Source organism: Panicum hallii, chromosome 3 (genome assembly GCF_002211085.1).
Source record: "Panicum hallii strain FIL2 chromosome 3, PHallii_v3.1, whole genome shotgun sequence".
Lineage (NCBI taxonomy): Eukaryota > Viridiplantae > Streptophyta > Magnoliopsida > Poales > Poaceae > Panicum > Panicum hallii.
The window spans coordinates 58,072,872-58,140,712 of NC_038044.1; the positions used below are offsets into that span (position 1 = coordinate 58,072,872).

The 67,841-nt window shown below is 42.3% G+C and overlaps 11 protein-coding genes and 1 long non-coding RNA gene across 16 annotated transcripts; 7 read left to right on the plus strand and 5 right to left on the minus strand.

Annotated features, from left to right (window-relative positions):
* Nucleotides 1-688: 688 nt before the first annotated feature.
* Nucleotides 689-4,766, plus strand: LOC112886031 (eukaryotic translation initiation factor 5A-2). Its single transcript, XM_025951780.1, has 6 exons — nt 689-776; nt 910-1,077; nt 3,328-3,450; nt 3,538-3,594; nt 3,675-3,749; nt 4,284-4,766. The coding sequence occupies exons 2-6, from the start codon at nt 952-954 to the stop codon at nt 4,386-4,388; spliced, it is 486 nt and encodes a 161-aa protein (XP_025807565.1). The 5' UTR covers nt 689-776; nt 910-951; the 3' UTR covers nt 4,389-4,766.
* A 3,049-nt stretch (nt 4,767-7,815) lies between these two features.
* LOC112886091 (probable WRKY transcription factor 3) lies at nt 7,816-13,395 on the plus strand. Its single transcript, XM_025951872.1, has 4 exons — nt 7,816-8,499; nt 9,608-10,269; nt 10,347-10,487; nt 12,685-13,395. The coding sequence occupies exons 1-4, from the start codon at nt 8,086-8,088 to the stop codon at nt 12,932-12,934; spliced, it is 1,467 nt and encodes a 488-aa protein (XP_025807657.1). The 5' UTR covers nt 7,816-8,085; the 3' UTR covers nt 12,935-13,395.
* Nucleotides 13,396-15,637: 2,242 nt separating this feature from the next.
* Nucleotides 15,638-17,370, minus strand: LOC112886989. The gene has a single exon (XM_025953051.1). The coding sequence runs from the start codon at nt 16,924-16,926 to the stop codon at nt 15,931-15,933; it is 996 nt and encodes a 331-aa protein (XP_025808836.1). The 5' UTR covers nt 16,927-17,370; the 3' UTR covers nt 15,638-15,930.
* A 3,208-nt stretch (nt 17,371-20,578) lies between these two features.
* Nucleotides 20,579-22,699, minus strand: LOC112887973 (upstream activation factor subunit spp27-like). Its single transcript, XM_025954278.1, has 2 exons — nt 22,307-22,699; nt 20,579-20,876 (listed from the first exon to the last, which is right to left on the minus strand). Exons 1-2 carry the CDS (start codon nt 22,631-22,633, stop codon nt 20,757-20,759), a joined length of 447 nt encoding a protein of 148 aa, XP_025810063.1. The 5' UTR covers nt 22,634-22,699; the 3' UTR covers nt 20,579-20,756.
* A 353-nt stretch (nt 22,700-23,052) lies between these two features.
* On the plus strand, nt 23,053-24,796 carry LOC112887121 (protein TRIGALACTOSYLDIACYLGLYCEROL 5, chloroplastic-like). Its single transcript, XM_025953215.1, has 4 exons — nt 23,053-23,199; nt 23,313-23,357; nt 24,340-24,372; nt 24,460-24,796. The coding sequence occupies exons 1-4, from the start codon at nt 23,160-23,162 to the stop codon at nt 24,636-24,638; spliced, it is 297 nt and encodes a 98-aa protein (XP_025809000.1). The 5' UTR covers nt 23,053-23,159; the 3' UTR covers nt 24,639-24,796.
* Nucleotides 24,797-24,870: 74 nt separating this feature from the next.
* Nucleotides 24,871-28,263, minus strand: LOC112887120. Of its 2 annotated transcripts, none has more exons than XM_025953214.1 (2): nt 28,188-28,263; nt 24,871-25,618 (listed from the first exon to the last, which is right to left on the minus strand). In XM_025953214.1, exons 1-2 carry the CDS (start codon nt 28,205-28,207, stop codon nt 25,357-25,359), a joined length of 282 nt encoding a protein of 93 aa, XP_025808999.1. In that variant the 5' UTR covers nt 28,208-28,263; the 3' UTR covers nt 24,871-25,356. The 2 variants fall into 2 exon arrangements, with proteins under 2 accessions (XP_025808999.1, XP_025808998.1); XM_025953213.1 differs by lacking the exon at nt 28,188-28,263 and adding an exon at nt 25,821-25,958.
* On the plus strand, nt 25,301-27,245 carry LOC112887122. Of its 2 annotated transcripts, XR_003227494.1 has the most exons (3): nt 25,301-25,590; nt 25,798-27,049; nt 27,131-27,245. It is a non-coding gene; the product is annotated as an uncharacterized LOC112887122 (long non-coding RNA). The 2 variants fall into 2 exon arrangements; XR_003227493.1 differs by having other exon boundaries at nt 25,798-27,245.
* A 2,989-nt stretch (nt 28,264-31,252) lies between the features above and the next one.
* Nucleotides 31,253-35,332, plus strand: LOC112886192 (PXMP2/4 family protein 4-like). The gene is made up of 4 exons (XM_025952005.1): nt 31,253-31,677; nt 32,437-32,665; nt 34,620-34,744; nt 34,822-35,332. The coding sequence occupies exons 1-4, from the start codon at nt 31,351-31,353 to the stop codon at nt 34,918-34,920; spliced, it is 780 nt and encodes a 259-aa protein (XP_025807790.1). The 5' UTR covers nt 31,253-31,350; the 3' UTR covers nt 34,921-35,332.
* Nucleotides 35,309-37,429, minus strand: LOC112886194. The gene is made up of 3 exons (XM_025952007.1): nt 37,224-37,429; nt 35,959-36,066; nt 35,309-35,875 (listed from the first exon to the last, which is right to left on the minus strand). The coding sequence occupies exons 2-3, from the start codon at nt 36,016-36,018 to the stop codon at nt 35,456-35,458; spliced, it is 480 nt and encodes a 159-aa protein (XP_025807792.1). The 5' UTR covers nt 36,019-36,066; nt 37,224-37,429; the 3' UTR covers nt 35,309-35,455.
* Nucleotides 37,430-46,992: 9,563 nt separating this feature from the next.
* Nucleotides 46,993-51,238, minus strand: LOC112887110 (histone deacetylase 6). 3 transcript variants are annotated; one of them, XR_003227489.1, is made up of 6 exons: nt 51,097-51,238; nt 50,787-50,995; nt 49,012-49,137; nt 48,014-48,277; nt 47,398-47,477; nt 46,993-47,315 (listed from the first exon to the last, which is right to left on the minus strand). XR_003227489.1 is itself a non-coding variant. In XM_025953205.1 (4 exons), the coding sequence occupies exons 1-4, from the start codon at nt 51,136-51,138 to the stop codon at nt 48,097-48,099; spliced, it is 558 nt and encodes a 185-aa protein (XP_025808990.1). In that variant the 5' UTR covers nt 51,139-51,238; the 3' UTR covers nt 47,798-48,096. The 3 variants fall into 3 exon arrangements, 1 of the variants encoding a protein (XP_025808990.1); XR_003227488.1 differs by having other exon boundaries at nt 46,993-47,477; XM_025953205.1 differs by lacking the exons at nt 46,993-47,315; nt 47,398-47,477 and having other exon boundaries at nt 47,798-48,277.
* Nucleotides 51,239-51,372: 134 nt separating this feature from the next.
* On the plus strand, nt 51,373-53,037 carry LOC112887111 (40S ribosomal protein S29). Its single transcript, XM_025953207.1, has 3 exons — nt 51,373-51,531; nt 52,028-52,127; nt 52,763-53,037. The coding sequence occupies exons 1-3, from the start codon at nt 51,470-51,472 to the stop codon at nt 52,769-52,771; spliced, it is 171 nt and encodes a 56-aa protein (XP_025808992.1). The 5' UTR covers nt 51,373-51,469; the 3' UTR covers nt 52,772-53,037.
* A 9,713-nt stretch (nt 53,038-62,750) lies between these two features.
* On the plus strand, nt 62,751-64,245 carry LOC112887599 (transcription factor bHLH84-like). Its single transcript, XM_025953824.1, has 4 exons — nt 62,751-63,414; nt 63,497-63,550; nt 63,642-63,773; nt 63,888-64,245. The coding sequence occupies exons 1-4, from the start codon at nt 63,094-63,096 to the stop codon at nt 63,978-63,980; spliced, it is 600 nt and encodes a 199-aa protein (XP_025809609.1). The 5' UTR covers nt 62,751-63,093; the 3' UTR covers nt 63,981-64,245.
* Nucleotides 64,246-67,841: the final 3,596 nt, after the last annotated feature.

Below are 67,841 nucleotides of genomic sequence, written 5' to 3' on the forward strand. Positions count from 1 at the left end.
TTTATGCTGAACCTTCGTAATGTTTGAACGGCTTCCAGATCAGTAAGTACTCTTTCCCATTATCTTCGAAAAAAGTGCGTGCCACTAAGCCTTTTTAGGCTGTTAAGTTATTATAACCAAAATATAGTCATGACTCTTGAAATTTAACAAGGTCACCCATATTCTGTATGTAGAATCTGAGCTGGAATAATCCTCCATCTGATTTAATGATCTTCTAAGTGTCCAATCACTAGGAGTATTACACCGCATATGAAGAAACCTGGTAACGACGGTGTGCAATAGGATAAAATGAAAAGGAGGAAGATGTACCATCAAAAAGTATCGGTACCAAAGCTCCCTTGCTCCTTGGCCTGAATACCTCACAATCGGATGTAGCAAATTTCTTTTTCTGAAAAACAGGAGCCCTGTAATTATCTTCATTTCCATTAGTATAGTGAACAAAGTCTTCTTTTTATGCATCAAATTTTTCTATGATATCTTTCATACCATGATTTTTCTAAATGATGTAAATATTCTCGTAACCAGTCAAGAAAGTTGTTGCCAAACTCACTCAAACGGGCAAACCCTCTTGGACACTAACAATAGTTTCCTTGACTAATACTGAATACCATACAATCTCGAGGGCTGATGTGCATATACCTGCCAAAACACCAATAAAACCACCCTCCGCTTCGTTTTGTTCCCCTCCCAGTCCCACTTCCATCGCCTCACGTCATTCCCGTCGCCGCCGCTGCGCCGCCTCTGCAGGTCTCGCTCGCCGACCGACTCCTCACAAGGTACCAAGCCCTAGCCGCGCCCTCCCTCCCTTCGTCCGCTCAAAGCTCCAGTTTTTCCCTTCCACCGATCTTGTTCGCGTGCTGATCAATTCGTTGTCTCCTCCCTGCTACCGGACTCTGCACGACTCTCCAGGGAATTCTGCGCGGCCTCTGATCCGAGGCGGCCGGAGAGGAGATGTCGGACTCCGAGGAGCACCACTTCGAGTCGAAGGCCGACGCCGGCGCGTCCAAGACCTACCCGCAGCAGGCTGGCACCGTCCGCAAGAACGGCTACCTCGTCATCAAGAACCGCCCCTGCAAGGTATATCCTATGGTCCAGCCGTCTCGTTTGGTTTGGATCTCGATCTGGTTGCCGCCGTAACCGTAATGTCGGATCTAGGTTAGTCCCATTGCAGCCTGAATGCTGCTGCGAGCAATATACGGCTCTGGAATGGATTGAATCCTTGGTGGACAACGACACATATCTGAATATTTCTTCTTCTTCTCTGGGTTCAGTGATTGTGCATGCGGCTTTGTGCTCGTGAATTGTAGCTAGCGCACGATTGATATTTTCCCTGTGTTCAGTATGTTTTCCCATCTGTTATGAATTCTGAAGTGTGGAATTGGAGTGGTGCATACTTAACATGATCAGAATTGTATCTTTTCTTATAATTCTACAATTCTAACGTGGTTAGTTTAGTTCCTTATCAACACTGTTCAGAGAGGGTTCCGAACTCACATATGGCTTTGTCCGTACATACAGACATAGATACCTTCTACTAGAGTATCCAGCCCGAGAGGTGCGATGCTATCCGTAACCTCGCACTAAGTTTCTAGGTGATAGGACGCAAGGCCCGGGCCTGATAACTGGGGGCACAGTCTCCGGACCTCATCCCACGTACTAGCAGGTACGTGGGAGCCACAGCTCGGTGCCTTCACGTGCCCGTAAGGACGAAGTGACCAGGAACAGCTACCACGGGCCCGGACTACTGCGGGATGGTTTTGGGCCCCCACGTGTGGAAGCCGGACCCCCAGGGGGCTTGAATGCATGGGCCAGCCATGGGGGCCCGGACCTCCCACCCACCAGAGAGGGGGTCCGGTGCCGCCACGTGCCCCGAGGAAGCGGCCGCTAAACCAGCACCGCCACGTGTCCGGTGGATACCAGCCTTCTGTGAGAAGCTAGCCCAACTACCGCATTAAATGCGGGTGGTTGGGGTGCGCGCACCCAAGACAGAGCATGGGCTGCCTACTGACACGTTGGGCAGGTATGGGTGACAGCACGGTAAGCCCGCCAGTTACCGAGGCGGCGCGCGAGTTACCGAGGCAATTCGCAGGACATTAGGACGTATGGTCACATCACAGCGTAGCGCGTGGGCGAAGAGTTATTATGACCTGCTGCATGAAGGCTACAATGTGTGCTGCTACAGTGCGCAAAGACTACATCTCGGCAGGTCAGTATAGCCCCTTCGCCTATCAGCGGGAGCTGACTCTACACCGACAGCACGATTCCCCCTACTCATGTTAGCGGCAGCAGACCCTATGCTAGCAAGACGGCACAAGACCATATCCAGACGGAGGATACGCACGGAGGTCGACGAGAAAGATCTCCGGATCTGAGGCATTTAAGGCTCCAATGTGTACGATATTTAATATATCGCCGGGTCCACCTATCGGGGCCCCACTCAGTGTACGCGCTCCCCTTGAGCATATAAAAGGGAGAGCGCGTGTGTTAGAAGGACAGGTTCACACTCACGCAGGGTCAGCAGTTCCTCCCCCAAACTTACAAACAATATTATATCACATAGTGGACGTAGGGTATTATGCTCAGGCGGCCTGAACCACTCTAAACCCGTGTATGCTACTCGTGTTCATACGCCTCTGGATCGAGCATTCCTTGACTACTTCCAAACTCATCCTAAGCTAGGATTAGACGGGTGCACTCCGCCACCCGACTGGAGAAATCCTCCGACAGGGTTGAATAGCTGATGTTACTGAATCATCAACGGTGATGAGGATTTTGGTTGATCATGCCGACAGTTGGAACTTGATTGCTTGGGTGTGCATGCTGGTCCACGTCTTTTCTTGGCTGTACATTTGCTGAGAGTGGAAAGATCACAAGCATGTCTGCTACTTGGCAATGTACCTGGTATACTTGTATCAAGTAACTGCTGCCTCCGAGTGGTCCATATAGTTTATATTGTTGGACCACTAGTGGACACTGGTAAGGCTGTAAATTTGTCTGGGATTTGGTTCTTCCACTGCGTGAATTGAATATGTCACCACTAATTGGTGTCCTATACCATTGTATGTTCTGTGTGTATTCAGTATTTGTTTCTAGATCCCTCATTCTCTATTGATCGAATTCCTGAGGACAATCTTGTTTAGCTGTCACTATAATTTCTTCTTTTGTACTCTAGTTGCCACTTCAAACGGTGCTCAAAATAAATACCTTCAGTTATTCTGTTCTGAGTTTTAAAGGTCCAAATGCTCCTTCTCGTTTCATTATTGTGTTGATGGTTTCCCCTTTTGCTGGAATCATTTCTAATCATATGAATTTGTAACAATTGTGCAGGTTGTGGAGGTCTCAACCTCTAAAACTGGGAAGCATGGTCATGCGAAGTGCCACTTTGTCGCTATTGACATCTTCAATGGCAAGAAGCTTGAAGATATTGTCCCCTCTTCGCACAACTGTGATGTCAGTACATTTACATTTCTTGGGCTCTTTAACATTATCCATGCTTTCATTAATTGCAAGTAACATATCATTGTGTTCTGTTTACAGGTTCCTCATGTGAATCGCACTGAATACCAGCTCATTGATATATCTGAGGATGGATTTGTAAGTCCAAATATTTCTTAATGCTTCTCTATGTTCATGTTGTTTGATTCCATATTGACATGAAAAATTAACTTTTTCAGGTGAGTCTTCTCACTGAAAATGGTAACACTAAAGATGACCTGAGGCTCCCAACTGACGACAACCTGCTTACTCAGGTATATACTAACTGACTTTTCTTTTTGCAAAGTTGTTTTCCATACATAAAAATAAATCAGGAAGTTAGGATATACATGACTAACTTCTGTTCTTTATAATGAAATCAATGACGTCATCAGTTTTCTTTTTAATAAAATCTGTCAGCACTAGTCATTAATTATATCAGCAATTGTCAAATGTTCATCCGCTTTACGAAATCATTGATGCATTCTGGTTAGATGGCCTTTTCATCATTAGCTGTCCTCATGGATTGCATGTTGCATGCCATGGGCCTTGGCGTGGCTATATGGACTGCCACACCAAGGGCCATGGTGGCCTGACCAAAATGGCTAGATGTTGAGAATTTAGTTGGAGAGGAGCTATCATTAAAAGAGTGGATTTAAATGGGTATACATAATAAAAAAAACCACATGCGTGCTTGCAACTTATTGCTGGTTGAGTGAGTAAATATAATTTTATATGCTTTGCACCAATACTATCATGCTTTTAAAACATTTAACTTATTGTTACATTTATTTTCATGTTGGCTGCAGATCAAGGATGGCTTTGCCGAAGGGAAGGACCTTGTGGTGACAGTCATGTCTGCCATGGGAGAGGAGCAAATCTGCGCGCTGAAGGACATTGGCCCGAGGAACTAATCTCAGGCCATGTAGTTTCTCACATGTCTGCTGGGTTTTGGTCAAGGATTGTTTTGGCCTTTTGGGTATTATAAGGAGCCCGGATCACTGAGGATACACATAGTTGCAACTTGCAACCACTAGGGAATTGTATCGCGTACCGGATCGGGCTTATCAAAGCGGTAGGGGACTGTATCGCATACCTTCATCAGATCGGACCTATTCATCTGGAGTCCAATACCTCATCCAAAAATTTCCACCTGTTTCTTTAATCCTAAAACCCTGTGGCCTTATCGACCCTCTGCGTAGCCTTCATTGTGGAGTTTTATTGTGTTTATGGTGAAAAAAGGGGGTCCATCTGATGAAGCCTGTACTGCCTCACAGTGGAGCCATTTTTTATTCTTCTGTTTCTTACTGCTAATAAGCATTTTGCTGGTCCAAGTTTTGACAACTACACAACGTGCTGCAGCATGCAGGGAAAGAAAGTAAAAAACTGTGATGTTAACAATTGGGCAAATGTCACATCTTTTTTTTTCTTCAAGTTTTTGCCCTTGCCTTGCTCTTTCGTTGGTATGCTGTAGTGAAGTGATGGAATTATGCGGTGTCTGCCGCTATCAGACTCAGAGTGGTATTCTTGTACGGCATCTCATCTGTACCGTACCACGCTGTTAACTGTTTTATCCTGATTCCTAAGGTCGCTTTCGTAGTTTTTGCGTTTCTCACTAGCTTTGGGGTCCCTTTCAGGAGGTGAATTTGGCTAGGGCTTTACACTTCCTGATGATATTGTGGAAATGAATTTTTTTTTGGACAAAGTTACACATTGAAGCTCGTAGCTGAGTTGTACCACGTACTCTGCCTTCTATGTTCTATAAAATTATATGCTTGTTTTAAAAAAGAAATAACTTGATTTTACTGCCGCGAATAATCTAGCATCCTGAATATATATGGAAGTTCTTCTAAAAAAAAGAATATATAGAAGTTCGGCTCAATTCACTCGAACTATTCCAAATTGGGCAAACGTGCCCCTAATGAATTTTCTTTCTTTTCATCACATGATTTAGATTTTTAGAATGCGGACATCATAACTTTTGTTAGAGAAATACGTTAAAATTTGTTTATAGTTGTTTCGCAGTGACACATCAATATCATACAAATATCGAAACACATGAATTATGGTCGAAAATATGTTTATATAAATAAAATCGCCCAAGATGCCTGTGATAGAGCCCTGCAGTGTGATGTTTACAGTTCGATACCATGCCAATACCAGTCACATACTCGCATCTTCTCGTGGCATTTTTTTCCATTGTTTTGCTGTGTCCTTTGGGTATCCTGAAGTGAAGCACTGGAATTTGTGTGGTGTCCTGTCAATACTACCACCAAATTGCATTACTGTCGTTGTCAGAGTATTCTTGTACGGCATCTCATCTGCAGACTGCAGCCCGATATTAACTGGTTATGCTGAGGTCGCTTTTGTAGTTGCGTTTTTTTCACTGGCGTAAAAGTCTCGCGAAATTACACTGTCAGTAATTGCTGGCCCGCTTTCAGGTGTTGAATGTTGCTGCTGCTTAACACTGTCTTGATAATGAGCAATTAGGGATTTGCTTGATTTGACGCTGCGATGTACTCTTTCTTTTACAAGTTTGCGTGTGCAAAATTCGACCATCTTTTGCCAACCCGTCTTTGTCAGGTCCAAACCTCTCCAGTTTGTGTGATCCATTCACTCCGTACGGCGAGGAAGAAAGTCATGCGCACGCCGCTTCACCTTCTGCAGGCTAAGAATGCTTCCAACCTGTGTGATCATTTGGAGATGCATCGACTTTGAAAAAGAGGGACGGTGCAGTGGATGTAGATCCAACTATCTTGTGAATACGTGCTGTACCTGAAATTTGTAAATGCTGGCTGCATATGTTTTGGACTATTTCGATCCAAAGTACTGTTTCACTACAGGGCAGGTAAGTTGTATTGGCTTTAGGTACTTCGGCTTAAAGGATGAGGCAAAGTAGGGTAGGAGGATGGATGTTTCACATCACAAAGAGGAGTTGCGTGGATAGGGCGGAGTAAAGTTGTCCGAGCTTAGTATGTTTCAGCCGTGGTTTTTAGAAAAGTTGATTCTGGATTGTAACTTTTGAAAAGCTGATTTACAATAAGCATTTATTTGTATTTGACATTCGATGTGGTTGAACACAACATACTAGGTGGAGGTCGATGTGAAAAAGTTAGGCAAGCAAACGATTCAAGCATCAAGTTTCTAAGTAAACGAGTGATGTTATGAATTGGTGCCACGTGAAGACATTGCAAGGATGAAGCGTGAAAAAAAAGAAAGAAGATTGAAGTTAAGTCTTCTAGTTTTTTTTCTTTTTTTAAGCTTCCTTTCTTATATTTCTTAACCTTGTTTTGTTTTGAGGTACAGAGTCTAAGAGCTCTTTGTACTTCTTGGCTGTAAAAGGCCGGTAAAAAGCAGAATGGTACGGACATCCCAATTATTGAATCGGCAATGTACCGCAATTAATCCGTGACGCATCTATGCAGGCAGGCTGGAATTTCTCGCATGCGGACTCATTCAATGCGGTGGGGGCTCCTCGACGTTAGACGACGCCCGGCGGGCGGCCACCGTCGTCAGCCGCACGCCGACGGCGAGGTGCGTCAGTTGTTGGACTCTCGCTTTTCTTTTCTGCTTTAAATTTCTGACAAATAGATGAAAAGGAAATGAGGTGAGATATTTCGATCTCCGTTTCCTGGACAGAAACGAGACAGGTAGTCAGAGCCGACTTCCAATGATGGCACTAGCACGTGTTCTTGTATGGATTATTTTAGGTACGGTGCATGATAGAAAGTTTTATGAAAATTTTGAGCAAGACTAGGCGACATCTACTTCTTGGTCCGAAACAGACTAATTAATAGGTTCGACAGGCATTTGAGATAAACTTTTCAAAAATTTAGTTATAGTTGGACTGTCTTTTTAAAATCTTTCATAAAACTTTTTTTTTAGTGCAAATTTTTTATAAACTTGGACCCACAGCGCTTCTTATACAAAGTTTGTTGATACCATACGCTTATTTGATAGTAGTATTTAAATCAAACATCTTATCGTTTTGGTCCAGTGTATCAAAACCTTTTAAAGGGACATAGTTAGGCTGAAGTGGATGAAACTGAAACGGTCTAGACCCCCCATTTGGATTGCCGTGGATAGCTCTGTTAGAAAAATGCAAGTGATGGTGACATTTCGTTCTCCTATCACCTTGTTTTTTCGAATACAAACTCCACTATAGTACAAAGTGCGCCAAATGGAACTGCCAAAAATTATCCCATATTTTATTTTATGCAGATCATTCCTCTTTGCGTTGTTTGCTAAATATAGAATACAAGAGATTCACTCAAAATCTCACAGATTTTTTTGTGCTTTAGTCTGAAGGTTGGAGCTGAACTGGGATATAGCTGTAACCACCTCTCGTCTTGGCTAGAAATTTTTAGAGCAACCCAAAGGAAAGCTTGGTTTCCCTCTCTCCCTCTCAAAGCTTGTTTCTTTCATTTCTCGAGAAGCCAGCACAGGAGAGAGAGAGAGAGCGAAAGTCAGACTCTGCTCACCGAACCCCAAAAACCAAAGTCAACGCCGGAAACCAAGAAGAAGAGGAGAATCCCTTCTCTGTCTCTCTCTCTCTCTCTCTCTCTAGACTTCTTCTTCTCTCTATCTCTCTCTTCCTTCCCTGCGGCGACCATGTCCGCGCGCCCGCCGCCGCCGCCGCGACCGCACCTGGCGCTGCCGCCGCGCTCGGCGGCGGAGTCGCTCTTCACGGGCGCCGGCGACGCCAGCCCCGGCCCGCTCACGCTCGCCTCCGCGCTCTTCCCCTCCGACGCCGACGCGGGGGGCGGCGGCGCCTCCTCCGGGGCGTCCGGGGCCGCGAGCTTCACGCAGCTCCTCACCGGCTCCTTCGCGCCGCAACAGCAGCAGCAGCGGCAGCATGAGGCCGCGGAGAGGGGGCGAGGCGGCGGGGTCGCGAGGGCCGGGCCGGCGCTGTCGGTGGCGCCGCCGGCGTCGGCGGCCTCGGGCGCGTCCGTATTCACGGTGCCCCCCGGCCTCAGCCCCTCCGGCCTGCTCGACTCCCCCGGCCTGCTCTTCTCGCCGGCCATGGTACGTCGTGACGTCAAACCTCTTGCTCAAAAGATCAAATCTTTTTTCAATCAACGCCGTGAAAGATTGGGTTTATGGATCTTGTTCACGATTCTTGGTTACTGGCGAGTGAAATTAGCTTCGGTTTCGGTGCATTCATTTTGTTTGTGGTCTTTGGTTAAATTGGCTGCATCATAAGTGCAAGAAACAAGCATTTATGCTGATGACTTATTTTCTTAAGAGTTGCACTACGGCTGTCTTTGTAAAATAAAGGAGTTTCAACATGTTCGTTAGCGCAATAGTTCGTGGATTGTTATGAAAACATGCTCCATTTTGCCCCCTTGTATACTTTAATCTGGATAGGTTCTATCAATTCGTTAAGCATCCTCATTTTCTTTTGGGTGATGCTGAGCAATCTGAAAGAACCACGTAATCTTCCTTTGGGTTTTAAAAGCTTGTAGAGTACTACAAATCTGGAATCTGGAACTTCTTAAAGGTGACATTTTTACAGTTTCATCAGCGCTTTTAGCGAGATTGACACATCTAGGGTACTGATTGGCCCCATAGGTTTGCCCCAAAACGCATAAAGCCACCTTTACTATATTTGTGTGTGGCACTGATGTGCAATGAATAATATCAGTCTACTAAGACAGATAGGTGATGCTTCTTGATCTTTTGGATATGGCAAGCGGTGATTCTTGATACTTTGCCTTGATGGTATCAATAATTGTACTACTGCCAGTGTGATCGGTTGCAAATTGGCATGCTATCTTGAGAATCTTGATCTATCGATAGCATCCTTTGGAAACACATTGCTCAATTTGAGGTAGTTATACTGGGCTCCAATTTGCTCTTGACAGCAGAATCTGTCAAAGCAGTTCATAGTTTGTATTCGTTGTTCAATATTCACAATGTCTAGTGGGTAGAGCAATGTGAATGCTAAACTTGTAGTTGGCCAACTTTTGTTAATATAAAACCTGAACTGATCAAACAGTATCAACGAGATGTATAATCGACAGTTTGTGTTTCCTCTCCTTAAGCGGTATCCGTTTCTGGAGTGTCTGCTTTTGTCCTGAAGAAAGAAAGTGAACTGATATTTTCCGATGTCAACTGTTCTGTATTTTTACAGGGGGGGTTTGGAATGTCGCACCAGCAGGCTCTTGCTCAAGTTACAGCTCAAGCAAGCCATTCTCCACTCAGAATGTTAGACCACATTGAGCAACCATCTTTTTCAGCAGCTGGAGCATCGTCTGGAGCTCTACAACCTATGAACTCTAGTGCCAGTATGACTGGAATGCCAGATATGGCAATTACACCAGCAAACAATGACAATGCATCTTTGCAATCCGCTGAGGCATCTCAGAGGTATCAAGTCAATGCTCCTGTTGATAAACCTGCTGATGATGGCTATAACTGGCGGAAATATGGTCAGAAGGTGGTGAAGGGCAGTGATTGCCCGAGGAGCTATTACAAATGTACTCATCCCAATTGTCCAGTCAAGAAAAAGGTAGAGCATGCAGAAGACGGTCAAATATCTGAGATCATATACAAAGGAAAACACAATCACCAACGTCCACCAAATAAGCGGGCAAAAGATGGCAACTCTTCAGCAGCTGATCAAAATGATCAATCTAATGATACCACATCTGGATTGTCAGGCGCCAAGAGAGATCAGGATGCTATATATGGGATGTCTGAACAAGTATCTGGTTTAAGTGATGGAGATGATATGGATGATGGTGAATCAAGGCCACATGAAGCGGATGATGCTGATAATGAGAGCAAAAGAAGGTATTTTTAGCTCTCAATACAACTCCACTGTCATATTAGATTGCTGTTTTCATAAGATTCATTCTTTCATTGTTCAGAAATATACAAATTTCTTCACAAAGGACCTTGTCAGAGCCTAAGATCATTGTGCAAACAACCAGTGAAGTTGATCTTTTGGATGATGGTTATAGATGGCGTAAGTATGGGCAGAAGGTAGTCAAAGGAAACCCTCATCCAAGGTAATTTTTTTCTTTACCTCAGCACTGTGATTTATGCCATTTTCACATCTGTTGCTCTTTCTTTTTGTTTTCTTGGGACGGCTATGTGGTATGTAAGATGTAGGCAAACATTGGAATTTTCCTCTTCTGTGTGTGTGTTGAATATTGCAGTATGCTTGTAGGAAATGCATTTTAATGAACTCATGCCACCTATTGGGTACTATTATCGTTCTTTCTTTCACTACTTAATGATGCAATCTTTCACTTCAGCATTTGTAAATCGTATCATTTGGTTTTATTTTCATATCTCTTATAATCTTCTAAGAATCTTATAAAAAACTTTTTTTTGAAAAATCTGTTAGCAATAGCATGAGCAGGGCCCTTAGACTATTCATGTGATACAGATACTAACATTCTCTAATTCATGCACAATTACAACTAAGTACTCTTCTATACCATAAGAACATAATGCTATGTCATGCCCTGGTTTGTGTTATTGATGAAGCTCACTATCTTATTTCATGTATCCTTGAAGCATGTCTTGTTAATTAACACATGCTTTTCTCCACAAACGAGTTGGTATCACACCAGCTCATTTAAAAGGAACCTACCTCATTTACCTCATTCCTTGGTAACATTCCGTTTCATTTTTTTCTTGGGTATTCACCTGAAAGCAGATAATTTCAATGTATTTCTGATGCAGTGCATAAATGTAGACACTATACATGCACATTTTATTAATCAACATAGCGTGTGTTGCTGTACAAATATTATGCGCTTAAGGTAGGTCATCATCACAAAATGTGAACAAGACCCTAGTTATGCAATGTTAATTTAACTGTAGCCTCAGTTTCTGTTGAATATTTCATCCCATACTCTCTATGTCGGTTTCAGCAATAGACTCATCCCATCTGTTCACAGGTTTTAGTCTCAGATAGCTATTACCACAAAAAGTTAAAAAGAACAATAAAGATCAGAGAAGATTATCCTATTCATATGAGATTATGATAGTATTAGTATATGCACATGAAAAATTGCTTCTACTTGGATGGTGGCAGCTTCAATGCTCGATCACAACCACTCTAATCAAGCTTTACCAAATCGAAATTGTGGCGTTTGCATTGATCCTAATGAACACCTACTTCACGCTATCCTGAAGCATAATCATCATGCTATCCTGAAGCATTATCATTCTCTTTAAACATTCGATGTCGAAACAGTACACAGTTGACACTCAGAGTGAAATCTCAGACTGTCAGAGACCATCTGTTTCCTAAACCTTAAATCATGAACTTTCTCCTCTGTCTGAAGCATGATAGTGGTGTCCTGATTTAATTGCATTTATGATTTCATTGCTAGGCTAGTGATAATTCACTGTTAACTGCTAGACTGGCTGTTTGAAAGAAAGGGTAGACTAATCGGATATTGAAGAAAATGGAGTAGCTACAACACTAGCCTAGGAAAACATTTCGAGAAAAGAAGGGGTAGCTAGAGAGAGGATTACTCTGAATTGGTTTAAATTATCAGTATTTCTAGATCATCTTTTACTCATTAAATATATCTTTAGCTGGGAGTAAAGGATCAAAGGAAGTGATAACAGAGAGCTTAAGGTACTAAGATAGTAATAAGTTTACTTGATGTGGGTAATAGATGATATTCAACCCTGGAAGAGATCCCCTGAAGTTAGGAAAATGGCGTTTTCCTGAAGGTTGAAATTATTCCTGGATCTGCAGATATATGGCACGTTTAGTTTGATGCCCGTGATTGCCCTGTAGAAAAAAGGTTGTTGACCGGGTGCTGTGCTATGATTTGGATTGATGCTGGTGTTTTGGCTAACCCAAGCCCAGCTGCTTCTGCTAGTCTTTTTCTTGCCAAATCACAGGCGAACCCGCTGCGGCAAAAAGCTGCGCCAAAAGCGGTGAGCCGCAAGCTGGCAGTTTGGCAGGGCCAGCTCAGGCGGCAACCCAACGTGCCCATAATCCTAGCCAAATGCATATTTCTCGAAAATATTATTGTTTTAGATAATGGAAAATATTACTTGTTTTTGCACTTTCTGTGACCTAATTGAATATTATGGCTGGTTTTGTTGATTCATCGGTTGTAATCAAACTGGGTACTTCGGCACAATTCACCACAAGAAAAACATGGCTTGCGTTTTTTGTACCTTATTTATTTCACCATTCACTTGTTTAACTATATGATATACCTGTACCTGTAGGAGTTACTACAAGTGCACATTTGCTGGATGCAATGTTAGGAAGCACATCGAAAGAGCATCGTCAGACCCTAAGGCTGTCATAACAACCTATGAAGGAAAACACAACCATGAACCACCAGTTGGTAGGGGTGGCAGCCAGAATGCAGGAATGTCACAACAGAAAGGGCAGAACAGCATATCTAGTAATCAACACTACAGCAACACTAACCAGATGCCAATTGGGATCTTACAATTCAAGAGCGAACAATAGTAATGTCCATTTTGACTCCGTTCAGAACCTCGCTGTTCACAGTTATTTGGATGATGTTCCTTTTGGCAAATATCAGATGCCTGCAATTCGTACAGTCATATGGCATCAGTGGTTCTAAAAATTTGATAATTCAATGGTATCAGTTTGCAGTTTCTTTCCATAGATGCACAGGATAGCTGATACAGAACCATCCTTTCTAGTTTGTACTTGTACATGTTATTAAGTCGAAGCATGCAAAATGTAATACCAGCTAGGTGGAAGTTATTTATACATGTTTACGGTGGTTTATAGATGGATCAGTGGTATACATGTTTATCTTATGATTTTATTCCCAACAAGATCTTGTATGTATTGTAATAAGATTGAAAAGAGAAGTGAATGTACAGATGTGCTTCAGTTAAGCTTGTTTGTTGTAATTTGCAAAATTAATCAGAGACGCCACAGTTTTGGGCCATTGCTAATCTGTTTTATATCAAGACCACTTTGTTATGTTTTCATTTATACATTTTTTTCCTTGAAAAACAATGTGTCCTTAGTATCATATTAGCGAAAAAGCATCTGGTTGACAGTATCATATTAGCGAAAAAGCATCTGGTTGACAACTATTGCCTGCTAATTTTTCTTTTTCAGTTCAGGTGCTGCTAATTCTTGGCAGATCAATGCCCAGGTGCTGTAAATTCAGGCTGAGAAAAATATCTTAATCTCCCCCTATTTCTTTATAGTAAATAGAAGATTCCTTTATTTCTTTCTAGTAAATAGCAAATTCAAACTCAGTGTCTAGCAACAAGTGATTCATGTGTACATGCTCTAAAGCTGTCTCAGATGAACTATTGGCATCCCTGCCCCACCACTAAATGAGGCACAATAGCTTTTTCTCAACCTTGGCACTTCCTCTGTTTCTAGACTAAAGGCAGTAACCCAAGGAAATAGTTTTATAATCTATGTACCTAAGCATATTTCCAATCTGTTCTCACGGACACTATTTATCACTGAAAAGTTTCATGCACATCACTGTCAAGATCTGCCAGAGTGTCATAATCTAATGTTGCTGCGTCTCCTCAGAATCTCATGTACTATTAGGTTAGTTGAGCATGAAACCTTTTTGAAGAACAGAAATTCATTAGGTCACACCCTCCATGAATAGTTTCAGAGTGAAATTTGATAAGGACATTTGATCCTATGGTAAGCAGTGCCTAAACTTATTTTATTTCTCTTTGGTAGAGGCTGACTGAACAATACTTGAAGTCAAAGTTATCTTTGGCTGAATGCTTCTGTCCTGACATGATAATATCATCTAAGTAGGACTAATCATGTGTGATAGCATCTTTGAATATTTTTTTTCTGCCTGAATATCTCCTAGAACTTTATGTGCAAATTGTATTATAATCCTTATGTATTGCATCTTGCAGGTATATGACATGATGCTTTTCTGCTTTATCATTTCCATTCTTAGATGCTACTACTACGATATTTGTTTGAACCTTCAGTTGAAGTGGAATCTGACCGAATTAATTAATATGACTTTTGGAATAATTTAGCTAGACCCACAAATTTACTGGTAGCCTCTAAATCCAACTTTTGAAATGTCAATCAAACAGAGATTTGTCTTAAACCTGTAAATGTTGGGCAGGCCATTTGGTGGTCCTGAACAGCAGCTGATCTGTTCCTTACCATGCATATCAAATGTTATCCCGCTAAGAGAACTTAGTATCCACACTACTTTGTTTAAAAATTACATTATGTTTCAGCAATGGTTGCTACGATTTTCGCTAAACGATGAATGCAGGGGATCTTTTTCTTACCATGGATTTCCTAAGAACCTTTTTCTTTGTGTCAATTGGAGATACTACACCCTAGAAACCTCGCACGATTGTTTCTTTTTCCTGAAATCTGAATGCTAACAATGTGAGGTCCTGGACCATTTTTTCCTGTAATGTTTTGAAACAAGCCCGTGCATTCTCAACCCAAAAACTTGCTAAAAACAGAAGCAAAGTGCAATTACTCGGAGGCCAGTGCAAAACATTAGTACTCATCTCCCATTGGGCCATACCAAAAGCCTATTTTCTCTACTGTGCCCTAGCTTTTCCTCCCAATTATTATGCAACCTAGTTCCCATGTACACCTTTTTGTGATCCAATGGTGCCCAAAGTCCATGTCTCTACTGGAACAGAGTTGTTGTAACATTGTGGCACTAGGAATCTCCACAAATTTCCCAGATCTGGATTGGATTGGAGCCTATGAATAAAGTTACACACAAGAAAGCTGGTACAAAATCATTGAGATTTTCACCACTTGCTCAGCAGCACTCACTGACTTCTCCCCAAGCTGATCTGGACATGCTCACAGAACCACATGCATGTATATAGTGGCATGCCCTCTTCTCCTGTGGCTTTGCTTTGGAATCAAGGAAAGATGCACTTGAGAATGGTGGGGCTCAGGATCTCAACAACCGACCCAAATTGCTGGGGCAGCTTTGGGTGGCATGTCAGGGTGTGGATCTTATCCAGCAGATGAACAGATGATGCAGCTGCAGTCACTTGGAGTAGAGAATTAAATGCCCGAAACCCGGCATGGTTTAAGGATACTATGATCCTGATAGTTACGGCGAAAAGCCTGCTAACCTGCAAACTGTTTCATACTCATATTCCTGTAAACATTCACCATTTATTTGACTTCTCTAAGCAAATGCCATGGGGACCATGGTAACCCAATTGTATATGGAAAGCTATTAATTATTTATATGAAGTCTTATAGACCCTTCTGCTTTAGTTATTTACAAATGTCTCTCTTACCAATCTGATGGACCTGATGATGCTCGTCCTAACACTAACTAACAGCACCTATGTCCCCAGAACCAGCAGTTAATAACCCTTGTAAAGATCAAGAGAAAGGACAGAAAGAGGAAACAAAAAATCAAAGATTTTTATCGATAAGCATCGCCATTATGAGATGTCTGACCTCTATGTTCTAGCAATTAAAATTGCAGGGGGAAAAAATCAGACTCTCAAGTCCTCCTTGCCATCCAGCTCCAGCTCCAAGAGGTGGCAAGAATGGCTGGCCTTGCAGGTCTGGTAGACCATGCTGGTGATGACCGTGTCGAGGACACAGATCATGGCGTGGATGTAGGCGACGAGGAGCCCCTCGCAGAGCATCCCCGGCGTCACCTTGCCGGTGAGCGTGTACGGCCGCATCACCCTGAGCTCGAACAGCGCCTCGATGGCGGCGGCGGCGAGGCTGGCCGGCAGGGACGCGGCGACGGCGGTGGCGGCGTCGCCGGCACGGAGCAGCATCAGGAGCGCCTTGAGCATGGCGTGCGAGCCGCCCCGGCCCTCGGCGGCCGCGACGATCGTGGCCAGGTTGCACACCGCTGACGCGTTGGCCAGCGCCACCGAGTAGACGATCACGCCGGCCGCCGAGAGCGCGAGCACGGCCCTGCCGCTGCCGCCGTAGGACCCGGAGCCGGAGGGAGCGCCCAGGACCTGCAGCGCCTCGGCGGCGTTGAACGCGGCTAGCAGCGCGGCGAAGACTCCCGCGTTGGCGAGCAGCAGCGCGAGGCAGTTCACGAGCTGCGTCCGCACCATCGCCGGGTACGACGCTTGCACTACCTGGACGACGGCGTCCGACGGCCGCTCGCGCCGGCGCCGCTGCAACGGCGGCGGCGCCGAGCAGCAATGCACGGCGCAGGCCTTGGCGAGGAGCAGGAACGAGAGCGAGAACGGCAGCGCGGCGAGGAACGCGCAGGCGCGCTGGGAGAGGCGGTGGCTGAGGAGGAAGAGCAGCTGGGACGCCGGCGGGAACCCCGCGGCGACGAGGACCCGGCGGAGGCGGCGCGAGAGGAAGTGCGACGGCGCGAGCAGCGCCGGGTGGGAGCGCGAGAGCAGCGCCGCGGCGGAGAACGGCAGCGCGAGGAGCGACGCCGCCGAGGACGCCGGGTGGTAGTGCCGGAAGAAGGCGTGCAGCGCCGTGCGCACGATCTTGCCGGCGCTGCCCATGGCCCCTCCTCCGATCTTCTTCCCCTTTCGCTACCTTCCTCACTAGTGCAACCGCTTGCTTTGATCTTGCTCTTGATCTTGGCTTTGATCCTTATAAATAAATGTGTGGCGGTGGTTCTTGCGGTGTTGGTGATTGGTAGTGTGGAGGGGGAGATTGGTTGATCGTTTGGTGCCTTGTGGTGTTGGGTGGATGGATTTGAGGTTTTTGTTGGAGAACTTGAGATGGGTTTGGGATTTGTGGCTATGGGAATATGGCTGAATGGGGTTTGGAGTAGTAGTGTGTATGTGGTTTAAGTGTTTGAATGTTGTACCAACATGTTAGGACTTGGGTGGGATTTGGTTTTATGAGAGGGGTTGGGATTTTGCTTTAGGTAAAGCAGTAGAGAATGAAAACCATTTCTAAATAAGACATGGTAGTGCCTGGAGTAGTGATATATCAGTGAGTAGATCTGTCCCCCTTTTCTCAAAGATGAATCCTCCTGTTTGGAGATGGCTACCCATGTATTGCCATAGGGATCAAATGGGTTAAAAAGTTCTAAGCTGGTTCACTAGGACATGGATGTTCTCCTACTATCTATCATCGATATCGCTTCCTCATGGAGACATGTTAATATGATATGTATCTCACATAAAAAGTTTCAAAAAAAAGAATTTTCCAAAACCTAATTAAATATTTATGTTATGATTTTGCGCCATTTATATTATTAGAATTTCAAACGCTACTTATAGTCAATATGTCAAACACATCACTCTCTGCAGTGGGAACATGGATGTCGATAACGAGATCTCCCCAGGTGGGATGGGCTGGAGGTTTTATATGGTTATTTCTTAGGAGACATTTTGTTTTACAGATGAGCATGTGGTTTGCTTTTAGTAATAGTAGGGGGTGGGAACCATTTTCCTAATAAGATGTATTACCTTAGAAATATCAATGTGTCTCCTCCCTATTCTATGGCAAGGAGTCCAACCTTTTAGGAGATGTGTATGGGGCTCCACTTGAGACTGTGGGGATCTAAATTGGGCACAAACTCAAATTGATGTGTTGCCCTACTCCCCATCCTCGCCTTCCCACGCGGTCTCTAACCTCATGTATGTGTGCCCACATAAAAGATTGGAGGAAAGGAATTCTAAAGCTTAGCACACTCCCACTCTACAACTCATGCTTGAATTTAGTTTGGAAGATGACATAGTTGCCTTTTATTATTCCTTTCCCTATTTTCTTGTTTGGAACCCATATATTATTTCATTAGTTTGTGGTTGTGGCCTCATCCTCACTAAAAACTTTTGCAATTCAATAGCTCGATATGGCTTTGGGCCTTTTATATCTAAAGTATGCAGCCTGAAATTACAAGTGCACAAAATAAGCAATAATGCAGCACCCACATCATTCACTCCAATCTTCTATGAAAATCATGTGTGAAAGAACCTACTATACATGATAAGCTCTCAGCAGAAAGAAAAGATAAGTACATTAAAAAAAGGAGAGGAGATAAGTGTTGGAGTGGGTTCCAAGCACAGCAACAACAAAATCAATGTATCGGTTAGCCACGTACTATTTTTGTTTTTGAGAGGCAGGTTTGAGTAGTTCCTTGGTCAGTGTAATTAGGTGCGTTCTTCCAACCCACAGCCTCACTGATCAGTAGGTAAATGATTTGATTGATGTACAAATTAAACAAAAAGGAGCAAATATAAACTTCAAGGGAACTTTTACAGTCTGAAAAGAAGTCCTGCATCACAAGATACTCACATATGAGCCTTCGGATTTACTGCAAGCTGAAGCGATATTTGGTTAATTTGAAATGTGTTTGAATTTATTCAACTTTCGTAGGATCTTAAACTAAACCAGGGATGGACGGTTCTGTGGAAGCGCTACAACAGAGTGCCAACAAATAAAAGAAACCCATCAGATCGTACCACTCGTATGTACAGCCAAAGAGGCAATAGTTTTGAGCTTCTTTTTTCGTTGGGTGACGTACAATCATCACTAGATTTCAGTAGATTTTGTAACGACACTTCCTAGACTTCACATTCTTTTGCTCTGGTACTTCCGTACAGATCGACGAGGAGTCTAGACAGCTCACTAGACACTAGTAAATCACGTACACATGCAAATGCACCTTTAGATGCGGCCTATAAAAAGTACGCCCGTGCGTAATTCTGAACTTGTCAAAAAGCTGCTTCTTTTTTCAAAATGTGAAGCATCCGTACGGAAAAACGTGAAAATTCAAACAAACTTTGAGATGCTGAGGTCAGGATCTCAAATCTGCTATTCAAGTTTTAGCTTGCGACTCAAAGATGAATTCAAGTGGAAGCCGATTTTCAATCAGACCGATGGCAACGGTGGACAAATACAGTAAGACACGACCGCGAAATTTTTACAAGATAAAACTATGCTTCTCAGTACAGGGCAAAGGCACAGTCACGAGAACATCAGTTGGTAAGCATTCCAGTGGTGGATCCCCCTCCCCTGTCGTTCCACAGCTACACTTGCTCTGGATCCACAAACTGTCTCAGTCGGATATAGGTCCCTACAGTCGGACATGCTTTATCAACAGAATGAATACAAAAATACTTGCTGCCAAAACAACCTAAAAAGAGCTTGATACTTGTAAAAGCACATATAAAATCGATCGTGGCAGACTTTAGCTAGCAGCCAGTCACCAGTCCTTCTCGGACGCCAAACACTATCAAAAAGTTACACCAACTTTATTCAGCCCCTACCGCAATTGACCGACATTAGCTCTGATCACCGACACACTAATCAGTTATCAGTGTGATAAAAAAGAGCCATTCTGGTCCATCACATGATCACTTTTATAGCGGCTCACATCTCACCATCAAACCACATTCCATGATTCATGGCACAATTATCCTTCCAATCTAAGCCATCAGTACCGCAAAAATAGACAGCTAGGTCATATCAGGCCCCTGACGAGCCATCTTTTTTGGAATGAACAAACCATGAAAATGCAATTTCGCAGATGATTCTCAATGATACAAATAACATGCAGGAGTAAGTGGCATGAAAATGAAAGAGTTGCTAGGTAAGTTACCTGAATGCACGAATCTGCTAAAGTAAGATGATCACTTACCAATTGACAAACGGCAGGTCCCTGCACACTTTTGTAGCGACACCATGGCTTCTGTTGGAAAACACTGACAGGAGCATGTGAAGCAGCTCACCTGTTCAAGGACGTCGTGTAATCCTGCATGGGAAGCTGGGTTGCCATCCATTTACGGGTTTAAAACTGAGTGACAGGAGGGACCTGCACCAAATTGTCAAAGACATCAACCAACTTCAGAATGCGACGCTGCAGGTGGCGTCAAAAGGAAGACATTCTTTGTCTTGGTCTTGAACTGAATGAGAGCCTTCTGCAGAGAAATCTTTAATATTCCATTCTCTTCTGCCAAATGATAGACCAGTAAGGCTAGTTTAGTGGTGCAATCATTGGTAAGCCAAAGTGAAGGGATCATAGAGATCCATATTGTAGACCCTGGTGGCCTGGTCATCATAGACCAGTGTTTGGCTTTAAGCTGTCACCTAAGGCAGGCCAAGAGGCAAATATAACGAAAGATGAATGTGATAACCCACCACTCAGGTGCAACATGGTAGGTGAATAGGATATAAACATGAATGATCAAGGACAATAAGTAAGGAAGAGCTAGCACACCATTAATGGCAAATATTAGATGACCATGCGCCGTCAGGGAACACATTTGCCTTTCTTAAGCCAGCATTAAGAGACCCTTTAAACCAGGTTTATCTAAATGGACCCATACAACAGCCACAGCTAGTACAAAACAAAACAGTGTGATCTACAAAAATCCTGTCATTTCGGGAAGTGGGGGTTAAGCAGCCCAGAGATTTCAAGGAACCCAACACGATCACGACCTCCAAATATCTTCTTCAATTTGTCATCACAGATTATTATCTTCTTGTTATTTGGATCCTGATTGCAGAAACAAAAGAGAATAATCAATTGTTTGGCAAGGAAATTCCATAATGCGATACTAATGACGTATTCAGTGCTACAATAAAGATGCACCTAAAATTTTTGAAATAACACATGCACAGAATAGAACAGGCAGTCAATATCTTAGTGGTCATGCCATGGCACAATGCAGTAAATTTGCTAAATTTGGATCCACAATGGTGATTATGCTAATTTCTCAAGAAATATGATTTTTTAGAGAAAAAAATGATGGATAGAAAAGAATATCCAATGAGTCCTGCTAAAGTGTGCCAACAAAATCATGCTGAGTTTGTGGTCCAAACAACTATTGCTTCAGGGGCATGGCATAGCAATTGGGTTTCTGCTGGGGCATGCCACACACTTTTAGACACCATAGGGGCCGAGGCCCAAAAGGTGCATGCTTTTATGAACTCACTAATCTTTAGCAATCGTTCCTGCTTATGATAGAGAAGCACTATCCAGTCTTAGTATCCATGAAAACTGGCGTTTACCCACACATCTCGACAGTGTATAAACTTAAACCCTCCACCCCCACCGTGTTACCACTCAAGCTAATTAATTACAGCATGTAGAACAGCCCCTAGGACCACTCCTAAACAAGCACAGGGACACAGGCCAACAAGGTACCCTTGATTAAGGATCCCAAGTTCACTACTTTGGATGATTCTGTGCTTAAAACAAACAGGAATACAAGACATAGTCAAATGCTTCGGAATCACTGAGAGCATAGGTTTAAACTCAGGGAAAGCACAAACTGGCCCATGGTGAGAAGCATGGTAGTTACCACCCCTGTTCCACGAACTACAGAGTGTTCACCACAGACACCATAACCTCCCCCTAGCTGACATCCTAAAATCTACACTCTACAGGAGGAAACAAGCATTGCATATCAGCAGTAGTGAATTTTTTTATTAAAGGTTTTTTTCGCCATCACATCACTTCACTTAGAAAAAAAACTTTCAGATCCACACCATTCACGAAAAAGAAACTAAAGAACATATATTTAGGCTAGGTAATCAGCACATAGCCTTTGGCGCAAAGCACAAATGAGATCACTGTACTGAATACTCCCTCCATTCCAAATTATAGATTGTTTTAACCTATAATTATTTCTATGCACCTAAATATACACATATGTCTAGATACATAGTAAAAACTATGCACTTAGAAATACCAAAACGACCTATAATTTGGAACGGAGGGAGTACAAAACAGCGCGAGCATGCAACAGGCCCTCAGTCTCAAATTACTTCACCTACCGACTCAAATCAATTCAGGGAAACCAAACACATTGCAACTCAAAATTTGATACCCAAACACACCGAGTCTCAGTAGCGCAGCGTCACGGTGCTACACATATCAGAAGAGTGAATACGTACAGGAGAGAGGGGAGGGATCGAACGGACCTGCAGGTTGTTGCCCTTGATGTGCGCCCAGACGAGCTTGATGGCCTCGGTCCGGGGCAGCTCCGCCGCGCCGCCGACGAACTCCCGCAGCTCGGGCGAGATCGGCTTCGGCCTCGTGATCCCGCTCGCCGGCCTCTTCTTCCCCGCCCCCGCCCCCTTGGCCTTACCGACCCCCTCGGCCGTCGCCTCCGCCCGCACCAACGCCACGGCCACCCTCGCGGCCGGCGCGCCCCGCACCCGCACCAACACCGCCAGGGGAGCCCGCCGCAGCGCGACGGGGCACGCGAGGAGCTCGCCGGAGCGGATGGCCGCCGCCGTCGCCGACATCGCCGGAGCGCTAGGGTTTATCCGGGTGGTTTTGAGGATAAGGTTTCGCGGTGGCCAGGGGAGAGCGGGGGCTCGCGGGCTCGTAGGCCGGCTGGGCTCGTTCGGGCCGTCCGATGGAGAACGCGGCGGATCGGACGGCCCGAGATCGCCGCGAGCGCGCGCATCTGAAAGGCTTATCCGCTTTCCAACGTGGGAGACAACGGTAACGGGTTGGAGTGGGACCAGCTGGGTCACCGAAACTGACCGGTGGGTCCACAGTATCTGGTCCCGCTAGTCAGGAGGTGGGTTCCTTTTTTAGGAATTCAGATGGTGGTTTTGTTATGGGCCTACGTAGTGTTCGCATTGAAGGTGGGCTCAGCCCAAAGCGACGGGAAAAGCCGATGTGGAAGTTCAATACGGCCCGGCCTGTTGGTCGCTGACGTCACCTCGTCTTCAGCACCGGCCGGTGTGGAGCGCTGGGTGGGGTTCGCCTTTTCCTCCTCCTCTCATCCATCCACACGGAGGCGGGGGCGGGAGGGAGCGAGCCATGGTGGTCAGCACGTTCACTGGCCCCGGGATTGGGATCGGTGAGCGACCCCAGACACCCCATCCTTTCAGGCGTCGAGTATCAGATCTCGCGGTTGCTTTGATTCTCGTTCCTTGTTAGGTCTGTTGATTCTTTCTCTCCGATTGGGTGCAGGGTTCGGCGTCGGCTGCGGGTTCGGCGTCGGGTGGGGCTTCGGAGGTGAGAGCCTACTCTTTAGTCGCGTCACTGATTGCGTTTTTTCCCCTCGGTAACGATTAGTCTGTTATTCTTTTTTTTTCCTGAAGCCGTAGGCGTCGGGGTGCGGATTAAAAATCTTGACTTGGCGAATTGAACTCGCTAGGTGCCTAGGTCCTTGTTTGGGGTTCGTTTTCTGCGTGTTGTTGTAATCTTGGGTGTACTTTCCGCCGTTTCAGCGGAAGAAATGGCTATGAAACTATAGACCAGGCTGGAGCTTCTTCAGTTCAGTCTTAATTCATCAGCAGCCTAACTTAGCGGTGGCTTGTCTCTGGTCTGATGATTGGGGCAGAGTGGTGTTTGATTCATGGTGGTACACTGGTAAGGGTGACTTGGTTAGTGTGTGTTTGTCTCATAACTAGTTGCAAAAGGGGTTACAGACTTCCTGATGGATAACTAACATTGCGCGCACAGGTAGGTGTTTACCTGACTTACAGAGTATACATTTCTCAACTCACAGATGAGCTGTTGAGTTGTTGCAAAGCAATCTGAAACCAATTCACCTGACAACATGCTCTTACTAAATTACATTGAGCCACATCTGAACTTTGCTTTTGCGAGTATTCTTCTATAATTATTTCTGAACAGCAGGTACCATCATACGTCAACCGTTGCTTGTTACTAATAAGTAACATTTTGGACATCAACATGGTCTCCAAAACACAGCTTTTTCTACTACTTTTTGTTACAAATTATTTAAAAATATAACAAATTATACTGTTGTGAAACTACATTTCGGTACAAATCTGCTTGTGACATTTTCAAATATCGAAATTCAATATATAGAAAGTAATATGCAACCAAGCTTTAGAACGGTTGACTTAAGACAACCCACAATGTCATTTATTTTTATTTTTAACTGGATTACGGGAGGGAGTAATATTCAATAATAATGCCCATTCATGATCAAGAAATGACATGCTTTTGGTTTGCTTTTCTACCACAGGAATGCCTCTTAACATGTTCGGCTTGGGCATTGGTACTACTTCTGATCTTATCAATTTCTATATTATTTTTATCACTTATATTTACTTATTAGTGGATTAAAATTTGTCTTGTTTAATAGGTGGGGGCTGCGGAGTTGGCCTTGGGCTAGGATGGGGCTTTGGCAATGCTTATGGTTGTCAGTATCGATCTTCAAGAGTCCAGTTTCAGGGCATTGAATTTCAGAAGAAGGCTCAAGGAGATGAAGCACCAAAAGTTGTTTCATCCGAGATTGCTGAAAAGTCTCGTCCTTATGGCTAGTATACCTCCACCATATAATTCGCAGAGACGTGTTCTATGTGTCCTCTGAATTGCAGTTTCATTACATATCTGCCTGTTCTTTGGTTGTAATGTTATGCTACACTTATTTTCATTGCTGTTGTAACCAGAATTATGTTAATGGATGGAAATTTCAATTAGGAAGGAATCCCTAGTACTAGGCCTACATGCTATTCATTTACTTTTAATGGTCGAATTACTGTTGTGAGCTTCCCTGATATTTATGTTGTACATTTATCATCTCTAGACATGTTCTGAAGTTTGGATATATGCATAATCTTATTGAATATAAATTTGCTTAAAGCATCAGTATTATGACCTTCTATGCTTGCTTCTCCCTTAGCAGTTTGAGAAACAAAACTTAAAAAGTATTTTTAGTACAATTAGTAGGACAAGATTAAAAAAAGCACTGCTACTCCAGAATGTTCCAAAGGTACAGTTAAGGGCAGGTTTGATTTAGGTAGAACCAACAGAATATTAGAAAGAAAAAGATAAAAGAAAGGCAGACATTGTTCGTGATCTGTTGGTGGATGCGGCTACTGCAAACTGGAATCATAACAACTGGTAAGTAGTATTCCATAGAATCCATGGACCTGGCTTGATGGTGATGGCCGCACAACTGTGTATTTTTTTCTCTCTGGAACATGGAGCTGTCTTTCAGTTATTCTTCCAGTGCATTCTTCCAGTTATCGTCATACATTTAAACAAATGGATGGTCAAGGGAAGCAGCATCGTTCTTCGGTGTGGTAGAGCTAGCTGACTCTGCCTCCCCAGTCCTGAACCAGTATGACTGCTGGAATGAAGCTGCACCACTGGGAACATCCTCCATGACCCATTCAAAGCCCTTGGGGTAGTATATCCCTGTCCTTGGGTGTGGCACCCACAATGATGTTTCTGCTGATCGCACTTCTGCAGGCTCCAGTCGCCTCACAAGGTTAGTGCTTTGCTTGCTCTTAACTCCCCTGCATATAGAAATTTAAGCAGTTACTTCAAAGAGCTGAAACGATGCTGCATGTGGCTATTCAAGTCTTTTCAGTATAATATGAGATCTAACGTCGATGTCCAGCCATGCTCGAAGAGCATCAAGCTGGAAGGAACCAGATTGAACATCTATCTGATCACTGTTGGTTTGTCGTTGCAGGTTCAGAGTGGATGACTAGTTACCGGAGGAGAGCGGTCGATTTCGCAAGTGCATGGCAGCCCATTGACTCAGGCTGCAGAGGTTAACAAGATGCAGTGGTGGTTATCCTTGGTAGGAACCAGCTGATGGCAGTTCCCCCTTGCTTGGTACCTTCCTCATCCTCAACCCAGGTATTTATACACTAGTTGTAGCCTCAGCAGATCCAATGCCACCACCAATCCATCATGGTCCTGGCAATAAAACATACACCGTACATTCATTGGATTATGGAGAATTGGACACGCTTAGCTAACTAGGAGTGGTGATTTATTTCTGGTCTAGGGGATTTACAAACGATTTTGTTTGCTGTCGATAGCTTCCGATTGGGCAACTAAAATGATGGTTTCCAGCCTCTGATTGGACCCCTCTGGACAAAACACCATTGGAACTGATGCTCCCAGAATCTGAAGTCAATTGTCGCGATAAATGCAGCCTGGGACTGTACTGTTGCTACTTTGTGGAATCGTGCGACAGCACCACCGATGCTGTAGCTAGCATTATTAGCAAAGAGGAACCTTGGCTTTTAGAACAAAAGATGGGAACATGACACAACCAGTAGAAAAGCTATTACTGAAATTCCTTGGTGGCGATGCTATAGTTAGCTGCAAATAATTTTGTTATAAACTTATTGTGGATTCCTGATGAACAAGATTGACATGTGGACCCAATGATAGGTGAATCAGGGTGTAAATCCATCTAGAATTGATTTCTAGTGCAGATTTCAAGCTACATATCCTCACGTTAAAGATTGTCTCTTTTACTTACTGGATGGTTGTCTCCAGAATTTCCGCACGCGGTACTTCTAACCTGATCCGTCTTCCCCATACATTCTATCTGATCTGATCTGGTGAGCACCGTCAACAACCGTTTTCTTCTGCACAATAATGGAGAGCACGGGATCTGATTCTTCCTTCCTGAATGTATAGCTGTGGTGTAAAACTAAAGATGAAGCATTTTATTGCTTCTTGTCACTTCATGCTGCTATTTTCCCAGACCCCCCAGAATTTACCATGCAGTCATAGGAAGCACGGCACTAAGATTTGCGAGAAAAGCATGAATAGGAGTTGTACTAGGACGTGTCTGGGAGAGGAATAAAGCTCCTGATTTTGTTCTCATCGGCTTCGGTTCATCTGTTCGGTCCGTTGCTTTCATGGAAGGGCAGGAAATGTTCAGTGCTGGTTGGATATCTTGCCATACACATCAAGATAACCAAGTGAGATCTCAGTTTGCTTGTCAAAATATGTTGATCAAGTCGTAGACTATTGACGTGTGTTTTTGGCGATTCGTTTTCCAGAAGAAATTATCCTGGAAGCTGTCATCTGGAATAGAAAATTTTGGTTGTTACTCCCTCTGACTGTAAGAACAGTTATCGAACTAAATTTGTGTGGACGCTGGAACAAGCGTTGAAATCTTTTGATCCCAAGTTTGCTAATACGATTTTTCAGATGAAAACTCATAAATAGTGCAATCAACTACTTGTAAATGGATGGCAAAAAAATGCTATGCTTCTTTTTTTTATTCAGGTTTGCTGCCTCCTAGTTATCCAACACGCAACTATTTATTCTGTTTGTTTTTTTAATCATATTGGTACTTTCATGTGTTGCTGGCTCCGCGAAGGGAGCCCAGATGTCTGTTTAATGGTAAGCAAAATGACCGTTGATGTCACAGTTAGGATGGAAACTGCCATGGTTTTGAACACATTGAATGTGAACTTTCGTCAAAGTGTAATAGATATGTTGGATTTGCATTTTTTTTCCAATTCGGGAAGGCATGCATGGTTTGGTGGTTTTGATGCGGACAGTTAATGACACTGTCAGGATGAACACTGCCATGGTTCAAAGTGTAATTAATGTCATTTTTGATGCCGTATTATTGCCTATTTATTCGTCTATATTCTCAGTTAAAGATGGTCTCCAAACGAAACCCCTCGCAGCAGAGCCCAGAGCCAGATCATACGAGGATCTGATTCGCCACGACGCCTTCATATCTGGCAGCACAAGCTTGAAGGTGGCCCGTGACAGTTCCATTAATGGACAGTTACCCGAGCCTGGCTACGGCATGCTACTAGGGTACATGTGTCGTTACCTCCGTTCCGCACTAATGTTCCAACTGAAACAAAGGAACATCATGTAATCGCGAAAGTGTACTCATGTAATCGTGTGGCACGGGACTCGAAACCTACCCTTTTCTAATTTAATTCTCTTTCCTTTTAATAAAAAACGTGCTTAGGTACGGTCGGAACGAAAAACAAAGAAACATCGCGCCTTAATTTCTCAAAAAACCTACTCGAACAAGGCGATCGTTGGGCCACTTCGACACTGGCGCAAGGACTACTATTTTCATGAGCAAACCTGTCAGCTTCTCCACTCATATGTTAGCCGCCCGCTGATTTTCTACCTTCGTTCTCTCCTTTGGTCCGACCGTCTGTAATGCTCTTATTACTACTTACATAGCTACCACTACAACCACGGGATGTTACGATACATTGAGATGTCTCAAAATATTGTAGTTTAAAATTTGTATTAATTCTGAAATACTAGATTTTACCTTTTAGGATCTGGCTAAGGGGAGAGTGCTCTCCTGATAAGGATCGGTGGAGGCCCCTACCCCCACCATCCCATATGTTGCATGTGAGCCATGATAAGGACATGCATATCAATCTCAACTCTAAACAAACAAAAAATTATTCTACATCACAACAAAGTTTGATTATACAATTATGTTTGCTTTAATAAGAGCTTCAAAAATAAGATCCCACTGGAGTATGTTTGTCTCAAAGTGGTGATGCTACTTTTTAAAAAATAAATATTACTTCCTCTACCATATAAACTAGTCATAAGTTACATCATATCATATATACTAGCGGTAAGTTACTTTCTATCACGAACCAGGAAGTTACTTTTTCTAAAATTCATATACTACAATGTTAGTTTTTCTTAAGTTTCACAAAGTATAAAAGTTACTTTTCTTATTAAAGGCACGGATCAGAAAAAATTTACTTTTTCTAACATTAATGTACTATGAAGTTATTTTTCATAATTTTTATGGAGTACAAAGTTACTTTCTTAGCACTGGATTGTAAAGTTATTTTAAAGGTAAATATAACAACTTCCCTTTTTAAAAAGCTGGTGGGATTTGACTTTTCATTTAAAGAAAGTTTGAAGGCTCTCCTTTTAATATTAAATGGAGAGGCCTCTCCATTTAGATTCTACCTTTTAAGCGATGACAGGATTCGTCCCTGGAGTACCCATTACAATGTTCTCAAGTGATTCACAATTACCAAGAGTTTCTAGTATTATTCCATATATTTTGCTCGATGAGATACCTAACTCCATGAGTTGATTTGCATTTCCAACTTCCCGAGGCGGTATTCCTTGCAAGTAATTGTGTGAAAAGTTGAAAGAGATTAGTGCAGGAAGGCTAAATATGTCAACTGTGATGCTACCATTGAGGTGATTGTCAGAAATGTCCAAATTCTGCATATTTGGTCCTAGTATGAGCCACCACATTGTGAAAAGTTACTGATCAACTGATGGTGGAAGTGGAACTGGCCCAACAAATCTATTTTTATTCAAGAATAGTTTTCCTATGTATCTGAACTTTCCTATCCATTCTGTTATTGTGCCATCGAAATTGTTGGAATCTCGTCCCAGGCTAGTAAGGCCTTAAAGGTTCCTGATTCTAGAAGGAGCGGAACCTGAGAGTTCATTCTTACCCAAGAGGAGGTATTGAAGTTTGGATGACGGATTTCCCACAGAACTTGGTAGCAAGGAGCTTCAGTTTTTCAAGAGTTCAAATTTGATTGAATTCAAGGTTCAGCCACGAGAGTTCTCCTAGATCTCCAAGAGTTGTCGGCACATTACCGATAAAAGAATTGAAGGACAAATTGATGTCCCAGGGGCGGACCTAGGATTTTGAGTTTGGGTATTCAAGATTTGTAAAGGGTGGTAAAAAAAGAATTTGACAGCCTAAAGTACACACATAAGACATAGATATAGTCATATAGTCATAGATGTACTCAATAATAAACATGGCAAGGGATGACACTCAAATATATAGAGGGTACAATCGTAAAGGAAAGCAGAAAATGAGATTGCTAAAAAAGCTTACAAGTTACAAGACAATTTTCCGGTCTTTCATGCTCTGAAAATAGGAGATGATGTCCCCATCCTTAGCTTGCAAGAAGAACTCCCTTTGAATGGATGTAATCAAGCAACCATTGATCAGTTCTTGTCGAATTTGAGTTCTTGACTCAAGATTGAGGTAGAGGCTATGAGCAATTGAACATTAAGCACTTCGGTGCTCTGTGGCTTGGGGGCTACCAACTGCGGCCCTGGCGCCCTGCGTGGTCCTGCTGCAGTGCCGCCATCGCCGTGCGCCCGTGCCGTACTGCCGCGCCGCCGCAGGCCGCCCCGCTGGCGCGCTCATCTCCGCGCGGCTCGCCTCGGCTCGGGGGCCCGCCGGCGCCCGTTGACCGCCTGCCCTCCTTGCGCAAGGCCAAAGCCAGCCCGCCAGTCCACCACCGCGGCCTGCCTGCCTGTCCGGTGCTCGCAGCCGCCTGCCGCCGCAACCACAGCTGCTGCCGGCCGGCCTCTGGTGGACACTGAAACAGGGACCGTTGGACCTATCTGGTTGTAATCCAGGTAGATACTTTGTGAATTGTGAAGAGTGGTCCCAAGATCAGATGGGGCCAGATGTTTGTTTGTACTAAGGGCTAGCAGTGTGCCAGTGTCAACTGATGCTCCCAGTTCATCAGCTGGTTTTGGAAAATGTATTTTTCAATTTAAAGCGAGCGGCATTATTTACGTTCAAATTCAATTCCTAATTTACTACTAAACTCACCGTTCCTGTACGGACATTTTAGTTTTAGATACAAATTTTAGTATGCAAAAGGTTCGATAGACTTGCAGACTCAAGCTTAATGCTAAACATGTGACCAACTTAAAGTGTTGCAAGTATAGTATATTGCTTTTTTAAAAGAGAGGAGTGTGAAACACAACAATGTTTGCAAAATTAGGCATTTTGAGCATATGTACGAACCGTAGCTGCATAAATGTAAACTACTTACTATGGTTAGTGGCTACATTAAAACTAATTCCCAATCATATCAAAATCATGTTTTGGGTATCATGGTGAATTTACGTTTTTCCAAGAATGAAGTTCTTTCAAATTTGACATCTTTCTTTTATCATCTGGCCTTAGCTGTCTTCGTGTTTGTCATCTTTCTTTTGTACTCAACTTCAAAGTTACTGGGCATTGAACGGCTTAAAATGATTGGAGGACGAAAGATTTGTTTTTTTATAGGGAGGATGAAAGGTTTGTCATACTACAAAAATCAAACTACGACCAGTCAGTCTTTAAAGCCGTTCTTTCTTGGGAGACATTCCTAGTTTAGAGGAGAGCGAGACACTGACGCGTGGGCCCCACCCTTCGCTTTCCTCTCGCTCCCCGCAAGCCCTCCAAAAACCCCCCGCAACCGCCGGCCCTCCACGAACCCAACAGCCCGCCGCCGCCATGGCCACCGCCGGAGCCTTCCACGCCGGCGGGCGCCTCCTCCTCCCGCTCCGCCGCAGCCCCCACGGGCCCAGCCCCTCGCCCTGGTCCCACTTGCGCTCCCACCTCATCTCCTCCAAGCCGTCGTCCTCCGCCCCGCACCCGCCGCCGCTGCCGCCGGCGCGCTCGGCCCCTGCGGCGTTCTCCTTCACCCCCACGAGCAGAAAGACCGGAGCGGTCGGGGCCGGCGTCGTCGGGTGGTACCTCGGCCTCCTGGATGCGCGGCCCGTGCTGACCAAGAGCGTCACCGCCGCCGCCATCTTCACCGCCGCGGACCTCACATCCCAGGTCGGGGCTCTTCTTCAGTCCTTTTACCCGATCGCGCGTAAAAAGACAACGTTTGCTTTCCGATCTCGCGGAAATAGGAACCTGAGTCATGGCAAACGATGGATAGATTCTGCGTGGTAAGATTTGTGCCACATTGTCATCTGTACAATTTAGTGTGGTCAGTGGTGGATCATAAACTGATGTTGTGATTGATGGCATAGTTATCACCGCGATGTGTTCTAATTTGTAACTACTTTAACCATTTCAACTACGTTTAGTACCCTTAATCTATCCAAAAGTATGCGCAAACAGATTAGATATATCTCCTCTTTTTGCCCCAAATATCTACAATCTGTGAGAAATGGTAGGGTGTAATCTGTTTCAGCTATTATGGTAATGCACTGCATCACACTGAAAGTCTGCCTTGGTTTGCATGTCTGTTTGCTGTTTAGTGGACAGCCATTTAAACATGTGGTCAAGCTGATCTATAGTTATTTGTATGCCGCTTCATCAATCCATAGATAGCATTTAATATACAAGTACAACAATTCTTACTTTCTCCAAACTCTGAAGGAAATGGGCTATAGACTGTAGTATCACTTTTGCAATCAATAGTCTTATGTTTGTTTGCCCTATCGAATTTTGTCTGATCATTTGACTCATAGTATCCCTTGGATGGACTTCTCGCTGCTATGTATACTTGCTGTTATTTTAATGTTTATTTATGGCTAGAAGTTGCTTCTCACACGGTTTCATTTGTTCTTGATATTGTCTTATCAGATGTGCACACTTGGTCCTGAGGTACCACTTGACTTTCTTAGGACCACACGTATGGCTAGTTATGGGTTGCTGATCTCAGGACCTACCCTCCATCTTTGGTTCAACTTTATCTCGAAAGTGTTCCCAAAAAAGGATGTAGTAAACACATTGAAGAAGATGTTCCTAGGGCAAGCAGTTTATGGACCAATTATTAACTCAGTTTTCTTCTCGTATAATGCTGGACTACAAGGTATTATTTGCTCACGTGCCTCCATATAAACATGCCTGAGATACTCAGAAATGATTTTCGGGGCTTCTTGTTCTGGTTGTGTTGTGCAAAAACATTTGTTGAATTTCAGGAGTTCTCTTGGCCATGCTTTTCTTACCCTACCTTAATAATGCTACACTATTTGCTGTTTCCTGTGCTGACCATTAATCTGTTTTGATGATGCATTATTAGAAATGATTATACCAGCATACTGCATGCTCGATCTCAATTTTTCCCTAATTTTTTATCTGTATATAGCTTCTACTTGATTATCCTAAGAAAAACTAAGAATATGGGTTTGAGTTGTCATGGTATCTGAGTGCTTCTTCAAATTCCTAAGGACCCATTATCCGCTCCCAAGAAAAGAAACTATAGAACTTCTATTTGATTATCTGTAAATACACGGATGGATCGATTTACAATAATCTTGTTTCCAGAGTGGTCCAGTGTTCAAAATAGCATATCAGTGGTATAGTGTTTTATATGATTTTTGTAAGATGCAACTATTAATGTAGGGGATACAAACTACTGACGCCGCACATGTTAGCATTAATTGTTCTGTCTGCATTATGTAAAGAAAGCAAGCTTTCCATTTGTAAACAGGACTGCACTTATTTTGATATTGTACCCCTTTCATATTTCATTTTATTTGAATGTGAAATGACTGCAGGCATGCAGTTGTGTTAGCATATTTGATATGATCTGATTACTTCAGAAAAGTATTTTATAGTTATTTCCTATTTCAATCTTTGTGGACAGGATGGTTCAAACTCCTTATATATCTTTGACACATTTTATGTTGATTGATTCGTATATGATGCAAGAATCATTCTAAACTTCATCTAGATAACTCTCTAAGATCATACTCACTGCACTCTTTTCATATTTGAATTTTAACCTCACGCTAGTCTTTACTTGCCTTGCTACTCACTGTGCTCTGGGGCTTTGTAGATGTAATTAATGCAACCAAAGGTACAAATCTATAGGCTATATAGAAATGAATATTTCTTAATGTATGAGACCCATAAACAAAAATGAGGAACTTGCATATCACATTCACTGTAGTTTTGAGGGCCGAGCAGTTGCAAATATCCAGCCATTTGTACTTTCAGTTTGTTAACATTCGAATCAAAATCCTCACCTGGTTATCAAATGTATTTAGTGCATAATATTACAGTGAGGATGACAATATCCAACTTTCAGTGCATTAGTAGCAGTGTGAAAAATATAAAAATCATGGTATAACCAGCACTCTTGTCTCAGGGATCAACATGACTTTATTGCCTTTTAGAGTTAGAATTCTTCCAAACCTCAGTTTGCTTGTTTGATTGATCATCCATGTCAGTCAGATGTCGATATTTACAAGTTACACAGGGATATTCTGTATAAGATGCTAAAGGCAATATTTGGTTTTCACTTGTTTACTTTTCATAAAAACACTGGTTTCAACCTAAAACCTGCAGTCTGCCCTTGTGGTGCCTGTGTTGATACATTTGCATCCTTAGCCACATTAACTAAATTGCCAATGTAGTTAAAACACACACACAAGGCTATCATTTTCTTGATGAACATCATGATGTGAATTTTCCAATTGTTTCTGATGCCACACCCTGCCACCTACTTGCCTTGAGTTGTTTTAATGTTCTTGTACAGCTCATGGTTGATGCTGTTTGTAATTACCCATTTCAATTCAGTTTTGGTAAAGTCTATGACCTAGGACTATGGACCACAGTACAACTGGTCCCAGGATAAGGTTGCACGTAGTAAACATCTCCGCCTACTTTGTACTGTTGAGCATAATAGGTGAAACTGCATTCAGAAAGCTTACATGCAGTACACACTCCAAAGTGTTAGTGATCGGAGACCTTAGTGTTGCAAACTATTTTGGTATGCAGTCTCATACGCTCTTTAATGGCTTTTCTGATTTGCTACGCAGGTGAGACTGTCCCTGAGATCACTGCAAGATTGAAGAGGGACCTAGTTCCGACCATCAAAAGTGGGATTTTATATTGGCCAGCTTGTGACTTTATTACTTTCAAGTTTGTCCCTGTTCATTTACAGGTAAATTCCTGATGCATTCCATCTGTTTGGCTCAGCGTTTTTGACAGCATTTCTGACGTTAACCTTTTTTTTTCCAGCCACTAGTGAGCAATTCATTCTCGTTTCTTTGGACCATCTATATAACATATATGGCCAGCTTAAAGAAAGCAGATGTGGAGCTGGCCACAAGTACCTAGTTGTCGTCGAATGACTCAACACGACTGTTATCCATCAATTCTCTGTACAAGGCGGGCTTAATGGATGTCTCATGGAACTATGATGTTATCTGTCATTTTATTGACCGACAATTCTACACTGAAAACAGAGATTGGATTGCTTCGTATGCATCATTTGCTTTTGGTTAGGGTATAGTGTCCACAGGGCTTCTGCCTGACTATGTTTTTGGCTGAGCCTGTCTGGATGGCAGAATTATACTACCATACTACCATCTTATCTTCCTAAGGTCTTCAATCCTCCACCTCAAAAGCTAGAACTTTTTTGAACTAGATTCTCTGTATCTAGTTGTGGTGATGTAAGTGTAAGGTGAACCTGTTTGTTCTTTGTGACAAATGAGACCAGACTATGTTAGTTCTTTTGAGAGATGCTTGATTCTTTTGAGCTCACTCCTAAAGTTGCATCGAATTCGCTTGTACTATACATACAGCAATGCATTTGCTTTTGTTTGGGCTTTTCAAATCTCGAGGCACTCTCATGCCAACCCTAGCTACGCCTTCATGCCATCTTGAGACTTAAACACTGGTAGAGCCACGGAGACCGCATGACCTTATCATCATGCCTATTGCTCTCATTCTGAAACCTCAGTGTTGTTACATTGGAGTCAGGCACATATCTCCGCCCTGACTCTGATTCTGCAGATGTTGATGATGATATTGTTGCTTCGGAGTCTGAGTTGGACGGCTTCTCTTGCTTCCTCCTTGCAGTACCTGTTGCCAGTGTCAGCTCCAGGTTGAAGTCTTCTGCCAGTGTAGTTTCCTTCTCGACCGAGCCACCGCACCATTGTTGGTGACCGAGCTTTACTGTAGATTCAGTTTGTTCCTCTGCAGCTATGTTGCCGTAGTTTTTCGCCTCGGTAATATGCATCTGCATCATCAGCTGCTTCTGAACCCGGTACACACGGTGCAGCTCATGAACCTGATGAAGAATTGAACGATTTTAGCATCTCTGAAGTCTATTGATAGAACCTCTGAGCAGGCAGTGTCAGAAGCATGGTTTACCTGCTGTCTGAATGTCTGTTCTTGCTTCAGCATGGCCATCTTGATGTGTTCCTTCTCCATTCCTTCCCAACCCACAAAAATTGCAGCTCGCTGACCCCAACAGTGCACCTGCAACACGTAGAAATGGATGTGAGATGCTACCTCATCTAGTGCATGTCAATATCTGGTGTTAGCACCTTTCAAATAAAGTTTCTGAAACTTTTTCATTCATCTTTGGAGAACTTTGCTCTTCTCAGATAGGAATTCAAGTGCATGATACGATGATGCATTTAATTTGCGTCAGTTAGGCGAATGAGTATCCCAAGACACATCATAATAAACGTGCTACATTGTTACGGTTATATGCAACGTACAATGTAAGATATCAATTGGTAATTCGTCATATGTGCTTGTACACCTGCAACTGCACTGGTTTGGGATACCGAAAATTAATTTGGATCAGGCTGATATTTGGAGAAAAAGATGAGCTATTTCTCCCTAAAGAACTGCTCAAAATTCTGGAGACAGAGTACTATAGGCAACTTGATATCTTTGTGGGTCATATGGCTAAACTTGGATTTTATTTTACCTTTGTAGCAGAACACTGCTCTAAATTTGGATAGCAGTTGGCACTTGGTAAGCAATTTTTTAGGGCTAATTAGTGATGAGATTTTCAAGGTTGTTGTTTATGGACCCTGTACTTTCATTTCTCTGTTTTTCCACAAATATTTCTGTTTTGGCAGTCTACACTTCCTGCAAGTAACCAATGTTGTTCTCCACTAACAGCGTGTACCGAAACAGAAACTTTTCTCCACATCTTTATGCCTAAAATGAAAGCTAGAAAAGATGTACCCTTCAGATGTACTAATGTTTAATTATTGCAGACAGAATTCTGGAAGAAGCAAGGGAATATAATATAGATATATCATAATTTTGCTTCCATTTTTCTAACAGAATTATGCCTGCATGTCAATATGTGTCGTCGTGCTTCCTGAGAGAATCTACCAATGAAATCATTCCTGAAGGAAACTCTGAAAAGATGAATGGGTTGAAGAACAACAGGAAGAACAACTTTTTTTTTTCGCAAACTGAAACGACACTAAACTTTTTAACAACATCTCCGTGATCATCAAAACACGAAGACCAGGCATCCTTATGTTTTGTAAGCTTTCAGCATGCTCCATGAAAGCTGAAGAGCAATTCTTGGTAACAGCGAGGATCACGAGAGAGAGAAACAAGCCAAGAGCAAGGACTAAGGAGGAAGATCACAGGGGCCTTGAGCTCACCTCTGCCTCAGAGCTCCCACTTCTGAAGTGCCGATTCCTCTGAAGCTGTTAGGCACCTCTCGCAGGAAGGTCTCCTGGTAGCTACTGCTAGGCCAAAGGCAAGCTTCTGGCCCTGCTGAGAAGCAACAGCCAGCAGGTTTTGCATATGTATCAAAATCTGGTGAGGCATGAGTGGGAGCGGAGGGGATTTAAGATTCTCCACTGTCATTAGTTTTACTGTCATGGTGGGCCCCACGTGGGCATGCCAAACAAATCCAAGTCACTTAGGCCAATCGAGTTCATATGTGATAAAGGCCCCCAAGATGCTCCTATGTAGTGCCAAGAAAAGGATAGGACCAAGATAAGAAGCCCCAGCTATTATATTCTTTGCTTGCAGCGCTGAAATTCTTATGCGCCCCCATCTGGTGCTACGTCTCGCATGATTTTCGCTGTCGGTACTCATTTATGCATACAGTTTGAAACCGCATGTTTATAGCGCAAGCGTTTATTCATCCATGGCATATTCATATATGCAAGGTTCGATTCTCTCTCTGTGGATTGTGCTGTTGCTGGTGCTCTCCATTGGGGTTGTGTAGCCATGATAGTTTTGAATGTTATTTCTGGATCAGGACATCAGAAGGATCACTGAACAGACAACTAGGCATGCAAATGTTTTGGATCTCATGCCCACATGTTCATTGGATTAACATTAGCATCACCAGTTGTCTCCAATAATGTATGCACTTACATTACTGTCATTCAAAGTCAGAACATCTATCTACCTTAGCAAGTTAGCATCACATGAGAAATAGATTTAAAATTGCGCACTGACGATTGGGATAGCACGAGGAATGTAAGCACAAGACCTTACCATTTTTACCATGTATGCATATTTTTTACAGTGCAGGTGGAGCTGTACCTCTGATCTGTACCAGCAAAACCTAGATCCAGCAGTCAATCCTGACCAGATTCAGAATTCAAGTTGGATCTTGTGTTGGCTTCATGTGCAGCCTCAAGATTGGGCAATGTGATTGGATGGTGAGTAATGTGGAGTGGTTGGTAACAATAACATGTGTTGGCCTGGTCCCCTCCACACCCTCAGATTTGTGAGGCATGTAATGCAATGCAAGCAACAAACTGCTCATTGTCACTGGGGGTTTGGACTCATTCCAGGGATTGGGACAAGTCAGGGCCTGAAAAATCCAGGGCTGCATGATTAGTTCCAGACCATGGTGCCAGCCCTGTCATTTTCTATCTCATTGCCATCAGATGCAGGTCTCTGTCACCTATCCCAGGGATTAGCTGGATGTATCTTGTAGATGCTTGTAGACGACTTGAGCTTTGGTAAGAGGATGTGTGATTTTGTTGGATGCTTTGGTTGTTCACAGCCACAATTCTTGTTCCCTGTATTATTGGAAGCACCGTTCTTTGTTTTTTAGTTGTTATTTGGTAAAAACATCCATATGCATGTGATTAATTTGCAGAGACTTGTAGTTTTACTAGCTTCTTTGCAAGTTCTCGGGCCATTGACGATGTGGTTTAGATCTGAGCTTATTCGATCCTGTACATGAAAAATTCTCAGTTTAAATAACTTCATACGTCCTCGGTTTATAATTGTTTTCAAAATTGATCTTCACCGACTATCAACTTATCAAGTACTGCGTAAAAAAAGATTATTGCAAGTAAAGAACATATTGCCAGATACTTTCATGTGGAGTCTACCTGAGGATATATATAGGAAACGAGTTTTACCTGTCGATCAATGCCAAATCAATTTTACGGAAACTTATTTAACAGAAAAAAGGGCCTGACATATTGTTGAGAGCTCAATTTATATCACTATTTCGCAATGAAAACTTGTGGCAGTCCCTCTCAAAAATACCTGGAATGTGGAAAATGCCCACAAGAAAATCATGCCCTCGTCAACAAGTTCATCGGGTAGCTATCATTCCTCTAGCGATATAAAATGACCTATTTTTGTAGAAAGTTCTAAAATGTTTGGATGAGCTTAATTAAGTTAAAAAAATAAAATAATGCTGCAGAAAGCCTTCTAAAAAGGTAGGCGGATGGACATGCATGATGATGTTTTCTTGGATTATAAGGCTTAAGGGAAAAAAGCCCTCCCCCGAAAGTTAAATCATTCCGGTCATCTTATAATTCTGAACACATCTGTCGAACTCCTTAATTATAAGATAATGTCATTTTGGTGATGTAGGCAGAAGGCTGAGTAACTAATTATAGATTGAACAAATTCTTCTATTATTGCTCTCTCGATTTTTTAAATTTGGATTCTTCATCTTAAATATGTTGCATTGACTGCGAGAGGACACAATTACTATAACAAATTGAGGAGTTTCTTTTTTTGTCAGCGATTGCGAGTCTCCTCATCGTGTTCTTGGATCGTGGCTAGGCTCTCCTCCACGAAAGTCACGATTCTGCTTTCTTGAAAGATATCTATACACAGCAACAGGGAAACAGCAAAGGACTGACTTGCATGAACACATGTAGAAGCCCAGGCGTGTTTTCATATGGTAACATACCATCACACCAAGCTGGCATGTGTGTACTACACCCACCCACAATATGGTGTATGATTGTGTCATGGCATCACATCAGCAGCACATAAGGTGCCATGACAGGGTCTACCTTGTGTGCTTGGCACAACAAAACAAATTCTCTAGATCTACCTACCTCAGTCCTCCTAACCCATCTCCTTACAAATAGTAGTTGAGATTGCACATGAGCCCATGCATGTGTGATGTCTTTTGATCTCACATTTATGAGCATTTGAAATGCAGAGAAAGCCAATTATGCTTCTATCATTCATATGATTGGAAGATCTAATGTGTAAGTATGCATGTGAATTTTTAGATAGCTAGCTCTTGCAGAATTGCATGTGAGGGGCACAACAGAAATGATTGCTAAAAGTTATGTACTAATTTATTAGATACTTGAATTAACTAATTTTCATTTTCACTTACGTAAAGGAGACCAAATTCAAGGGTTCTTGTATAATGATTTTTCCTCGTCAATGTACACTGCTCGTTGAACTATCTAAGACAGAAATTATCAAATTATACAATATATAGTCCATAGTAACAAGGTGCAGATCAAACAAATCCTGGAAAATAGCAGATTGCAGGTTTGCATCTTCTGTAGAATAATTTTTGTCTTAAAGGCACATGAAAGTACCAATAGTTTTCCTGTTGATGAGCACACACTTGAAATAACCCAGGACTTGGTTAGTTCGATAAATTTGTCTTGCTTCCAGACATTTATATTTTTGAACTTATCAATCCAAACAATTTATATGCCGAATGATTTCTAGGACCATGCTAATTATAGATGATCAACACTATCGCTATACCTTTCACAAACCTCAAAGTAGGATGAGTCCTTGCATCTTTGCTGCTTCTAATAATTTAAGCATACTCTTTTAATAATTCAGGAAGTACATATGCTGAGTCTAGATCTTATTTGGTCTAACTTACGATTTTCTATAAACATAATAATTTGTTTTTAACTTCAGATGTAATCGCTTCACCAACTTGAGCATACTGCTGTAACCATGGATTCCTACAAGATTGTTCGATCAATGCAAGTTTATCATTTTTTTTCTGAAGGATACGCCGCGACAAGATAAACTCCGAGCAAGGAGCTTGAGATAGCTAGAGATAAATCAGACATATATATGTTTATTAGTTAATTACATCAAATAAACTAGTTAATTAGTTTTGAGCAATACTTCAAACAAGTTGTTGCAGGTGGTATAGTAGTGGTACATACTCCTCCTCTAAATAAGAAAAGAATGTGGGGATGGTTCCAAGTGAAACACATGGGGAAGCCACTTGATGGTACGGTGTAAGGAGAATCTTTCTCTTGGAAGCTCCAGCCACTTCTTGTTCGCCTCAGATGGCCCCAAGACAGTGGAGCACGCCTTGCCGGGTTGAGGAGGCACATCGCCTCATCCATGCAATGCGTGCTGGGGGTCCTGCTGCAATGGATTGCAAGCACCATCATTGGTGTGTGCACATCAGCACCTAATCCGATCCCTGACGGGAATTGAGTCACTGTGTATTACTCCGTCCATTCGTAAATATATAAGGGGGAAGTTTAATTTTAAAGCAATTAGCTTGTCCTAAACATCATATATTAAAGAACGCGGAGAGAGTATTATCTTTCTTTCTTTTTTGTTGAGCTTCATAACGGAGTCTACTCCAACTTGCTTAGCAGTTAGCACTAAAGGTTTCTGGTGTTTTTTTTCTCCTGTGAAGACAAATTAGAATACCACAAGGGTGAGTTTTATCACAAGGGCACTAGTCGACTATTGATACTCGTTGGCTTTCTGCTTTGTTTGTTTAAAAACACGTTTCACAAAAAATAAAAAAAAAGATGAATTCACTTGGGTCCCAAGGACTACAAATTCAGGGGGGAAAAACCCTTGACGTCATTTGGTGAAAACTACCGACCCGAGCTAGTGGAATGAACTGCTCATGCTGCTCATCCCATCCAGAAAAGCACAAAGAAAGATGGCCGGCAGAGAGGAGAATTGTGCGTGCATGTCGCATAAGAAAGTTTGGTCAAAAAAGACGGCCTCAGTTTGCTGCAAAGGAAGGAGGCCTCCAAAGCTTAGGGTTCCAGAAGCAATTTTCATCCGTGAAGTCATCCTGACGATCTACAGTTGCTGCTGTTCGTGCTGAATTCTGGCTGCATTTTCTCAGTGCCTCCAATACATTGTGCAGTGATGGATCAAAAGAAAAGGGTTGGGAGATGCACTGTAGCTATCATGGTTCATGACTCATCTCTCATCTATCTGCACTTTTTCGTTCTGGTACGATCATTTGTTTACTGCTAGCTGGTCCTGTGTATACTCAATTATGTTGGGGCTAAGTCTGGGGCCTGGTTTGCATTGGAACATATGGATTCCTCGATTCCTGTACAATCAAGAAAAAATTCCTCACTTACAATTTCTGTTGGGATTAGGGAAAATTCTCAAATTTTTTTTGAAAACTAATTTCTCAATTTTGAATACTAGAGTTGGACTAGGTTCTTTCTTCCAAGAGTCGTACTGAGAACCTAGAAATTGAAAAAAAACTTTAAAATTAGAAAATTCAGCTTTTTGAGTTTGAATGGTTAGTAATCCTTCTGTTTTAAGTTAGGAAGTAATTAGCTTGTCCTAAATAATGTTATATATTTAAAATCAAATAAACTGATTATTAGCTTGTCCTAGACGTCATGTGAGATTCAGTTTTCAATCTAATTTATATGTATGCTAAGAAGCATGTACATGGACATGCGTTGATGTGAATGTGTGCGTGCATCAAGCTTGTACTCTTCTTCTTTTAGAAAAAAAAGAGAAGTTACAAAACGAGAAAAGAGCAAAAAAAAAAATAAAAAAAAGAGAGAAGCTTGCACCCAATAAGTGATGCATTGCACTTATCTCTTTTAGTTTCTTCACATGTTGGTAAGATCAGACGGCAATTATACTTGCAGAAGAATAACTGATCGATGACAAGGGATGATATTAGTGCCTCTGGATGCTTCTCACAAGTGGCTTCACGCAAAGTGCGGTGGTCTCGTACAGCAGGCAAGCTTTCATGGAGATTTTTCTGGTCGGCCAAAAGCAAAGATACATAGACCTTATCATAGGCACCATATATTATATCCAGCATAACCCTAAAATGACCAACACAAAAAGTGGCTTTACACACTAGTGTGAGATCACTGACGCTAGGGCCTAGGGGGTACAAGCCACATGTTTACGTCATTCAACAACACCACTACAATGATCGCGTAGAAACAATATTATTCCTCTTGTTCAAGACATAAAACAAGCATCTATACTCTTACGAACGCCAACTTATGCTGATCCACCGCCCATGATCTAACCATCCACCATTACTTGACCGTGCTGTGCGTGCAACACATGTTTGTTAATGCATCTTTGTAGAAAAAAAATATTAACGACATGAATACACACTTCTTCTATGTTTTTTTTCTTTGTTTATGATGAGCTATTGTAACAATGGACAAAGGTTGTATGCATTGGAGGATGCAAAAAGCTGGAGCTTTTCCATTAAAGGTTGTATCTCCATCCACCACGCAGCAGCCTTGTTAACCTTCCACCACTAAAAAGAAGACATAATATTGGATGTTTTGTCTATGTTTGAACTGTATAAGATAACATTATCACTAATGACTTAAGTGAAGAACTTTCTCAAATAAGCAACCATAGAGAATATTCAAAACAAGAACAATGTGGTATAACCTTTTATTTTATATAATCCCCAAATAAGAACTGTGAATGATAATATTTTCAAAACTAATCTGTGAAGGTTATTTTGCTTATGGTTTGAAATAAGTATACTATATACCACTACAGCAACACAATGAAATGATGGTATTTATAGATCTATTAAGTGGGATTAACTATGTTTGTAGCAACAATATAACAAAATGATGACATATGATGGGGTTAAATGAGTAAGAGCATAATGAAATAATGATATATTAAGTGTCAACTCTAATGATAGTCTTATAGCATAGTGAGATAATGGTATAAGAAGTGGTTAAGTGGTCTCCCTAATGGCAGTAAAAACATCATGAGACGATATATATGTCTGATAAAGGATCAGCTATAAGCCTATAAGGACAATGATTTCAGGATAAAAATGATAATATATATGTGATGGCTAAGTTGGACTGATGAAGCCTAGAAACAAGTCGTTGTTTGTAAGTTTGTGGTGACATTAATGGAAATTCATAAAATATTGATATGTAATTAGATGAAGGAAAATTTTGCTATAAATTGTAGCCCTTGTCAAGATCTACAACTATGTAGTTGACAACTTTTAAGTTTGAAGTTATTTATACCTAAATAATAGTCAAAATTAAATCCCAGGAAAGGAAAGCTATCTTTTTGAAACCAACAATCAATGGTAAAGTGGGAAGATAATAAGAAAGCACCGTTTGAAGGAAGCGCCCATGGATTCAAATCCCAGGACCAGTGACTTGCGCCTTTTAAAGGGTCGTTACAATGATAGTTTGGAGGTAGCTTTTATGTTTATTTGTTATTTTTTCAATGTATTTATGCAAATATTTGGAATATCACCATATGAGATGATCTTTGAACCGCCTTAAATGATCCTTACGCCAGGGGCGGATCATGCCCCCCTCCCCCCCAACCAAGAAACTCCAATGGAGCATGAGGTGGAGGAGGAGGAGAAGGAAGGAAGGAAGAAGAGGAAGAAAGAGAGGAAAAGGAGATGAATGTAGAGAACCCCCTCCCTATTGTCCAAGTCTGGATCTGCCCCTACTTTTATATGGTAGTCCACTTGCCCGTGTGGCCCTTTGAAGGTAGAGACTTCCTGTTTTCAAGTCCATAAATCACATACAACCTACTCTCTCTATTCTAAAAAGAATGCAACTCTCGTTTTTCAAAGAGTCAAAAAATTTCAAGTTTGATCAAATTTATACCAAAAAGTACTAACATTCATGTCTCCAAATAGGATTAGTATGAAATATATTCCATAGTTAATCTAATGGTACTTAATTGTGTATCATAAATGTTAGTACTATTTTATATAAATTTACAATTGGTTGACTTCTTATGAAGCGACAATTGCATTTTTTCCGGATGGAGGTAGTATGTACGATGTCCACTCTTTTCCTTACATACTCTTCTCTCCATCTGTTGCTCCATTCTAGGAGTTGCCCTTCATCTAAGGCCACTGCGCTGACATCACCACTAGTACCATACGCACTTAAGCACAAGATTCTGTGGTACTACAGTGATTATTTGGGGATCAACTTTCAACAGCCAGAGGCATCATCTCCAATTTATGAGAAATCATCTGATACCTTTACACTCCCCTGCAACCTCCATCAGAATGGTAGTGCTTTGCTAAGTTCCATTGATCACCAACCCCACAACCAGAGGTGATCTTTAGGATCATTGCAGTCGTTAGCCTTCAAGCATATGTGGGAACATGAGTCATTGATCTTGCGAGTTGCTTGGGAGCGGTGTCATTGAGGTTCTAATGTTGATTTGAAGTTGTTGTGTGTCGATGTATTATTGTCGTTTTTCTTTGTACATAAAACTGGATTCACTCCATCCAATAAAACTGGACGCCTTGTGTTAAATCCTCTAAAAGAAATTCATGTTTCAAGCAGAGCCTTGATGGCTAAGTTACCATCTTGCTTTTCTTGACATAGAGAAGCCAGACAAACCTGCATTTACCTTTGTTTTCTCTCTCTTGTCTCTTTTTTTTTGTGGCGTGCTTATTACAAGTACATAAGCATTGGTCAAATATTAGAAACCACAGCCATTGACACGTAGAAAGGGAGTACGCTAGGGCCCCTTTCCAACTTGGCATGTTTGAGTATGGTACGTATGGTCCCAACGGCCTGCACTGAAGACGGCACAGATGAATGGTTGCAGCTGCAGCTGATAGCTTCTCAGTCTCACATGATGAAATCACATTGCATTGGATCTGATCTGAGTGCTCGAAAAGGACAACCTTTTTTTGTTTCTCCAAAGCAAATCAAGATAGCCGGAAAACCTTTTCCTCGGCCTAAAAATGACAGTCGGACATGTTCCCTTCTGCATAATTGGCGGAAATACTATGCAGTTCAACATCACTGGCAATCTGGCATGATGCCACCACCTGTATGACCCAACACGGCACAATTCCAGGAATGCGCGACACGCATGTATCCATGATAGGAACTATGGCACCAACAACAAAAGGCAGGTCTTAATCCTAATGAACACATGAAACTCAAAAGTCACCAAAAGGGAATTCAAACGAACACACAAAACTAAAAAATTCACTGCAATTTCAAAACTCCATGGACCGTTCAAGTTCTTATCAGATGGCACAAAAACAATGGAAAGAAGCATCTCGATATCAACCGTCCAAATTATGATCAGATGGTGCCCATGACGAAAGGCACGCCATACCTGTTCATCTGAAAGTCAGAGGATCTGATTCCACGGATATTGACATTCACCAGTTAATTTTAGACCTCGGTGCATAATGGCAGCATTTGCTGTTCTCCTGATATGGACACCTGACCAAACAATCCAGGCCTTTGGTAAGTGCCCTACGCAACACCTCCCTACCTTTTCGTCCTCAACAGTGACGAAAATTCAATCCAATACCAACTACTGAATGCACACTTGTCCTAACTGATCAAACTAGTACGCAGCATCTCAGAAACTGTATGCGCAAGATGCTTAATCTAGTCCTATCATGCCTATTACAGAAACATATCTCACCAGAAAAAGTGAACAGTAAGTGGCGCATTTATGAGATAATACATGTCATTTGAAGAGTGTCACTATTCAACCACTACCATGATCAGATGAGGTGTGAACTTCAAAGGTAGGGCATGAAAAGAAAGGCTTAACAAGTTAAGAGAAGAAAGAACACGTCCAAAGTTATTTGTTATGCGATACTTGAAAACTAAATAAGTTTGAAACTTTCTTACATCCCAGTTCAGGTTTTTACTATGATGTAAAATCTGAAATGGGAATGCATGTCGCCCAAAAATATTGTATCTAGCAAATGCTTAGAAGTGAAAGAAAACTGTGTGACACAATATTTCATTTTCTGTGTAACATCCAAACACCTTTTTCGAAAAGGCAACCATAATATATGGAACTAGGATGTTTCCTCATTATGGATAGCAGGACACAAACAATTATAGCATACTGTCGTATTAATATGTTTAGTTTATCCAAACGGTCTGTCAACCGTTTGGATTTGGAGCCAAAAAGTCAGTAATATTTGAGATTACAATATAGAATGATTATTGATCACAATAATGATCAAACAAGCACTAGCTAGAAATAGACATGATAATGCTTGATTTAACAATAACGATGCATCTAATGCTACTTAGTACTTAAGGAAAATGCTACTGCTACTTAAGGAAAATCCCATCCTATGACCATCCACGGATCCACCATACCTCGCCAAGCACGCGAGTGACAACGAAAGAACAGATATTTTTTTACATCTGATTGGACAGACAGAATTAGGCAAGTGGCAAATTGATATCACTATCACCCCAGGGAATATCAGATGGCATCAGTATCTATCAATCATTCTGCATAAAAGAAGGCCATGCAACAATTTTCATTTCAGTATTTGTCCTCCCAGAAGCTCATACCACTTTTAACAGTTGTTACCGATTTTTCAGATGCAAAGAGTTTGCTAGATGCTTATCGCAAAGTGCCCTAGTTGACCTTGAAGCTCCTGGGACGGTTCCCTGAAGTGCAATGGATATTACAGAATTACTTTCACATGGATTGCTCGATCTTAAATCATTGTCCTGTATTATATTTAAGGCAAAAATTAATCAGTTTCTAAAGCTTATGCAGTTAGATTGCTTCCATGAGGGTGACACGCACAGTTAAATTCTGTTCTACATGAGTTCCTTTGGGATCACAAAAAGTATATATAAGTAATAACAACCTACTAGAGGATGATGAACCAAGTGTAACATCATAGCCTAAAGTCAAATGCCACATAACTAAACTTTCATGTTTTTTAGCGGATAAGATAACATCAGTCAGCAAACAAAAGATATTCGAAGTTCAATACTTTTCTGGATGTCTATATCAAAGTAATTATATTGCCTTTATCATCTTCAAAGGTACAGACTTTTACACCTGTCGTTTGCTTCATGTCCACCAAAACAAACTACGTCACGATAACTATCTAAGGAAGCTCTGAGTAGTTAAAATGTTGTAACCGAAAGTAACAGGGCAGATGAATTATATCGCACGGAAGCTTAACAAGTACCAGGTTAGTAGACAACTGCCAACTGTCTGTCTGAATCTGATTGAAGCACCATGAAAAGAAATTCAGTAACAGAATATAGAGAACTAGGCCGCTGATGACGAACTTCTATTTTCACCGGTGCTCAAATCCAGTACTTCAAGTGATCGAAAAGGTGGACGTTCTCCAAACTTCAATAAATGTGCAATTTCATAGACTGGACGCAGTTCTAAGATTGCTTGAACGTCTAGGTATGAGTCACATCCAAAACACCAAACTGACAGATCACTGCAAAACATTATATACACAATGCTAAGTAAGAGTAATCTTATGGTGTGCACAAGTTAAAGAACTAGACATGGAAGCACGCAAGTCATGGCTAGACCGCTAGATACATAGGACGAGAGAAAAGCAGCACACAACAGGTAGTTCAGCTTTATAAAAGAAATATAATGTTATCTAAGAGCGACCATGATTTTGCAGATGTATTTTTTGTGAGTTGTGACTTAATTTCCTCTTTGTTCGGGGTTTAAAAAGTCATGCTTTTGATCAATAATTCAGTTACCCAGCAAGTTCAGAGCTTTCCTTCCACAGGATCAACTATTTCAATGTTTATTAGCCTAAGGTAGTAGCTCATCAGAAAGTGGATCAACAGATCATGTATTCAATGAGTGATTGCGTGAAACAATGAATCATAAAACCACAAAAAGCTCCATTTAGTATTGCAATGGCTTTTAAAAAGCATAGAGATAGAAGCTGGGTCAGTGAGGTTAGTGGTTCAATGGTCACTGGTCTGACTTGTTCACATGTCGAACTGGTATAAAAATATTGAGATAACATTATTTCTTCTATGAAACCATGTATGTAGGGTATCAAATACTAAAGAGTTTATTCAGACTTAATGGTGGGCAAAGCCTAAGATCATGCATAATCATGAAGTCGGGATAAAATAGTGTTGTGTGGAACCAAGGAATATTATTTGCAATAAAAGTAAGTTAATCGAAGCAAGCTTAGCAAATTACCTGAAGCTCAAAGCAAGACAATGACCTTTTTCTTGATAATGGCACAACATATGTTTGTTGATAAAACGACTGCACAGCACATCTTTGCAGATCAAGCATAGCCAGTTTTCAGCAGGGTGATGACATCTGCATGGAAAATAACTCCTCATGAGAAAAAAAAAAAATTCAGACATGAATATTCTGCAGAACTTTGTATTCAACAATTATATAAATCTATGGAGCCACTTGGTCTGCATCCACTCAATGAAATTAAATGAAGATGACATCTTTGAATTACCACAAAAAAGATATGTAACTACAGATATTTCCATTCATAACCATGGAAAATTCCATGGGCCAACTTTCAGTACAGGAAAATGTTGACACTAAATGTTACTGCCTTTATGTGCCAACTCATCTCAATGGAGTTAGGGCATCAACAAGCATAGAAGTACTTTCACATACAATAGCCCGGAAGATGTCAACAAAACATCTGACAGCAAAATGTTTACAGTGCATCAAAACAACTTAAAACATTTTAAGGTGAAATGGCACTAGTTTACATCTCCTTCATAGAAAAGTTAGATAGCATGTCTACATGGGGATGCATTTTTACATGCCATCCACACCGCACAACATATCACTAGTATAATATAGTGATGAGTGAGTGCATCAGTGCATCACCATCTCATTAGATATTTCATCACTTCAATAAGGACAAATAAGAAATAACATTAAGGTAGACGCCATTTCAATCAAATTGTAGTAATGGAAAACAAGAGAATTGTCTTCAAAATCAATGAACGTAACCATCTCCAAAAATATTGGTGTTTTGGATGTTATTTTAAATTGGAAAGATTGTTAGACAAGAATGGGATCAAAGACATAATGTTTTTTTTGCACGGACAAAGAGATGGTGTACATATAGTGACTACTAGTGGAAAGAACAAATTCTTCAACTGGAAAGGAAAAATCCGGGACATTAAGAACTTAATAACCTGGTTAAAATATTTCTACAACACCCGTTCAAGAAGAAATTAGCAAATTGTATCCACATGCATATAACAATATTTCCATTTGTCACTGGCATAAATGCTCGAAGGGTTATATACACTTATATCGTGCTCTACAGGTATGCAAGTTATGTCAACTTGTCAAGAATTCTTAGGCTAAACAGGGGGGGGGGGGGGGGGGGGGGAGGAATATGAGCCCTCTCCCGCAACCTACTTGACAGCCCTGGATCATTCAAGCTTTGCTTATTAATAGGAACTGAAAATGGGCATTAGCTTCAGTGGGCAGGGTAACTAATCAGTAGGAAAGAACAAAAAGCAAAGTCAATTTAATCTCACCCCCACCTTCTTAGTGACACAAAATCCATTCCGGGGAAGGCAGCAACTAAATGCAGATTCCCTAGCTGAAAGCATTGCGAGAGCTACACAGTAGAAGCTAAGCCATTCTGTTATCGTCTTGCAATTCTCAGACCAGTGCAACCAACACCAGCCTGAGCAGTGGGCAGTTAACGGCTGCCCCCAGGTAGGTTCAGCAACCAGCTAGCTATTTCTCTGGGACATTATTCAGCTACGCTTTGTTGCAATCGATGAACTAATACGTTTTGTCCAACCAAAGAAACAATGGACAGGTCCTGAATCAATAATCGCCTTGTTGTCAGCAAGTAAAAAAAAAACACTGTTCCTCTGCTTGTTAAAACAATCATCTCACCGTTGTCCACGAAAATTGAGCTGTGGGGATTCCAAAGGATCCGTAGAGAATTCGAGCAGGAGGGAGGTGATCCAAACCTGGAGCACGGAGAGTCGGGCGGGGGCACGCGCGCGAGTTCGGCCGCACCAGTGGGCGGCATGGTGCCGAGGTGCGGGCAGCTGGTCCGCGCCTCGACCCACCCCGCCGCCGCGCCGTAGAGGTCGCCCAGATCCACTTCTACCTCCATCACTGCAACCCCCTCCTCCCGGTGGCTCTCGCCGGCGCCGTCCTCCTCCCTCTCCTTCCCCTGCCACAGAACGCACGCACGCGACCGGAGGGAGGTAAGAGAGAGAGAAAAGGCAGAAGCAACAGTGGGTGGGGAGATGGTTTTAAGTTTCAAGCTCGCACCTTTCGAGACGACGACGAGTCCTCACCGGCGGCGGAGGACATGGTCGGAGCGGCGAGACGCGGCGGCGGCGGCGGAAAATAGAGGAGACGACGAATCGATCAACGGAGTCGTCGTCGTGCTCGTGCCAGAGTTTGGTAAAAGTCGCACAGACCTGCGGCCCAACGGGCCCATGGGTCTCAATTCAATGCCCGTGAATCTAAGGGCCTCTCGGCCCAATAGGGCCCGCTAATGCGCTAGGGTTTACCGCGGCTGCTATATAAGCCTACGTCCCCGCTCCCGCCGCCGCCACTCGCCACCAACTCTCTCTCTCTGTCTCTCTCTCTCCCTCAGGAACGCTAGGGTTTCCTGCGGCGGCGGCGGAGGAAGGCGGTGATGGGGCACTCCAACGTGTGGAACTCGCACCCCAAGAACTACGGGCCCGGATCCCGCGTCTGGTACGTGCGCTCGCTCCCGTTCTTCACCTCTCGCGCATGGCGGCTTCGGCTCTTGGCGAGGTCTTTTTTGGCGATTGTTTAAGTTCTTGCGGCGATCGGTGATTTGTAGGTTTCTGCTGCAATTGGTGTTAGATTTGATGTGATTGGAGCTATTAAACTATTAGATGTGGAGCGTTTTGATAGGATTGCTAGTTAAATTGATTGGCCTGCTCGCATATAGATCGCTTTAGTAGATGATTTTCTTGTCTGGAGATTTATTTTTACGACGTCTTAATGCAACAAAACCTTTTCTTGCAACGCTTGTGTTACAGAAGTAGTCTATGCACAAGGGTTGAAACCATAGGCTGCTTAGGCTAGGCTTTGCACTATTCTTATAGACTTAATATGAGTGATGATGTGCTAGACTTTTTTTTGGAATTTATTTTAGTGACGTTGTGCTATTGAAAGGCCATCCCTCTATATTCTTGTACTAACCCAAATTTGGTCGCTTTGGCAGCCGGGTCTGTGCCAACCCTCACGGTCTGATTAGGAAGTACGGGCTGATGTGCTGCAGGCAGTGCTTCCGCAGCAACGCCAAGGACATTGGCTTCATCAAGGTATGCCCTATAACCTTCAAACTGCTGTGACAATGATGCTTACCTGCATGGTGTATTGGATGTATGGACTGCAAATACTTGAACATCTACTGGGATATTTGTTTTAGTTTGCATAATCTTGGTCAGGCTAAGTTTTTCTACTGTACAATAATCTCTGATGCATCACAACTTTAGTAGTGGTCTTTTTTATGAATGATCTAAAAAAAGCTACTACCACCAGTAAAATTATTATGTGACATGCGACATGCCAGTAAAATTACTTTATGATGTTTGGACAGCTAGTTTACCATGTATGCAGTTATATGTTTCTTAATGAACGTCACAAAGTTCTGACTGAAGATTCCATAGATGTTTTGTTATTTGATGATGTTGGTTCCCTTTTGGTGTTATTGCTCTGTTTTATACATTTTTACAATCTGACCATTTCTTTTTATTTAGGTCATTTCCTTGATAGTTTGTAGTATTGTGCCCTCTCCTGTGCAGTTATCCTTGTTCTATAATGGTGGCTCTCATCTCATGTTTTTACAGGATCATGTTTATGCTACAAATATGCTACTAGTAAATTTTGGTAGGCTTGGCAATACGGTTGTATTATCGCTCTTTAACCCATGAATCGCTGCTCTATTTTTGTGCAGTACCGCTGAAGGCAGCTGTGGGCTATGAGAATGCCATCTTCTGGTATGACATGGACCATGTGATAGAGGCGAGGCGATAATTTAAATTCCAGTAATTTTGATGTTTTGTTCAGAACTCTGCAAGTGAAGTCTGCCTGTGTTTTTGATGGAGAACTTGGCCATGTCTGTCATGTTCGAACCATGAATTGCCTGCATATGTGCAGAATTTCAGCTACCTTGTTTGATCACCGTCTTATCTGTCTGGTTGAGCATCAAGTTGGATGGTTATTGCTGAACTTGTGATATTTAACGTGCCATAGGGACCTATTTGTGGTGCCTGGGGATAGATATTGGAATTTTGAACATGTTAGGCAGTAGGAATTGTGGCCGGATCATAGTTTGCTTGTTCGTGCAAGTTATTTCGTTCGGCATTAGCAACTGTAGTCTCATTACGAATCATTTTCATCAATGAGGCGTGAAGCTCAAATTGAATCGCAGATGAGCTTCAGCAATCGCAACTGCTTATTCGTTGTATTTTTGTTGGTCAGGATCTGATGCTACTAATGAGTTACAGTGAACCTTGGGGATATAGGAAGCTCACATTGCTGAATATTGTTTTGTTGAACCTTGGGGTGGTTTGTAATGTTGAGTTTGATACATCTGCCTACTCTGGTGCTTCCTGATTGGTCGTAGCCGAATGCCAGAGTGCCTTCCAAGTTGTCAACTTGTTTCTATTGGATAAAACATTGTAGCCATGTAGGTGACAAATGAAAGGGGAGAACCACACTAGTGCCATGGTTCATGCAGCAGCAGCACACCGTACGGGGGCATTTTCTTTTCTTTCCAGATGAGCATCTTTGACAAATGTAAACTAATTGCATCCTGTACTACCTTCTTTCGTGGGCATATTTTGAACTCTGATTCTTGCTAACATTATCACTACTCCCATGGAATCCATTGAGAGCTCTGTTGCCTCGTCAGCTTAACTGATGGGATCTGGATACAGATAAAGACTAAACGACCAGGAAAAAAAAACTACTCCAATAGCAAAGCCATATCGGCGGTTAGTACTGAGCACATGTAGCCTCATTTCAGCGAGTGGGGCAATGGCAGCAAGAGGAAGATTCAGATGGATGAGCAAATCAAAGGGATTTTCGATAAATCCACTATCATTTCATCCAACAATTTTAACTAGTATTGGTTAAAGTTTGAAATTTTTTATTGTACTAGTAAAAATGCCTACGCAGCACGCGCGTGCTATTTGTTGATATGATAATAATTAAAACTTCAATATAATGGAACAATTTTTTTTTACTCTTAAAATATACAAAAATCAATAACCTTAGATTCAAAGAAACATGAGACGAGCATAGATTCAAGATATGCAGCAACAACAACAAACAACAACAACTTAGCCTTTTGTCCCAAGCAAGTTGGGGTAGGCTAGAGATGAAAACCACAGAAAACAAGAATAAGAAACACAAAAAATATGCAACAACAACAAACAACAACAACTTAGCCTTTTGTCCTAAGCAAGTTGGGGTAGACTGAGATGAAAACCACAGAAAACAAGAATAAGAAACACAAAAAGTGCACAAGCCAAAGGAAGAGTTAGGGGTTAAACAAAAAGTAACAAAGGTCACAGTTCAGGTACGTTAATTGCTAATCTCCAAGCGCTCCTATCCATAGCTAATTCCTTAGCGATATTCCACTCCTTAAGGTCTCTCTTAACCGTCTCGTCCCAAGTTAGTCTAGGTCTACCTCTACCTCTCTTTACATTATCACCCCGCTTTAAAACTCCACTACGCACCGGCGCCTCGGGAGGCCTCCGTTGTACATGTCCAAACCATCTCAACCGATGTTGAATCAACTTCTCATCGATAGGTGCCACCCCGACCCTATCTCGAATCTCTTCGTTCCAGATTCTATCCCTTCTTGTATGCCCGCAGAACCAACGCAGCATACGCATCTCTGCTACACTCAGTTGCTGGACATGTCGCCTTTTTGTAGGCCAACATTCAGCACCGTATAGCATTGCTGGGCGAATCGCCGTCCTATAGAACTTACCTTTTAGCCTCTGTGGCACCTTCTTGTCACAGAGGACGCCCGAAGCCTGCCGCCACTTCAACCACCCGGCTGAAATTCTATGTCTAACATCTTTATCAATGTCTCCATCTTTCTGAAGCATTGATCCTAGATACCGGAAAGTATCCTTCTTGGCCACCACTTCCTTCGAGGCTAACGTCCCCATCCTCATGCCTAGTCGGGCTAAAGTCGCACATCATATACTCGGTCTTGGTCCTACTCAGTCTGAACCCCCTCGACTCTAACGTGTGTCTCCACAGCTCTAACTTCATATTAACCCCTACCCTACTCTCATCAACTAGCACCACATCATCAGCAAAGAGCATACACCAAGGGATATCACCCTGTATGTCCCTTGTGACCTCATCCATCACCAAAGCAAATAGATAAGGGCTCAATGCTGACCTCTGATGTAGTCCTATTTTAATTGGAAAGTCACTGGTGTCGCCATCACATGTTCGAACACAAGTCATCGCATCCTTGTACATATCCTTGATGAGGGTAATATACTTAGTTGGAACTTTGTGTTTTTCCAAGGCCCACCACATGACGTCTCTCGGTACTTTATCATACGCCTTCTCTAGGTCAATAAAGACCATGTGTAAGTCCTTCTCCTCTCTATATCTCTCCATCAACAGTCGTACTAAGAAAATCGCCTCCATGATCGACCTCCCAGGCATGAACCCAAACTGGTTTTGGGTCACCCTTGTCAATCCTCTTAGCCGATGCTCGATAACCCTCTCCCAAAGTTTCATCGTATGGCTCATCAGCTTAATCCCCTGGTAGTTAGTACAACTTTGAACATCTCCCTTATTCTTGAAGATCGGTACTAATATACTTCTCCTCCATTCCTCCGGCATCTTGTTTGACCGGAAAATTAGGTTAAAAAGCTTAGTTAACCATGCTACCGCCCTCTCGTCCAGGCATCTCCACACCTCAATGGGGATGTCATCGGGACCCATCGCTTTACCTCCCTTCATCCTCTTCAAAGCCTCCCCGATCTCTGCCTCCTGAATCCTCCTCACAAAGCGTATGTTGGTATCATCAAATGAGTTGTCCAACTCGAAGGTAGGACCCTCATTTTCCCCATTAAACAACTTGTCGAAGTATTCTCGCCATCTGTCCTTGATCTCCTCATACTTCACCAGAAGTCGATCTGTCCCATCCTTGATGTATTTGATTTGGTTTATGTCCCTTGTCTTCCTCTTGCGGGTCCTAGCTATCCTATAAATGTCCTTCTCTCCTTCCTTCGTACCTAGCCGTTGATACAGGTCATCAAAAGCCTGACCTTTCGCTACACTTACAGCTCGCTTTGCAGACCTTTTCGCTAATCTATATCGCTCGATGTTGGTTGCGCTCTTGTCGAGGTGAAGGCGTTTGAAACACTCCTTCTTCTCCTTAATAGCCCTTTGCACCTCGTCATTCCACCACCAAGTCTCTTTCACTTCCTGCTTGCCTCCCCTACTCACACCAAACACTTCTGAGGCCACCTTCCGAACACATGTCACCATCTTTAGCCACGTATCATCTACATCTGCTCCTTCTTCCCAAGGCCCCTCGTCTAGCGTCCTCTCCTTAAACGTTTGTACCTCTTCCCCTCTAAGCTTCCACCACTTCGTTCTCGCAATCTTGGCACGTTTGTTCCGGTGGGCATGTACCCGAAAACGAAAATTCGCCACCACAAGCTTGTGTTGGGGGACAACACTCTCCCCAGGTATCACCTTACAATCTAAGCAAGCACGTCTATCCTCTCTCCTAGCAAGGATAAAATCGATTTGGCTCGAGTATTGTCCACTATGGAAGGTCACTGGATGGGACTCCCTCTTTCTAAAGAGGGTATTCGCTAACAGCAGGTCGTAGGCCAACGCAAAATTCAAAACATCCTCCCCCCTCGTTCCTACTACCATACCCGAAACCCCCGTGTACTCGCTCATATCCTACATTAGTCGCACCCACATGGCCATTGAGGTCTCCTCCTATGAAGAGTTTCTCACTGATAGGCACGATACTAACCATGCTATCAAGGTCTTCCCAGAACTGACTCTTGGAGCTCTCACTAAGACCTACCTGAGGGGCATAGGCACTGATCACATTCAGAGCCAAATCTCCAATGACCAACCGCACTAGGATAATCCGGTCGCCTTGTCTCCTAACATCTACAACTCCATCCTTAAGGCTCTTATCGATCAAGATGCCTACACCATTCCTACCCAAGGTTGTCCCCGTGTACCAAAGCTTGAAGCCAGAACCCTCCACTTCCTTCGTCTTCTGGCCCTTCCATTTAGTCTCCTGCACGCGTAGAATATTTACACGCCTCCTAATTGCTACATCGACTAGCTCTCTTAACTTACCTGTTAGAGACCCTACGTTCCAACTACCTAGACGAATCCTAGTTGGCTCGGCTAGCTTCCTTACCCTTCGCACCCGTCGAGAGAAATGCGAAGACCCTTGCTCATTTTTCACTACACCCGGGCGCAGATGTAGCGCGCCACAGAGGCTGCGACGACCCGACCCTTGCTCACTTATCATCGTACCCGGATCACGATACGACGCGCCCCTAAGGGGATGACGACCTGGCGCTTGCCCATTTAACACCACACCCGGGTTCCGATGTAGCGCGTCGCTAAGAGGGTTACGCCCCAACGAATTTCAAGATATGCATGCAAATAAAATAACTAAAAACACAAATGTTTACATAGAAGAACTAAATGGCAGGTACTACTAAAAATAACATGCATTGAAGATTGCAAGTTATAGATGGCAACCTAAGGGAGCATTTGAGTAACGAGTACAAAACATTCTCAGAGTAAAAGAAAAAAAATACAAACAGGCTACAAGTTATGCTGCTCCTAGCGTTTTCCATAGGACTGGTCATATATCAGGAATTTGAAATATTCCTCTATGTTGGTGGCAGATTAACTCAACAAGCTGGAAAGAGACATGCTCCTTCTCACTCCTCATGTTCCTCTCCCTATCCTTTGGATTCAGTTACAGGTACTTACCTGCAAATGAGTCAACACAGAGCACTGAGCCACTTTGGATTCAGTTATAGGTACCTACGTGCAAATAAGTCAAGACAAAGCACTGAGCCACTCATGATCTGTTCATGAGATGGATGTTTGCTGGCAATGTTAAATCAGTAGCCTTTTGCTGTACTAATAAAAACTAACACAAAGTTAATCTGGTTCTCATTAATTTTTGTGTGTGCAATAACCAACCCAGAACCACACATCTACATAGTGATGCTGCTTATTTTTCAGAATAAACCAACTATTGCTGGAAACTCTGACAGTACAATGTACACTAAAGAAAATTATATGGTTTGAACAAATCTCACAACGGAAACAACAAACTCTGAATAGCACATGATGCCTAATAATAAATAAAGTCCCTATTATGCAGTCATCGACAAGTTTCATTACTGAAAATTGTCACTATCGTAAGAAAAAGGAAGTGCCGATACCGTATTCAGAGTTTCAGACCACGGGAGGTAAACATGATAACTTTTCTTGCAGGAAGCACTATAAAGACCCTATTATGCGGCCATCGCCAAGTTTCATTACTTAAAATTGTCATTATTCGAAGAAAAGGAAGTGTCAATACCGTATTCAGAGTTTCAGACAACGGGAAGTAAATAGGATAATTTTTCTGGCAGGAAGCACTAACAGAAATCTATCATTATACAATATTCGAATTATACATACAATCTGGCAGGAAGTGTCATTAAACATTTGAAATAACCATAGAGAGACTGAACCATCGTCGACATGCTTGATAGTTTGCTTCTACATAATACACGAGCCACGCGAACCAGCAGTAGAGGAAACAAGGTGATGGAGCTTGGGGTCGGAGAAGCTTGCTAGGGGCTCTCCTTGAGCGAGGATTGCTCTAGGGAGGAGATCAAGGCGGCTGCCTTGGTTCTGTTAGATGTGAGAGAGAGAGAGCGAGAGAGCAAAGCTCCTGTTCAGAGACACCGCCGTACGCCCCGCCTGCCGCCGCCCCCTCCTGCCACTCCTTGACGCGGCTGCGGCGGCACTCCATCTTGTCGTCGAGCCACCGCTGCCTGCCGCCGCCGCCGAGCACGAGTACGCTCGTGGCGCGGACGCAAGGGCATGGAGTACGCCCGCAGCTCCACATGATGCTCGGCCTCAGCGCTCGGGCGGAGCAGCGCGAGCGACACGGGCTGGCGGGACCGTGGAGCCATGTCGCGAGGCCAAACGACGGCACGGGCGGGTGGGACCGTGGAGCCGCGCCGCGAGGGTGGGAGGTGGAGCCCCGAGGCCGGGCGATAGCGGAGATGGCTGGGGCCGGGCAAGGTTCACGTTACCGTTGACAGGTTAAAAATGGGTGGTAACCATAAAAATCGGTGGTCACCGGTAACGATAATCGATCGATTATCGATGATTATCAGTAAAAATCGACTGATAAGAATGGTTAAATTTAAATTGTCGATAATCGATATTTATCGACGATAATCGGTGATTTTCGACTGATAAATCGAGAAATATGCTGATAAGTATGTTACTGCAATAGTTTTATTTATACATGACATATATTTATGTAACATTTATTAGTTTTGTATGTGTGGGATGATAATTTATACACACAAATATATATATATATATATATATATATATATATATATATATATATATATATATCACCATAGTCCATAAAAAAACACATAGGCATAGTTCATATACACTAAATTGTCCACAATCCATAAAAAGCATGTAGGGCATAGAACATAAATGGATACTAGGTTCATAACTTCATAATAAAATTCTACTAAACTCCGTACAGAAATATGTTCAACACATAAATATAATGCTTTATTCTTCAGTCTCCTCTTGATGTGCATGATACCCATAGTTTAAGTTCTACATGTTGAGATAAAATAAAGTAAGAGAGGAACACAAAATTAATGAATAATTATAAAATAATACATACCTGGATCCCAATAGACACATAAGGAAAAGAGCAATGTATTAGCCCTTCTGGCATTCGATCCATAGGCAAGGTTCGTGGGGGGTTAGGGTTGGGGGTATACCCATACCACCATGGTACTGGTGGTCCTGGAGTGTAGCCTAGGGGTGGAGATGGGGCAGGCCAAAAAAAAATTGCACATTGGCTCTAGGATTTCATACTCAACGGACGACGAGAAGCAACCGACATCGATCCACTCTTCAAGAAGATGATAGCTCAAACTCAGTGAGCACAACCTTTCCGTATTACGAAGTGGTGGAAGTTTAGAGGGGAAGAGGCACAAACGTTTAAGGAGAGGATGCTAGGCGAGGGGCCTTGGGAAGAAGGAGCAGATGTAGATGATATGTGGCTAAAGATGGCGACATGTGTTCGGAAGTTGGCCTCAGAAGTGTTTGGTCCTAGCCGAATGCCAGAGTGCCTTCCAAGTTGTCAACTTGTTTCTATTGGATAAAACATTGTAGCCATGTAGGTGACAAATGAAAGGGGAGAAACCACACTAGTGCCATGGTTCATGCAGCAGCAGCACACCGTACGGGGGCATTTTCTTTTCTTTCCAGATGAGCATCTTTGACAAATGTAAACTAATTGCATCCTGTACTACCTTCTTTCGTGGGCATATTTTGAACTCTGATTCTTGCTAACATTATCACTACTCCCATGGAATCCATTGAGAGCTCTGTTGCCTCGTCAGCTTAACTGATGGGATCTGGATACAGATAAAGACTAAACGACCAGGAAAAAAAACTACTCCAATAGCAAAGCCATATCGGCGGTTAGTACTGAGCACATGTAGCCTCATTTCAGCGAGTGGGGCAATGGCAGCAAGAGGAAGATTCAGATGGATGAGCAAATCAAAGGGATTTTCGATAAATCCACTATCATTTCATCCAACAATTTTAACTAGTATTGGTTAAAGTTTGAAATTTTTTATTGTACTAGTAAAAATGCCTACGCAGCACGCGCGTGCTATTTGTTGATATGATAATAATTAAAACTTCAATATAATGGAACAATTTTTTTTTACTCTTAAAATATACAAAAATCAATAACCTTAGATTCAAAGAAACATGAGACGAGCATAGATTCAAGATATGCAGCAACAACAACAAACAACAACAACTTAGCCTTTTGTCCCAAGCAAGTTGGGGTAGGCTAGAGATGAAAACCACAGAAAACAAGAATAAGAAACACAAAAAATATGCAACAACAACAAACAACAACAACTTAGCCTTTTGTCCTAAGCAAGTTGGGGTAGACTGAGATGAAAACCACAGAAAACAAGAATAAGAAACACAAAAAGTGCACAAGCCAAAGGAAGAGTTAGGGGTTAAACAAAAAGTAACAAAGGTCACAGTTCAGGTACGTTAATTGCTAATCTCCAAGCGCTCCTATCCATAGCTAATTCCTTAGCGATATTCCACTCCTTAAGGTCTCTCTTAACCGTCTCGTCCCAAGTTAGTCTAGGTCTACCTCTACCTCTCTTTACATTATCACCCCGCTTTAAAACTCCACTACGCACCGGCGCCTCGGGAGGCCTCCGTTGTACATGTCCAAACCATCTCAACCGATGTTGAATCAACTTCTCATCGATAGGTGCCACCCCGACCCTATCTCGAATCTCTTCGTTCCAGATTCTATCCCTTCTTGTATGCCCGCAGAACCAACGCAGCATACGCATCTCTGCTACACTCAGTTGCTGGACATGTCGCCTTTTTGTAATGTTGAGTTTGATACATCTGCCTACTCTGGTGCTTCCTGATTGGTCCTAGCCGAATGCCAGAGTGCCTTCCAAGTTGTCAACTTGTTTCTATTGGATAAAACATTGTAGCCATGTAGGTGACAAATGAAAGGGGAGAACCACACTAGTGCCATGGTTCATGCAGCAGCAGCACACCGTACGGGGGCATTTTCTTTTCTTTCCAGATGAGCATCTTTGACAAATGTAAACTAATTGCATCCTGTACTACCTTCTTTCGTGGGCATATTTTGAACCAGTAGGTGCCTCACCCTGCAGGTGCCATGTGCCAAAAATATTAGATTCTCCATTTCATCCGTCCATTTAATATATATACTCTACTTTTTTATTCATTTTCTTGTATTTGACCTTTTCCTGTAAATATATACAAGACTATTTTGAACTTTTGATTTATTAAATAGACATAATACATTATATTTATAAGATAATGCACTTTCAAAATATTTTTTCCGATATATTACTACCAAAACTATTTCTAGTAGAGGTGTCTCAGTCTAGGTTTCTTTAACTTTTACAAACACATATTGTGGAAGGGATGCACACCCTCCATGAAAAGACCACCGCAACCAGAGTTGGAGATATTATCCCATTTCCATCTCTGAAACCTTATGGAATTGTTCAACCCGAAAGAGGATCTGCGCCTTGCTATGGGTGTAACAGGTGCAAATGCACCAGATTTTGGGAGAGGTGAAATTTATCTAGAGGAGTACTTTGAAGTTTCTAAGGAACCTTTTGGATGTACGAAGTTCTGAGTTTTCTTAAAACTTCAAAGAAAACTTTTGCATGATTTTCATCGTTTCAAAATCTTGTGCGCTTGCACCACACACACGCTCATGCCTTGCTGTATATCACAATCTCTAGTAAAAAAATAGTCAGCAGGAAACAAGCTAGTAGCATCATAATGTCTTGTTATGTGAGTTTGCTAAACCTTCAGTGTTGAGTACGTTGAATTTGTTACCTTCAAGCACACCCAGGCTCGAGTTGCCGAACTGCCTTGGGTGTCCTCGCCTACTAACCAAGTCCCAGGTTCCCTTGCAAGTGTTATTTCTATTAGCAGGTAGGTCTTGAGTCTTGACGAAAGAAAGCAGAGAAACCGAGCTGTGGCGTCATGATTCATGCAGCACACCATGGGAGTACTCTGCGCTGTTGCTACCATTTTGTTTTTCCCATGAGCATCTTTGACAAACTTAAACTAACTGCGATTTGCACTTCATCCTTCTCTAATATACTACTGATGATTCGCCAACGGCCAGAAAGCACTTCTTCTCCATGATCAGTGACAGATTTGTATGTTTTTGCAGATATTTTTGCTCTGGTTCTTGTGAACACTATTTATACTATCTTTTGGAATCAATATAGCTTTCAGTGCCCCTTTAGATGGAGTCAGTTAACCAAGAAATGTAAGATGCCAAGGTTGCCATAGAAAATATCATGTAGAGTGGCAGCCACACAGTATATAAACACAAGCTCTCCTGGTCTATGGATATGCTCACCGAAGCATTGTCAAGAAGATTCATCAACAGACATGGAGGCCGAGTGCGCATCCTACTGGCGTTCTGTCGATGCAATCTGTGAGGAGTCGGAGATGATTGCGCACCTGCAGTCATTGTTATGGAGCAGCAGTGATGTCGATCTGGCCCCTTCTTCCAATGTTTCGTACAGTTTGCCTGGAGGTTCTCCCTTTTGTATCAACAACAATGAGAACAGTGCATTGGTGAGCAGTAGTAACCCACATGAAGATGTTGACACTCGCGCTTTAACACATGGGGAAAAGGTAGGCAGCAAGAGGAAAGCTGAGACACATAAGGAGAAGAACCATGGCGTGGAAGGGCACGCTGCTCCCTTGGTAAGCTAAGGCCTGCATCTTATTTGATTCAGTGTCATGATCTGGCCACTGCTGCAATTGTCTGATGGAATTGATCCTACAGGCACCAAGAGGTTGCAAGAAATCCAAAGCCAGCTCACAGAGTTGCTACGCAAAGGTTGCTAATGAGTCAGATTTTTCCATATTTGTTCTGATCTCGAAGGCTTTTAGTCTGGTTTCTGACCACTCTATTTCTGTGTCCTTAGCAGATGAGGAGGGAGAGAATTAATGCAAGGTTGAGGATACTTCAAGATCTGATTCCTAATGGCAAAAAAGTGGACATCAGTACAATGCTGGACGAAGCAGTTCAGTATGTAAAGTTTCTTCATATGCAAATCAAGGTTTGTGTTCAGACTTCGCTTACTTTGGATGGATAAGAATGTTTCAGAAAGAATTCAGAGCACTCTATCGCTTCTCAGGGTCCTTATTTTCTTTCTAATTTGGTTGATGCACAGTTGTTGAGTTCGGATGAGTTGTGGATGTATGCACCCCTTGCCTATGACAGCGTCAACATGGGGATGCGCCTGAATTCGTCGGTACAAGAATGACAATGTCCACTGAAATTGTCTTTATTCAGAAATATGTTTAGCATTCACGAAGAATGACAATGTCCACTGAAATTGTCTTTATTCAGAAATATGTTCCATCTTAGCATTCATGTTTTGTTCCAAATAGATATAGCACATGCTGCTATACGGTTTTAACCTATTTTTTCATTATGTAACACCCCCTTCGTGTACAATATCAATACTTGTACTGTATTTATAAAAAGGTTACTATACCGATGTTATTTACTGGTATTATGTAACACTCCCCGAAAGCGGATGGCAAGAAGTGACAGAGATATTGAGGACTACAGATGCAGCTGATTAGCTGAATGTTCGACTGGGGATTGTGAGAGTTTTTTTTTTTTTGATAAACGGGGATTGTGAGAGTTGGATTGTGATATATAAAGTCGTGTTGTAGATATTGATGAATGACGTAATTTGTCATCACTCATCACTATACAACTTGGGATGATGAAAGGTGTCGACACCTCTACCATTTTGACTAGTGAAATAGAAGTCTACTGGAAAGGGCTGGGACGAGGACTATCATAAATATTCGCTGGGATATTATTAAAAAACATATTGTGTCTCCAGTTTGTTTAATTAACTTGTTGACTATGATATGGATAGAGGCTTTGATGCATATATTTGAGCGTTACAACAAAAGTAATGTTTACAATCATTTAGTAATCTTTCAGTAATGGGCCTATGAAAATCATTCATGTAAAAAAATCTATATTGGTCAAAGTTTTTTCTAGGGTTTGTAGGCATCTAGTTTCGGCCAAATATAGTAACAACTACAAGAATAGAAATATTGAGGTGTAGGGCAACTTTGTGAGGAGGCGCAGGCGGACTCGATGGCCTAGTAGCTATACAGCTTGCAACGGATCACGATGGCTAACTCTGTATGACAATGGCTAGTCCGGTGTGGGACATCGTTGGCAACGACGGCCCTGACGGTGATAATGGTTTATCCTTTGAGGGCCTTCGCCCTGGTGAAGGTGGTGCGTTACTGGTGCTCGAGCGATGGCGACGTGAAGTGGTTTCGGTGGTGCGCTGCCCCAATGCAACCTTCTGGGGTTGTCTGTGTGGTGCAGTGTCAATGTCCCAATCCGATCCACCGTTTGTTAGTTGCTTTTCTTTAGTTTCTCTTTGTTTTGCCTGATTATGGCCTTTCAGGGACATAGTCTTGTATTTTTCTGCTATATCAATAGAAACGCACACGTCGTGTGCTGTTCGTTCAAAAAAAAAATTGAGGTGTCAAAATAAGGAAATACTCCATTGTGGTACAATAATTGATTGATAGGGTCCTGATAACTATTTCTCAACATACATGGCATACAAAACAGTTTTCTGATGTACTACGGCTTAAGTGACAAGTTTGCTAGGGATGGTAGTGCAAGAATTTTAGTTTTGTTTACGAATTATACATTGATGAAGAATGGGCCCATCAGCTGTATCCTCGTTAAGAAACTAGAAGCAAAGAAGACGATGCTCACCATAGCAATCACCACTGAAGCCTGTAAATTGGGTAAAAATGGTACTGTAAAGACAAGTCTAGTTACTCATTACGTTGGTTGAATCTAATTATGGTCAGAACACTTCTCTAGAATTTGCTCTTCGGGATGGAAACCTATAGTCTGACCTTTACTGGTTGGATCATGCCAACGGTGGCACACATGCATGTTTTTTTTCCCTTCATGGAAGTGTTGCTTTCAGAAGTCTCTTGTTGCAGTCCAAGCGTTGCTATAGTGTCCTCACAAAAAAAAAAAGTGTTGCTATAGTGGTGCAGGGAGTGAAGACGATAATGTGTGTTCTCGTTGTGGCATGATAGATGATGTCGTCATTTTATCTAATATTCATATAGGCTATGTACATCTTAGCTGTGCAGAGGTAGGGAGTGATCTTAAAACGATTGTATCAACTTAGATGAAATTTTCTGAGATCAAAGGATTTTGAATTCAGCCAAAAGCTTAATTTTGTAGAGATGAGGATTCTTTTTTAGAATAAGGAAAATCCAGCCTTGATCTCTTACGCTCAAGAGGCTACAGCCAAGTAAACAAAAGTGCAGTACGCAGACCGATTAGCATAAGCTAACAACCCCTCCCTTTGAACGAAAAGGTTCAGCACAATCCTCTCTCACACACAAGAAAAAGCAGAACAACTAGTAAGCGATTCTATTTCTGAAGTTCCATCCTCGCCTTGCAAACAGCTCCAGCACCATTCCCTCCATCAGACGGCAATTCTTCTTCAGGTGATCTTTCTCTTCCTCTTTAGCAAACTGTGACCAAAGCCTTGTCCAGTGCGTCCCCCTGAAGATAACCTGCAGATATGAGTTAGGGTGTTTCCTATTGAAAACTGCATCATTTCGGCATAACCAAATAGCCCAGCACATTGCTGCAGCCCCTACCAAAATTTGTTTCCTGAGCTTCTGAGAGATACCTCCCAGCCAGGACCCCAACATGTCAACGACACTAGTAGGTGGTTTGATTCCAAATGTAAAAAAGATAGCATTCCACACAAACTTTGCCACATGACAATCAAAGAAAATGTGTTTTATTGTTTCTTCTTCAAAGCAGAAGCAGCATTTGCTCCCCCCCCCCCCCCCCCCCAATCTTCTTTTTAACAGATTATCTTTTGTTAGGATGACACCTTTCTGAAGATACCACAAGAACACTTTTATTTTAATGGCACTTTTAGTTTCCATACAATGCTATTATTGTGCACCCTATCTGTTTGCATTAGGTCCTTGTACATAGACCTCACAGCAAATTTAGAGTTTAACATATTATCTTTTGTTAGGATGACACCTTTCTGAAGATACCACAGGAACACTTTTATTTTTAATGGCACTTTTAGTTTCCATACAATGCTATTATTGTGCACCCTATCTGTTTGCATTAGGTCCTTGTACATAGACCTCACAGCAAATTCAGAGTTCTTGGTCAGAATCCATTTAAACGAATCATTGGCATCTGTCAGTACTATATTCAATACCTTAGAGACTAGCTCATGCCACTGCTGCAACTTAACCCCTACCAGGGCTCTTCTAAAAGAGATATTTAGGGGAGTTGTGCTAAGGACCTCAGCTACAGTTTGATTTTTCCTTCTAACAATATTATAAAGAGAAGGAAATTGTGCTAAGTAGAGACGAGGATAATTCAATTGTCTAGTACTTCAACCCACTATTGGACTCCATTAGGCTTATATGTTAGAGTGGAATGATCATCAATTGTTTCTTTTTTTTCTTTTACAAACGATACGTTAGCCAGATCATTAATTCCAATTATATGGAGGCTCTTTTTGTTATCGTACGATATTGAGTTTCATGCACGAGAAAAGTTCGATGATCCAGCTTAAATTAACGAGGAACAGTATGTAAACGGTGTACATCAGGATATACATGAATCTTGCAAGTTCCTTGCATTGGTTGGTCCGGTTATGTGCTTGTGATTAACCTTTTCGTAGAGTTGACATCTGCTTGTTGCAATATTTTATTTACTATTTACTCTTTTTCATTGCATATACATGGCCACTGAAGGATGGAAATATGGTAACGACAACTAGAAAAATATTGAAGGGTCACAACAGAACACGTACTCCACGATAACTGACTGATACAAGGGCCTTCATGACTATTTCTCAACGTACATGGTCTGAAAAACATTTCCTGACGTACATGGGCTTACGTGACAGATTTACTTGTACTTGGACTAATATTGGTTTTTGCACGGACACTAACGGTGACAGTGTACGAATTTTAGTTTTACTAGTGAATTCTATATAGATGGTAAACATGGCCCTCATCAGCATCCTCCTTTTATAGAAGATTCGCAGACCAGCAAGTTCGATCGCCATCGG

Coding starts and splice junctions, on each gene's coding strand:
- LOC112887120 (XM_025953213.1), bottom strand. CDS start 25,861: ATGGGCTGCCATGCACTTGCGAAATCGACCGCTCTCCTCCG. Junction 25,619..25,820: donor AAATCGACCGCTCTCCTCCG/GTAACTAGTCAT, acceptor TTCTATATGCAG/GGGAGTTAAGAGCAAGCAAA.
- LOC112887973 (XM_025954278.1), bottom strand. CDS start 22,633: ATGTCGGCGACGGCGGCGGCCATCCGCTCCGGCGAGCTCCTCGCGTGC. Junction 20,877..22,306: donor TCAAGGGCAACAACCTGCAG/GTCCGTTCGATC, acceptor TTCTGCAATCAG/GATCCAAATAACAAGAAGAT.
- LOC112886989 (XM_025953051.1), bottom strand. CDS start 16,926: ATGGGCAGCGCCGGCAAGATCGTGCGCACGGCGCTGCACGCCTTCTTC.
- LOC112886091 (XM_025951872.1), top strand. CDS start 8,086: ATGTCCGCGCGCCCGCCGCCGCCGCCGCGACCGCACCTGGCGCTGCCG. Junction 10,270..10,346: donor GATAATGAGAGCAAAAGAAG/GTATTTTTAGCT, acceptor TTCATTGTTCAG/AAATATACAAATTTCTTCAC. Junction 10,488..12,684: donor AAAGGAAACCCTCATCCAAG/GTAATTTTTTTC, acceptor CTGTACCTGTAG/GAGTTACTACAAGTGCACAT.
- LOC112886031 (XM_025951780.1), top strand. CDS start 952: ATGTCGGACTCCGAGGAGCACCACTTCGAGTCGAAGGCCGACGCCGGC. Junction 1,078..3,327: donor TCAAGAACCGCCCCTGCAAG/GTATATCCTATG, acceptor ACAATTGTGCAG/GTTGTGGAGGTCTCAACCTC. Junction 3,750..4,283: donor ACGACAACCTGCTTACTCAG/GTATATACTAAC, acceptor TGTTGGCTGCAG/ATCAAGGATGGCTTTGCCGA.
- LOC112887599 (XM_025953824.1), top strand. CDS start 63,094: ATGGAGGCCGAGTGCGCATCCTACTGGCGTTCTGTCGATGCAATCTGT. Junction 63,415..63,496: donor AAGGGCACGCTGCTCCCTTG/GTAAGCTAAGGC, acceptor TTGATCCTACAG/GCACCAAGAGGTTGCAAGAA. Junction 63,774..63,887: donor TTCTTCATATGCAAATCAAG/GTTTGTGTTCAG, acceptor GTTGATGCACAG/TTGTTGAGTTCGGATGAGTT.
- LOC112887111 (XM_025953207.1), top strand. CDS start 51,470: ATGGGGCACTCCAACGTGTGGAACTCGCACCCCAAGAACTACGGGCCC. Junction 51,532..52,027: donor GGGCCCGGATCCCGCGTCTG/GTACGTGCGCTC, acceptor TCGCTTTGGCAG/CCGGGTCTGTGCCAACCCTC.
- LOC112887110 (XM_025953205.1), bottom strand. CDS start 51,138: ATGTCCTCCGCCGCCGGTGAGGACTCGTCGTCGTCTCGAAAG. Junction 50,996..51,096: donor ACTCGTCGTCGTCTCGAAAG/GTGCGAGCTTGA, acceptor GTTCTGTGGCAG/GGGAAGGAGAGGGAGGAGGA. Junction 48,278..49,011: donor TGTCTTGCTTTGAGCTTCAG/GTAATTTGCTAA, acceptor AATGTTTTGCAG/TGATCTGTCAGTTTGGTGTT.
- LOC112887121 (XM_025953215.1), top strand. CDS start 23,160: ATGGTGGTCAGCACGTTCACTGGCCCCGGGATTGGGATCG. Junction 23,200..23,312: donor TGGCCCCGGGATTGGGATCG/GTGAGCGACCCC, acceptor GATTGGGTGCAG/GGTTCGGCGTCGGCTGCGGG. Junction 24,373..24,459: donor CATGTTCGGCTTGGGCATTG/GTACTACTTCTG, acceptor CTTGTTTAATAG/GTGGGGGCTGCGGAGTTGGC.
- LOC112886192 (XM_025952005.1), top strand. CDS start 31,351: ATGGCCACCGCCGGAGCCTTCCACGCCGGCGGGCGCCTCCTCCTCCCG. Junction 31,678..32,436: donor CCGCGGACCTCACATCCCAG/GTCGGGGCTCTT, acceptor TTGTCTTATCAG/ATGTGCACACTTGGTCCTGA. Junction 32,666..34,619: donor GTATAATGCTGGACTACAAG/GTATTATTTGCT, acceptor TTTGCTACGCAG/GTGAGACTGTCCCTGAGATC.
- LOC112886194 (XM_025952007.1), bottom strand. CDS start 36,018: ATGGAGAAGGAACACATCAAGATGGCCATGCTGAAGCAAGAACAGACA. Junction 35,876..35,958: donor AACAGACATTCAGACAGCAG/GTAAACCATGCT, acceptor ATTCTTCATCAG/GTTCATGAGCTGCACCGTGT.